This window comes from Lathamus discolor, chromosome 4 (assembly GCF_037157495.1).
Source record: "Lathamus discolor isolate bLatDis1 chromosome 4, bLatDis1.hap1, whole genome shotgun sequence".
Classification (NCBI taxonomy): domain Eukaryota; kingdom Metazoa; phylum Chordata; class Aves; order Psittaciformes; family Psittacidae; genus Lathamus; species Lathamus discolor.
The window spans coordinates 20,516,676-20,567,221 of NC_088887.1; the positions used below are offsets into that span (position 1 = coordinate 20,516,676).

The 50,546-nt window shown below is 40.1% G+C and overlaps 3 protein-coding genes and 1 long non-coding RNA gene across 7 annotated transcripts; 2 read left to right on the top strand and 2 right to left on the bottom strand.

Annotated features, from left to right (window-relative positions):
* Nucleotides 1–262: 262 nt before the first annotated feature.
* On the bottom strand, nt 263–21,024 carry CEP97 (centrosomal protein 97). 3 transcript variants are annotated; one of them, XR_010612153.1, is made up of 12 exons: nt 20,678–21,024; nt 16,741–16,883; nt 15,735–15,893; nt 15,265–15,366; nt 14,582–14,695; nt 13,284–13,450; nt 11,892–12,056; nt 10,014–10,144; nt 8,649–9,402; nt 7,422–7,497; nt 2,372–6,352; nt 263–1,891 (listed from the first exon to the last, which is right to left on the bottom strand). XR_010612153.1 is itself a non-coding variant. In XM_065676501.1 (12 exons), the coding sequence occupies exons 2-12, from the start codon at nt 17,314–17,316 to the stop codon at nt 5,636–5,638; spliced, it is 2,574 nt and encodes an 857-aa protein (XP_065532573.1). In that variant the 5' UTR covers nt 17,317; nt 20,678–21,024; the 3' UTR covers nt 263–5,635. The 3 variants fall into 3 exon arrangements, 2 of the variants coding, with proteins under 2 accessions (XP_065532573.1, XP_065532572.1); XM_065676501.1 differs by adding an exon at nt 17,271–17,317 and having other exon boundaries at nt 263–6,352; XM_065676500.1 differs by having other exon boundaries at nt 263–6,352.
* Nucleotides 20,807–24,980, top strand: RPL24 (ribosomal protein L24). Its single transcript, XM_065676511.1, has 6 exons — nt 20,807–21,081; nt 21,216–21,291; nt 22,528–22,638; nt 23,716–23,852; nt 24,261–24,324; nt 24,850–24,980. The coding sequence occupies exons 1-6, from the start codon at nt 21,077–21,079 to the stop codon at nt 24,928–24,930; spliced, it is 474 nt and encodes a 157-aa protein (XP_065532583.1). The 5' UTR covers nt 20,807–21,076; the 3' UTR covers nt 24,931–24,980.
* LOC136013134 (uncharacterized) lies at nt 23,424–28,716 on the bottom strand. The gene is made up of 3 exons (XR_010612154.1): nt 28,322–28,716; nt 27,120–27,277; nt 23,424–26,367 (listed from the first exon to the last, which is right to left on the bottom strand). It is a non-coding gene; the product is annotated as an uncharacterized LOC136013134 (long non-coding RNA).
* ZBTB11 (zinc finger and BTB domain containing 11) lies at nt 27,732–48,355 on the top strand. Of its 2 annotated transcripts, XR_010612152.1 has the most exons (12): nt 27,732–28,610; nt 30,838–31,073; nt 31,739–31,970; nt 33,107–33,909; nt 36,297–36,476; nt 36,945–37,181; nt 37,594–37,738; nt 41,630–41,747; nt 42,970–43,128; nt 43,591–43,766; nt 45,133–45,879; nt 47,050–48,355. XR_010612152.1 is itself a non-coding variant. In XM_065676499.1 (11 exons), exons 1-11 carry the CDS (start codon nt 28,301–28,303, stop codon nt 45,657–45,659), a joined length of 3,123 nt encoding a protein of 1,040 aa, XP_065532571.1. In that variant the 5' UTR covers nt 27,732–28,300; the 3' UTR covers nt 45,660–48,355. The 2 variants fall into 2 exon arrangements, 1 of the variants encoding a protein (XP_065532571.1); XM_065676499.1 differs by having other exon boundaries at nt 45,133–48,355.
* The last annotated feature ends 2,191 nt before the right edge of the window (nt 48,356–50,546 follow it).

The following is a 50,546-nucleotide window of genomic DNA, read 5'->3' on the forward strand; positions in this document are numbered from 1 at the left end:
AAGGACTGCAAATCACAAATACCAATTTCAGTGGTATTTTCTACTGATCAATTTGGGTATAAATTTCAAGTACTCTTCACACTTTTACTGTCTTCAACACTGAAACAGTGGGCCATTAAGCTGTAAAAAGCTGTAAAAAGTGAGGAATGCTAATGCTTACCTTGTCATCCCTGGTTTGTATTTCTAAACTTTCTATCTCTAGAAGAGCCCTCCAATTGCAAGACATTATCAGCTGTAAGAGTCAGGCCAAAGTACAAGTTAATTCCAATAAACGTACAAATAATTTATTTAAATTTCAAAACTCAGAGGTACAAACAAAATATTTAAGAAACAAATCCAGAAATGTAAACACTTATAGAAAATATACCAACTGTACCAACTTAACTACCCACCATACTTCACAGAAAATAGTGAGAAGCAGAAAGAGAAATCAACACCTAATTGTTCATTTTTCAGATTCTAGTTTAGAGGTAGAACACTACTGTGAAAGACTCAACAAAATCTAGTTCAGTAGAATTATGCTACAAGTGAATTTGTCCCATATACTTGTACATGTAATGAAACCAGAAAAGTAGTTTCTTATTGCGAGTGTGGCACTTACTAGGAGATAAAGCACCCTTCCTAATAAACACTATTTTATGCTTTTGCAGGTAAAGGATCCTGTGCTTTTTCCATTACTGACATAAAGAAAGCACTTAAAAATAGACAGAAAGCTCCAACTTTCTGGCAGACATATAGAAAGGAAGTGCTTACTCTTGTCCTAGAAAGCCAAACTGAGAAAACAAACAAACCTGTAACTATGAAAAAAAGACTTCATGAATACTTGATTATTATTTATTTGGTTGGCATAGTCCCCCCCCCAAAAAAAAAATCACAGAACAGGAAAGAGCCTCTCTCCCACTAGCTAAAATCAGGCGAACTGACCTTTTTTTTTACATTGTATTGTCATTTAGACACTCTGCTAAATGCTAATGTTTATCCTCTCTGAAAAGGTGTACCTGTGAGAGATACATTGTAACTTCAAGTCCAGTTAAAAAGTAGCCAAGTAGTCTCAAATTAATGTAGCAATATGTTTGATGAACAAAAAATTGAAGATACAAGTAGAAATTTAAGATTGGGAGTTCTTGAGATACTACATACAACTTCATAAAAGCCAGGACCAACTTGCAAGCAGGTACAATGAGATACAAACATTATTCAGGAAAAAAAAAAAAAAAACTTATTTTTTTATATACATGCAGACTGGCTGCTAAGCGCATTATTTAAATTGCTGCATACAATCAGTAGAATCTATGGTTGTTTAAGGAACTTGACTATAAACAGTTACTCTTCTGCAGTTTATTTTAACAAGGAATTCCTCAAGTATTTGCTGAAAGATATTTGTGTTTTAGAAGCAACAAAATGATTTTTTTCAGTCTTAATGTCTTCTTGCTTTCTAGCAAGAAATTTCTTCTGGAGATGTCAATATGATAAAACCCCAATTTAGACAGCCAGTTCACAAAGACTCAACTCAAGCAGGACCCTACTTCTTTTAAGGAAATGAAAGCAGAGCTAGGCCAATATTCAGTCCCTTTCAAAAATTCCATCCTTGCCACACACTCTTTGCTTATAAAATAGCACCACACAGGAATAGTCACAAAAGGAAACCCAAAACACCCACCACCAAAACAAAACCCAGCCAAAAAAAACCAACCCCACCCAAACACAAACACCACATCACAGTTGCTGCTTTCATTCAGAAGTTAAATTTCCCATTCATTTAAATGACATATTTTGGTACTAAAACCAGTTGTGTCCATTAAGCTCAGCTCATGGAAGAGGCAGAAAGAGAAGTTTACTTGCTGTTGTTAATAAGGCGTTGCTCTGTGGTATTCTTTTGTAACGAAGTTACCTAACACAGAGGAGATAATACAAAGTACCTTCAGGTAAACTTGAAATACAAAATGAGAATAGGCCTGCTTTCATGATATTCTTCTACCTTTCCAAACATCATCTAGAACAGCATCTATGAAATATTTATATTGCATGCAGTAAAAAAAATGCATTCTTCATTACACGAAAGACTAAAATGTATAAGCTATAAAAATAATTGCGAGAAAACTGAAATAACAATCATAAAGCAGCTGGTATTACCATCACAGACTAAACCTGAAAACACATACAAATGCATTTCCACCTTCCTCCAGGTCCTTACCTTTAGGAAACAAAGCAAAAGTAATTTCTGCTATAGACTAGCTGAAAAAGGTTTGCATGTGCCAACCACCTCATCTAGGGCAAAACTATTTGTGTGGCACAGTTTAAATAGTTAATTTGAGCTATATTTAGCTGATTTTTCTGAAGAGAATTAAAGAAGTGCTTGAACTGTACTCACAGCAGACCTGACAACGTTGCTGGAGAAATAACCATTGGAAATCTCTTGCATCAACCCTGCACAAAAATACAACAGACAATCTTTCCTTCTGCAAAGTACAGTCTTCTGATGAACATGAAGCCTTGCGAAAGGAAAATGCTGAAAGACATACTATATTAAAAGAGGAAAATTTCAGACATGGATTTTCATATGATAGGTCTTCTAATTCCTTTATGAAATTTCCATAATCTCCAAAGGGAGCTGGGCATCCCTATCCAGGTAAAAGAATATTACATACATAGATTAAAAAACTTATACAATGAAGAATAAGTGCTAAGTCATATATTAAACTATGATATTTCCATATCATGATTTGAGAGCTCAAAACAGACTGGGGGAAAAACAAACAAAAAACCCCCCAAAACAACAACAACAACAACAACAAAAATTTAAATACCCATCCAGTTTGATTCCTTATTCTTCCATGCTATCCCCCATTATATCTTTCCATGAATGTGTTTTAATGGTCAGGATGAAAATGTTTTGTGTATATGCAGACTAATTACATGTAACCCTGACTACTACCAAACTTCGTAATTCTTTGTGATTTCTGTATATTTTGGCAACTCATCTTCTATACATTCAAGGTTTCAGAACATCAGAAAGTCATACTGCACAGCTTCCCCAAAGGTGTATGATAAAGCTGATTATATGTTTGTACACATTTTGCTGTACCTTCATAAAAATCACTTTTGGATATGCTGGTTACAAGTTAAAAAAAGCCAACAGTTAACTTAGTCATCAGTTAAAATAAGTAATCTTGTGTTTGTGTATGCACACCCTTAACAAAAGAAGAAATAAAGAAACATCTAGGGTTTCCATAAAAAATTAAGTTTTACCAAGTTTTCCCCCTTAGACACCTCCAAAATTAAGGTTGTATCTCATCTAATTCTGCAGAAAAAGTGACAATAATACAAAACAGCAAAATATACATGGTGCCTCACTGTCTTCAGTAAGTGAAACTTTTTTATCCAGACAGTGGTCTGGTTTCTGCCAAGTCTTGTATGTGCTAATACAGCACTATGCCATGAAAAAGAACTTACTGGTTTATTACACCTGAACACTGCCCCAAAGAGGCCTGTTTCACAGACAGACATAATTCTCTTTCAAAACCCAAAAGAAAGTCTCCTTAAAGGTTTACATAAGATTCTTTTGAGCCAATTCCTATGAACTGCAGGCATCTCCAAGCATGGCAGATTAAAATACAAGCTGAGAACCTTCAGAGGACAAGGGTATGATCATGTAGGCTACATGCTTCTTTGAACAGTTATTTTGATGCTGCGATACATTAATGCACCTGTACCACTTTTAATACACAAGAAAACTAATGTTCTGTTCTAAGATCTAATTATGAATATGGTTATGCTACAAACATGTAACTAGACTGAGTTAGATAGCACATTAAGAACCTAACTGCTCAGCTGTTTGTTTTTCTTAAACACTTATGCAAAGTACAGTTGAATGTCAGCTTGACTGCAGCAACCGCTCTTTAGGGAAGTCAGTGCTCTAGACCTTACTTTTTTGGGGGTGGGGAAAAAAGAGATGATGGCTACTCTATATACACAGGCAAGCTTTATTCTTCAAAGGTGAACTTCACCACTTGTCAGATAGCTGGTACAAGTCCAATACACTACTTATATTCTAGAGAAAGGCTATTTTGAGGCCTTCAGCCAAACTCCTGAGTAGTGGTAAATTTCAGCTCAGAACCTAAAACAGACAAGCAACCAAAGCTTTTACAAAAATTAAGTTACTTTACATAGTATCATGGCAGTAAAAGTCACCCGAAAACAGCACTAGTTTATTTTAATGATACCATAGCACCAGAAGTTAACCTGTGGATTCAAAGAATTAGAATATGCATGCGCCTTTATATCGAAGAATTGAGCATTAGCAAACTACTGAAACACTGGCCTTCCAGTACACGTTGCAAAATGCAGTATCAACAAACTGAACTGACCCCTAGAAGTCAGAACATCACCTCTTATTTTACTAGTGTCCATCACAAATTACATGGCAAAACAGATTTCCCTTGCCACTTTTGCAGTACACTGAGATACCTGATCTTTTTCCATTAAAAAAACCCTGAAACCAAGATAGCAATGGCTAGGCAAGGTACAAACCCCATTGCTTTGCCCAGTGTTTAAACGGAAAGCACAACCTAGGTAACTTACCGCATTTGCCAATAGGGAAGAAACACAACTTTTTAACCACATCTAATTACAATATCAAGTAACAAATACAGAGAAAATAACAAACAGAAAACTCGATATAGATGCCAAGAAATAGTTTTAAGCCATGGCATTTGCCATATTTATACCTGTAGGTAGAAATAGTTGTGATCCATCAAACACAACAGTGTCCTGAAAGCCATGCAGATCCAAATCCCACAATGACATTAGCATCCTTGTGGAAGCAAAACATATGTCACCAAGTCTGCTACTGTAACCCAGCAGTGCAGTCTTGGACATGATGTTCCCAAATCATATGCCCTTTTGTAATTCTTTATTTAGTAAAAGCTGCTACTGGTTCCACTTTGAGTCTTACCTGAGAAAGCAGGGAAATTCAACCCCAGGGCAAACATCCCCAAGGTCTTACCTCCTGTAGTCCTTGTTTCAGTACGTATGTAAATGACCTAATTTGTAGCCAGCAGTTTCAGTTAAGTGACAAAATGAAGTCACTGACATGGATGCTGGTTTCATGGAACGAGTCTTTGAAACACTGACCAAACTACTCTTGTTAAAGTCAAAAAAAGTCTGAAAGGCAACTGCTTTCATCTTTATCATCACGTTGTATCCATACACACACACACAGTGCCTATATTGACTCCATTGACTGTTTCTTCCTATTTTGCTTCTTTCTCTTAGCAAAGTAAGCACTCAATCCTGTACTTCAGAAAAAATTCAAAGACTTATTAACACATTCACTGATGTGAATTTACAGGAAACATTACCCCCACCTCCAACTTTCAGAATTAATTTAATGGAAGCCAGTTATTAGGATACCAGTTTTATGTTTGAAAATAAAGTGCAAAATGATTGTCACTGAGAACTTTGCTGATTTCAGGTTAGCATAGTAAGTGTCAGTCCTCAGCAACATTAATAAAATACTAACTAAAATTAATAACACGAAGCAAAAACTGAAACAGCACACAGAAAAGTTTTGTACAAATGGGAAAAAGAAAGGAAAGTGAAACGGAATCCCTAGTCCTTTGTGAAACTGAGCCTATTATACAGCTATTCCAACATGCAGCATCTGAAACGAAGAATCGCAGTCCGTTTGCTTCCCTTCTACTATTCCTGAATTCAGTTTGCAGCTGTCTGGTGTCTGACTGATTTCACCTTGGACAGGGGAAGATTTATCTTGAGAGAGATCTATAAAGACAATGTCAGATGAAGAATCTTCATTTTCTGCTGGAACAGTGATTTGTAGCCATCTACCCTCTGTTTCATCATTGCAATTTGTCCCTTCCTCAGCCTCTTCCAGCTGCTGAACAGATTTCAAGTACTCTTGTATTAGTCTGTTGTCCTGCTCACCAGTAGAGCTCTCTTTACTTTGCCCACATTCCCCATGGCCATCCTCTACATCTGAAGAATATGCTGAAACAGAATTGCCACATTGTTTGACAGTGTCCACTGAAAGAGAGCTCTCAGTCCCTTCTGTTAAACTCTTTTCAGAGCTACAGAAGTCACCAGTACGAGCCTGATCAGCTGCGGAAGAATGAAAACCAGAATCTGGGAACTGCAAAAAAGACTTTTCTTGAAGAATGTCATTAGCTGGAACTAACCAAGCAGAACTAACATTTGCTGGGGTTTCTTGCTGAAGTGTGGATGATTGAATAGATGGTTCAGAGGGACAGAAAGTACCGGTTGATGGGATCCCAGGTTGCCAAGTGGCACCTAAATTTTTTGTCACTGAAAGCTGCCATTGCTGAAGGGATTTAACCTGTAAAGCAGAGAAAGAATTTCATCATGAAACGCAACTAAGTACTTTGATTTTTAAAGTATTTCTTGCAATCAGCAACAAAGTAGTATAAGATTTAAGACCAAGTGAACTATATTTTCACTTCAGTGAAAAAATACAGAATCAGTGGTTTGGGTTGGAAAGGACCTTAAGATCACCTAGTTCCACCCTCCCCTGCCATAGGCAGGGACGCCTCACCCTAGACCATGTCACCCAAGGCTCTGTCCAGCCTGGCTTTGAACACTCCAGTGATGGAGCTTGTACAACTTCTTTGCGCAACCTGCTCCGGTACCTCACCACTCTCACAGTAAAGAACTTATTTCTTATATCTAACCTACGTGTCCCCTGTTTAAGTTTAAACCCATTACCCCTTGTCCTATCACTACAGCCCTAACGAAGAGTCCCTCTCCAGCACCCTTATAAGCCCCCTTCAAATACTGGAAGGTTGCTATGAGGTCTTCCCACTGTTAAAAAAAAAAAAAAAAAAAGTCTTTTAACCCTAGATGCCCAACACTGACAGAGCACAAAAGCCCCCCATTTCAAGAACCTGAAGAAAAAGGAGTCTGCTCTTAAAAACAGAAAGGATGGGGAACCTTAATGATAAAAACCATGCTTAAGAAAATAGTCTTATATTTGAAATAATAGCATATTAGAAGATGTACTAATAACCTTTCTACTTTAGAAATGAGTTGCTCATAAGCAACATAGCTTGACACCATTTCATTTGCCTTAGGCATCTAGCAGTCACAGCATTCTTCACACTTCTGCTATATTTGTTTAGCTTCCCTTGCATTTTGTCCTCCTCCTTGCACAAGGCTATAATTTAGCCTTCTGTAACAAAACCAGTGTTCCAACCCTAATACTTCCGAGTGTTATTTTCCCCAAGAACACCTTTTAGCAAACAACACAGCAAGTACATTCCAATAAGCCACCAAAGTTATCACTGGAAAAAAATGAACTGCATTGACTATCTCTTCAGGATCTACAGTATGAAATAATGCTTTTCAAATTCTTATGCAAGCAGAAAAATAATAGGACTAAAACTCTCTACCTGGTTCCAAAGAAATCTGACAGCTTCCTCCTGTACAAGCCTCTGAATCTTGTCTTCCTCTTTCTCTTTTCTTAGTCTGCAAGAACACACATTCAAATGTATGCAACTTAAACAAGCAACATTTCAGCAACAAGATAAACAAGAATACATAAAAATGCCTACTTACATAGCTGCACTTTTGAAAGATACAACAGAGCCTAACATTTAGGCATTACTGCAGTCTGTCTTGTCATCAATATCCAGCTGCTGACTTCAAGTTTCTTTTTCAGAGTTATGTTAAGATTCTGCTTCCTTTTGCTGCAGCACATTTATCAACTTGCCAATACTTCAAGTGTATTTTTATAAACTGAACGAGAGCTCTTCATTTTTTCCTGCACAACTCTCCCCACACCCTCCCTCCCCCCCCCAAAAAAAAAGTAGTGCTCCTTCAGTTCAAATTATATTCTCCCTAAATGATACCACTTGGATATAGGTATGATGTGTAAGCACTGAGAGTTTCTAGAAGTTCACAGGTTCAATTTGATTCACAGAACTTTTGTGGCTTGTGATATTAAAGAAAATGAGCCTGTCAGACTGTCAGTTTCTGGGCTAATCCAGAAATATATTAACCAAATCTGCAACCTATGTCTTACAAATTGAGGAACTTTGATAATGACCTCCTCCAAATGTGGTTTCACAGGATAAAAAAAAAACCAAACACCCAAAACAGCACAAAGAACCACAAAAAAAACAACAAACAAACAAAAACCCAACAAACCACAAAACCAGAACCAAGCATAGAATCGCATTTTAAAATAGTATCATGCAAGGCAGAGAAAATTCTTTTCACCAGTAACAGAGCAATGACTCTCAATACAGATGCTTTATTTATAGACTGTAATTGCTAGGAGACAAGTAAAAAAAAAAAAAAAAATATCACCACACTTAGCAATTTCTATTTTGGTTATGCAGTGAAACATGCAAGGCCTACTAATAGAGGAATATAAAAAAATGCATTCTAACCCAACCCACTCGTAGAAGGCACTTTGAGAATACGAACAGCTATGTGCAGAACTGTGCTTTTCTTACAGGAAGCAATCCTCTACTGTAATCACAGTTTTCTATTACTAATGCTAGGTTCTACTGTGAGTAGTTATATCAAGACCCATTTATACCTATTCGGAAATATCCTGGAACACTGGTTATATCCATTCAGATTTGAAAATACACACTATGACCTCAACTTACTTTTCTATTTCATCAGTTAAGCAAATTATGTGCTCCTGCATTCTGTTTAGTCGAATTTCAGAGCGCACTTCCTTGGCTTGGTGATGATAGTTCCTTGTGTAAAATCCTCTCCAGCAGGCTTGAAGCTTGGTAGCTGCTTTAGTCATTCTTTGCAATTCGGCTGCACTTTGATCAACAACAGCTAATAAATCAGAACTTTTTCCTGTCATCTGGTCAGGACAGAGAGTTGTAACTCCTGGTTCAGTGCCTACTGAGGTGCTGGGGTGACTGTGTAGAACTTGGTCTCCAGAGGATGCTGAACAGTTGCTAGTATTAGCAGTCAGGCTACCTGTTACTGGATTAGAAGGCAACAGAATACTCTCTTTGATATTCCCTTGAGTTTCCATGCTTCCCACTGCTCTGTTAGAGTGCTCTCTTGTAACACATGAGGCTTCTTGCTTGTTAGTTGTTTCTCTGCCATTAACATCCTTCACACATGCAACCACTGCATTACCATCATCTTGTAAGCCCAGACTGATTCCATCTAGCTTCAGGTCTGAAGCAGGAGTCACTGGAGACAATCCTGAAGCAACTGGCATGAAAGTAGACTCTGACGATAAAAGGCTGCTGTTTAATTTGTCTTCATCAGTCTGTATATCTTCGAGGTATAGCTCCTTGCGAAAGCTTCTTTCAAGAAGAGAAGTGCTCTTTACTGCATAGGAATGATCATCATTTGCACTTGGTACAACCCAAGAATTCTTCTGGATCATAGGTTCTAGATAGGCAGAAAGCCATATTCAAAAGTGTCATAGTATTTCAATAACGTGTCACCATTTAATTCACAGGGATTCACAATTTGGTTTAGATAGTTTGAACCTGGGTGTATAAGTTCTAAAATGCCAGCAGTGATAAGCATTATTTCTGTAGAATAAAAACAGTAACTGCTTATCACAGTTAACACCCACAAACTATGCAAATACTGGGTATAGTAAATTACACAAACTGGCTCCCCTCCCCAAGAAGTTATACTTTTATCAGATGTAACAGTCAAAGTAATAACTCTTTAGTTTACTGGCTTATGTTTTTCACTTAAAAATCTTACTAACAGTCTAGTAAGATTATTAGGTGAAAGACATTCAAGACATGAATAAACATGTATTTTTAGAAAATAAAGTATAACTTCAGTTGAAAGTCTCCAAAACTCAGACTAATAACAGGCCTTTGATCAGAAATTCTCTTCAGTTATCTATGTTACAAAAAAACCCAAAACAACCACAAACCAAAAAAAAAAAAAAACACAAACAAACCAAAAAACCCCAAACACAAAAAAAAACAACCAAACAATTTTTCCACAGGTTAGGTCACAGCTGCAGATTAGCTTCTTACCCCTTTCAAGAACTATCTGTGGTGGCTGGGCTGGACTGCTGTGCTCATGAGTGACTGGTGGTGTTTTGTCGGGAGTAGACGTAGGTAGTCCTTCATTTTGGTTTTGATGCATCAACTGCCTCTGGTGGAACCTAAACACAGAGTGCCAACAGATGTTTATATTTTTTTTTTTTTTTAAGTTTTGGGATACAGAAAACATCTAAAAGAAACTTTCAGCTACTTTGAAGGAAATAAGTGATAAAACCATTCTAACCAAGAGGCTAGTTATACAGATCCCTACAAGACATTAACAGGACTACTCACAAACTAGTGATTGCACAGACTGCTTCTGTTCTTCTTCCTGCCCCTTTTTCTTCATTATATGTACATGTATTAAAAAAGAAAAAAAATCAAACATGCAATTCTGACTATAGACTGAAAACCAGGAAGTATTTCTATACACCAGAAAGATATGGAGATATTTTAACTGTCTGCTGCAGGAAACCTTATACTTGTATGTATAGAGGAGTTTGAGGAATGGAGGGAGTGTCTTTCACATTTGAAAATGACTGAACAAGAAAAGCATGTCCCTGTTAAAGGGACAAAATACTAATACAAATCAGCATTGACACAAACATAACATCATCTTTTACAAACTGAAAAAAAACACAGGTTGTTTCAGCCCAGGTAAATTCAAAGATCATGAGATAGAGGTCAGAAAGTCAAAATGCCCTGTAAATCACATGCATGTGCATAGTTATATATATTTATGTACTGGGGATTTTAAGGGGTTGTTTTTTGGTGAGGGGATTTTTGTTTGTTGAGGTTGTTTTAATTTTTAAAGAATTCTATTTTGCAAGTCAGCTTCCTGCATTTTCCCCAGAAACATCACATGAACGTCAGAGCACTTAACTGGAAATTTCAATGTCAATATGCTTTTATTGTACCTTCTCCTCTGAAATACCCCCAATAGGTCTACAATTTCCTCTTGGAAATCAATCTACACTAAAAAAGCACGTAGTAGCTCCTTCCAGATCCTCGCAAGTTTCCAGCCCATTTGATGAGATACCACCCTTCTGCTTACCACAACACTTCTGTTGCCCAGCTTTCTAACCCCACTGTGCAACTTACATGGCCTACTCCTTTGAGCCGAGCCTTCTACTCTGATCTTTCTGCAAAAAGGCTTTGTCAATAGGTCCTGGGGAACTGGGATACCTGTATTGTTATGTTTTCTGGCTTTTAATCCCAGTTAGTTCACCCAATTAGTTTTCATAGGAGGAAAGTGCACCACAGTAACTCTTCTTATCTACTTGCACAGACTTTAGCAGAACAGCTGCTGCTGGCAGAACCAACAGGCTCTACAAAGGCCTCTGCTGACAGACCTGAGATGCCAGATACAGATGTTGTGATATGCACCACTGGGAACAGTGTCCCTCAAAGAACAACCTTAAAACTAAGGAAGAACACACTAACAACAAAAGAAGTGGCTAATAGACGAGCTTACCACAATAATCTTCATTTAAAACTAAAATGAAAGTTAATCTAAGCTCTTTTTGAGGTTTTCCTTACTTTCTCTGTGGGGAAAAAGAAACCTCTTAGTAGATGGGGCTGTGGTAAAAATAACACAAATAACCTTCAACGTCCTACAGAGAAAAGACTGAAAAAATACAGAGAATTTGCCCCTAGATAGCCCAGCATGCAAGAAGCACTCCTGCCGCTGCTGTCTTGCCTCTCATTCCCTTCTAGGACACCTCCTATACTACTGTTACTCCTCTTATCTTCAGCCCTCACTGTTGCTTTGAAATACTTGCATGGAAATCTTATTATATCTAAAACATGAGACATATCACTATATTCTCACTTACATTCTCTAACTAGAGGGAAACAATAAGTTCTCACCTTTGCTTACTCAGTACTTTTTCCAGTTTGGCATCCTCTTCAGTCTGGAGACCATATGTAGATATAAGAGGACAAACAATAGCCAAATACTGGACTAGCTGAACATGCTGCCCAGGTCGGTATGATCTTCCTTTACCTTGACTGTAGAGCCATTCTGCTTTCAAACTGTTAGGAAGTGGAAAAAGAGTCACCACTAATGTATGGCATAAAATCCCTAACTCTCCTTTGATTACTGTTCTTCTAGTGGGTACTTACATGCTAATCTACAAATCTAATAAAAACTTAGAATATAAGCCCAGAGGAACTGAGAATTTCATTACAGGGTAATGAACAAGTATTCCTTTACATGAGCATTGATGAAACAAGCAACTGACGAAAACTGTGCAGTCTCTGCTTTATCTGTGTGTGATCTTCAACCACTGAAAATACACCTGTGTCAATGAATTAATCAGCAAAGCTCTCACAGAAAAGTTCACACAAACATGCAGAATAGGCACAGAGAGCATATCTTACCAAAAGTATTCAACAATTGAAACCTCCTTTTAAATGTTCTAGGACTGAAGTACACTTAATTTAATAGATCTATATATAATACAGTTAATAAGAAGATCTCATTAGTCATGAAAAAACCCCACCAAAATCTGGAATTCTTACAGGCACCTTTTTGAGAAAGTCATGTTATGGGGAAACAGAACTCACTTAACTTTGACCAAAAAGGCAGCTTTTTATTTTCGTAACAGGCAAAAAAAGAAGACATTAAATGTCCTGCAATATGTTAATGTATTGGACTAGAATCGAACTGTGTTTATACTGGATGATATTTATGCTTGGACTATTCTGATGTCAAGAACTTCAAGAAGACATCCCTACTGTCCCATAGATATAGTGATACAATGACCACAATGATTACAGTAACAAGTGATTCAAGCTAAGTAATATTTTACTAATTGATACAAAACCCGCCAAGTCTAGAAATGCACATGCAAATAAGGCCCTTTATAAAAGGGCGTGTTTGAGCTTCCTCCAAGATAATACTTTCACATCTACCTAGTGTCTCATTCTGCAAAGTCAAAAAGGCTGGAAGAGGGTAACAGACCACTGATAAATTGCTGCCACAGTTTTGCTCTGCAAAAGTACTACTGCTGAGTTGAGTAACAAAACAAAAGCTTAACTTCATACATCTACTTAAATAAACATGAGATCTTGCATAATAATTCCAGTGCAGCATTTGAAACATTGTAGCTTTTGCTAAATTTTCATTGGCCTACATCTCATATGGCTCTTAGCAAGACAAACAATTTCAAATTTTCCATTTTTTACTACATAAAAATAGTATTTCAGTTTAGCCAAACTTTATTTAATAATTTTGGAGATTTAATACTATTGTATCACCTTTCCTTCTGAGAAATCACATATCCATCTAGAACTTTGAGGTTCAGACACCAGCTGACAATATACGGCCTGTAGTCAAAGCCAGGGATAGAAGGTGTGGCCATCACACAAGGATTGTTCATAATTGACAACTGTTCCAACTGACAGAGAGAGGTCAGGAAGGAAACCTGAAGCGAACAAGACATTTTTTAACTGAATAGAATCATTAAATGCTTACAGAATACATCACATTTCTCCTAGTAACAGCTAGACATCTCACACAAAACAACATAATCACAAATACTCTGACAATCGCGTTCCCTTTTGAACATCTTTTTACAAGGGCATGCAGTAACAGGACAAGGAACAGGGGCTTTAAACTGGAAGAGGGATTTAGATGAGATTTACTGAAGAAATTCTTCACTGTGAAGGTAGTGTGACACTGGAACAGGTTATTCAGAGAAGCTGTGGATGCCCCATCCCTGGAAGTGCTCAAGGCCAGGCTGAATGGGGCTTTGAGCCCCATGGCAGGGGTTGAAACTGGATGATCTTTAAGGCCCCTTCCAACCCAAACCATTCTAGGATTCTACAATCTTCAAAGGACCTTCTATCCATTACTGCCATTTTCCCATTAATTCACCTTTAAGTACTATAGCCTTGGAAACCACTAGCTTCTCTTAAAATCTGGGAATGGGTCTTTATGTATAAAAAAGTATATTATTTCTATGATTCCAGTCTACTGCAACAGGCATTGAGATTTTGACCAAAAAAAATAAATGGCAAGGCTAAAAGCCAGAGAAACACTGTCATGTTTTGAAGAGGACACGTATCACTGAAATAAGACTTTTCTTCCAGCATGGAATTCCAACTGACAGTTTTGGCTGCTACTTAAATTAAAAAACAAATAAAAAAATAGAAGGAAGGAGGAAGGAGGAAGGAGGAAGGAGGAAGGAGGAAGGAGGAAGGAGGAAGGAGGAAGGAGGAAGGAGGAAGGAGGAAGGAGGAAGGAGGAAGGAGGAAGGAGGAAGGAGGAAGGAGGAAGGAGGAAGGAGGAAGGAGGAAGGAGGAAGGAGGAAGGAGGAAGGAGGAAGGAGGAAGGAGGAAGGAGGAAGGAGGAAGGAGGAAGGAGGAAGGAGGAAGGAGGAAGGAGGAAGGAGGAAGGAGGAAGGAGGAAGGAGGAAGGAGGAAGGAGGAAGGAGGAAGGAGGAAGGAGGAGGAACAAAAAAATAGAGCTCATTTTCAGTTACATCTTCAACAGTATCATCACAATACCTCTTTTCAGTCTACTTAAAGGCAAAGTGATATCTTCTATATCTTACCTCATTTAAGTCTCTGATTTCATTTTCTGCCAAGGAAAAAACAGTCAGATTCTGAGGCAGACAAACAGGGACAGTACGAAGTGAAGTTATAATATTTCCATGTAGCAACAGAGTCTGTAAAATAAAAATATGGTGATGAAATGTATGGTTGATCACAGTTTTTGTTCAGACAATATCTGCACAATAAACACAAAAGAACTATAATTAAGGCTTTCTGGTATCATCAAAGTTATTTTTGTTTATTCCAGCAAGGGAAGACTAATTTTTAAGTTTTACATAACGAAAGAAAAAACTTATTTCAAAAAGCAGAAGTACTGTCACAGGAAAAAAAAAAATTTGAAACACGTTTTCTCTACAGTGTTTGTGCAGAGTTAATACTGTGTTTTGTCTTGATTCATGACATGAGACAAGAGAGCTAAGAGCTATGAACAAGATCTCACCCTGTTATCTTTACCAAAAAGATTAATTATAGAAAACAAAACAAAACAAAAAACCCATCAGCTCCTGCAACTTGAAAACAAGGAAAAGAATTTTTATATGCTTCCCTCTGGAAATTACAGTGATTAATTAAAATGTTTTGAGAACTAGTCTTTGAATAATGAATGCTTTAAAAGGCAGCAATTTTCATGGCAAATTTCTTCATGCAAAGAATGTAACAAACCCAGAGACAAAATAGCATCTACCTTCAGCAACTTCAGCTTGGAGAGATCACCTAATTGAGCTATATTGTTGTCTGACAAATCAAGATGCTGAAGAGACAGACAGGAATTGATTTGTTCAATGGCCTACAAAAAAAAAGAAGTCAATTACAGTAACTCTCTTTTAAGTAACAGTTAAACTAAACAACAGTTATAAATTATTTTGAAAGCTAAAAACCACCAGATAAGTAACCCAAAATGAAAACTGATTTTTTACACAGTTTCATTTTAAAGACAGTAATTCTTTTTCTATTTGAGGGGCTATTTCCCAATTCTCATTAATTTTGACATCAAACCTTTTATTTTGTTCCTAAACAATTCTTGTCCAAAAGCTGCCTCTTCTATTTCATAAACCAGTAGATGCAAAACATCAACATTTGTTCCAATTCTTCATAGCATTTTCCAAATTTCTACAACACTAGATTTTGAAAAATGCAAAAGACTAAATATTTTACCTTAAGGTTATTTCCTGCCAAGTTCAGCCATTCTAGGTGCACCAAATCCTTCAGTCCTTCCACATACCCAATACTATTATGAGGCAAGTTTAGCACCCGGAGATTAGTCAGTTTTGCTACACCCATCATTCGCACCAACCGGTTGTTGGCTACAGAGAGCTGCAGATTGACACACAAATAAAAGAAACAGCTTAAACTATTAAACTGCACAGAGAGAAAAAGGCTTTTATTTTTAGTGGTTAAAAATTTAATCCACCAGGAACTTCTTCAACCTAAGCGTAGACTTCTAGTCTACCTGGAAGCACTTCGTAATAATTAACATGGACTTTTACAACTTTACCACAGAGGTTAATACTCTGATTTTTCCAAACACCATGCACAGGCTTAATACTGTTATCACTAATATGCTCATGAAACTAAATGGACTGATTCTAGTCTTAAAATAAGGAACTAGCAACGTCAGGGCCTACATGGATTGATACATTAGCAAGACTACACAGATCCCTTCCACTTCACTTTTATTTATTTGTTACTTCCATTTTAGCCTAATCCGTATGCCTTTTTCCTTCTTGTAAATTAAGGCTACTGATACAATTCCTTTGCTAAATTCTGAAACCCAAATGGAGGAAAGTCTTGTATGTATGCCTGCATGTTTACAATTACACAGAGAAAATATAAAGTTAATTTTAAGGTTACAAACTCAGGTATTCAAAAGCTAAGTAGTAGAAAAATTTGGGTTATCGGTGACTTTCTAAGTGACACCAACACCCCCAAATCAGATTTATTTAGTTTATTTTTTAGTTACCTAGGCAACAGCCTCTCCCACTATCAACTGTAGAGCTACACTGAAAACAAAGCTTTGTATTTTATTAAGCCACCACTTATTCTCCTATGAAGACAGTAACTGCTAATTTTTAATTGCAAAATATGACCTTGAAGCAGAAGTATTTTAATTAGCATCACAGCAGCATTATTTCATAGCAAATTCAAACCAAATAACACCGACCTGCATCAAATTCCTGTATTTCTCCAAGTGTTCTAATTTAATTATCTGGTTTTTGTCCAGAATCAGAGTGCAAGTATCAGCATCACAGGGTAATGTTGGACCCAGTTTTTGCAATCCTTGACCTGACCAGTTGACTACCAAACCTTAGAAGAAAAATTAAAATAAAGACCCAAAGTCAACATTTTGTATCTGAGAACATGTACAGAAAACGCAAAGCAAGATAATTAGATTTGTTTTATAATGCATGCAGCTAATTTGCAAATACAAATTAACTTTCTTTTCCATGTAAAACCAAAGCAAATTATGACATGCAAAACACAGCACACTAAGTGATACAGTTACTGAAAGATATGCATTCTAGGTTCCCAATAAAGAATTCTGGGAAATGCAGTGACAGATCTTCCAAAGTGGGAAGCAGAGCAACATTTCCGTAACTAGACTTAAAGGTGTGATCCTTGATCCTTAAATTCTTCAAAGCTTTCAAGTTCTAAGCAGTTTTACGACTACCTAGCTATGTGTAGGCACTCTACCTGAATTCCTGCTTTTAGGCAAACCCAGAACATGCCTAGCCCACATCCTGCACAAAAAACAGAAACATCCAGTCACTAAACAAAAAAGGGAAGGGTCTGAGAAGAGGGTAAGCAGCATCCATCAAGCAGAATGTGGGGAAACCTGATGAGGATGCAAACCTACAAACCTCCTTTCTGTGGAGTTCCATCAAACACCCTGCTAAAGTATTTGAAGATTAGGGCACTTGTAAATGTGAAATACCTACATGATGGTCCACAGCCAGAGGAAAAAACCTTATCACAAACAAGTCCTCAAACAGCTAGATCACTGCATAAAACCCTTCAGATTTTTCTTTTTCACCCTATTTCAAAGGAAAATTATTATTATTAAAAAAAAAATATTAATTTGGGCTAAAGTGCACTCTAGGTGCCAACTCAAAGCAGAAGTTTCAGCCTGTGAAACCAGAACTAACACCTCTATGTCGTCTGAAGTTGGATGCTTAAACTTCAGAAAAAGAAATAAACTTAAGAGTCAGCCCTCCCTTTAAAACTTCCTAACAGGTATTTTAAGACATGCTCCTTTTTATCAGTTTGGCTGCTGCAAATACCTAATCTTAAGTATTTAACTACCTTAACTTATTGGGTAGGAAATATATTTAATTCAGAGCCAAAGATTCCACTCCACGACTTCACTGGCTGTCGTGGTTTAAACCCAACCACAAACCTCTTTTGCTCACTCCCCCCCTTCTTGCCCTCCCCCTGCTCCTGGAGGGACGGAGAGGAGAATCAAAAAGAATACAACTCCCACGGCTTGAAATAAGAACAGCCCAGTAACTAAGGTATAACACAAATCACTACTGCTACCACCAATAATAATGGTGCTAAAGGAAATAACAAGAGGAAAGACTACAACACCTCAACACCAGCCGACCAGTAACTCACCCCACTCCCCCCAGCCAAGCACCGACCGATACCTCCTCCAACCCTGCAGTCCCAACCCTTCCGGGTAACTCTAAGTTACATCCTGGGCATGACGTGCTATGGTATGGAATACCTCTTTGGCTAGTTTGGGTCAGGTGTCCTGTCTCTGCTTCCTCCCGGCCTCCCCTCCTCCCTGGCAGAGCATGAGGCTCAGAAAATCCTTGGCCAGACCAAACATTCGAGCAGCAACTGAAAACATCGGCGTTATCACCACTGTTCCAAGGCCAAAAGATCAAAACACAGCACTGTACTAGCTCCTAAGAAGGAGAAAAATGACTGCTGCTGCTCAACCCAGGACACTGGCTAAATCCTTAAGTGCATGTTACCTTAGGATTTTAATGCTTGCACCCCAAAACTGTATCAATAGGCTAAATGTCACATATTCCAGCAAAGTACCTAGCAAAAAGCCAGAACAAAGACCCATGCATATGTCATACTACACTGCTGGTGACATTTGGGCAGGGGCAAATTGTAAATAGGCTAGCATATCATTTAATTAATGAAACACAAAATTAAGATGTTCCATGCAAAAGCTGTTACTATAGAAGTTAAAAGGAAAAAAAAAAAAAAAAGCCATCTACAGGGAACTTGAACCCCTGGGTACCTACAGTGACACCTGCTAGTAATAATTTTCCTACATTAAGCTTCTGCTGAGTTTTACACACACCATTCTAGTGCTTGCTCTTCTCTTACTATCTATTTCATAAATAATGCTGCCTTTTTCAGCAGCATGTTCCAGAATAGTGTCCTTACCCTAACAGGCACTATATATTAATATTGTTATAGTTTGCAGCCTTTTAGGGTTTAGTTACACTACGGATGCAGACAAACATTTTTGAATACCGCTTTGTCAACTGGAGAGTATACTTTTCTCAGAAGAATCTCTGACATTTATTAAGCTTTCACTGCTTCCTAAAACTACAACCATCAAAGAGCTCTGAAGAGCAGCAATGCAGAGCCCACACTATCAGAAACAAGTCACACTCCTGTGCCTGCACCTTCAGGGAGAAGGTATTGCACGTTTTTCAACGAAGTAGCCACCTCTGCCACCACTTGGTCACTTCAGCTAAAGAGGGAAATCTTGCACCCGCCCATTCATCCAAGGGCTTGTTATGAAAATTCACAACCGGCCCATGACAACTGCGGAGAGAAGCTAGGACCCACGGTATAGAATTGCATGAGTAATCCTTTTATTTGTTCAAACTGGATCACCTTGAATATGGCTCTACATATATATGGTTCTTATATCTTTCAAGCATTCAGGTACAAGATTTGACTAAATGCTACTTAACACATGCACACAACCATCTCCAAAGAAACTATATTTCTACGGCATCATTATTCACCTGCTTCTCTATTGACCTAGACATCCTAGTAGTCAGTCTTGCTATAGTTACTTATCTACAATGCCAGACAACAGGAGGGTTTCACAGAGGTGTTAGAGAAGCTATGATGCTGGCACTATCTTGGTTGTCTGGGGGTATCCTTTAACCTTTGTGGGCACAAAAGGTTCACAGAGAAGCACATTTCCCTATTTCAGGGGCATCTGTCCTTACAATGAGCAGGGTGCTTTGCTTTGCTTGCTTAAGCATGACTATTCTGTATACAGTATGAACTATATATATATGTGTATATAACTTAAGAAAGATTATACAATTTCACACTATAAAGCCTCACTGGTATAATGCTTTGGGAATGAGATTTTCCTAACAGGCTCTCAGTACGCAAGAAAATATTTCAGAATTGCTTGTTACTCGTTTGTCTGCTAGATACATTAACAGATCTCAGAAGCTCAAAATTTTTACTCAGGCCTCTGCTCACTCACTGAGCTTTCAAAGCTAGATTTGTGTTACTATAAAGCACCATCCTTTCAGGCAGAGGCAGAAAGCAAGACACTGCACGACCTCCCTGTCCCACGCTGTAGGAAAAAGGGGCCTTATTTCAACTCCTGGCCTACCTTCTACTAGGCTGAGGGCAAAAGCCTTCTCATCGGCCCGGGCCTCATCGGTTCGGACAGCCCCTCTCCCCCCTACTCCCGGCCATGCCCAGAGCCAAACGCACTGCCAGGCTACTACCCCGATTTCTCAGGATGGGCTGCCTAAGCGCCGTTCTCCTCGCACGTCACTGTCCCGGCTTCTTCCAGCCCCCTTTGGAGACCTCAGATGCCAGACACAAGCAAGGAGGAACGCGGAGCGCGCCGAGGGGGCTACCCATGACCTCCACCCCCACAGCTAACTACGCAGGCTTTGGGGGCTTTTAGCCCGAGCCCCCCGCACGGCTCTTCCCGCACTACACCTCCCAGGGTGCGCTCCGCGCCCCCACCCCTCGATAGCACACAACGGAGACCCAAACAAACCCCCGCCGCCGCAACGCCCTAACGGCCACTAGCGCCTACAATACAGCCGCGCAGCTCTCACTAGGCTCACTGCCTCCGGGACTTCCCTTACCCCCTCCAATTGGAGAGACAACCTCAGTCCTCGCCGCAATCCGTGTCGACGCCATACTTCCCACTTGCCAACTCCGCCAGGAAAACGGGCGCCAGGCGCTGATTGGCTGTCTTGTTCCGCAATGGGAATGATGAGCCTTTCATTCAAAGTAGGGCGGAAAGTCCCGCCTATGGAGCTACGCAGCAAGATTTTAACCAGCTAGTGGAAATCCAGGCAGCCCGAGAACCCAGAAGAGCAGCTTGCCCACCCCCCCAGCTGGGGATTGCTGTATACCCTACACCCGTCAGGCTGTGCGCGACGGAGGCCGTCCCGGCGTGCAGGGCGCGGCGCACGGAACGCAGTTTCCCATCATCTTCTCTTCCTCTTCCGGCCGCCGCTCGTGTGGGAGCTGCCGCCATCATGAAGTAAGAGCTGTGGCGGGTTCCTGTCGCTCTATCTGGGGCCATCTGCGGCTGTCCGCCGCGGGGAGGCCGCTGGAGGGCCGCGCCTTCCGCCTGGGCTAACCCGCGATCTCCCTTAACTTTTCTTTCCCGCGCAGGGTCGAGCTGTGCAGTTTCAGCGGATACAAGATCTACCCTGGCCATGGGCGCCGCTATGCCCGCACCGACGGCAAGGTGAGGCCGGGAGCAGGCGGGGAGGCCGGAGCGCGCGCGCCGTGAGGAGGAGGTAGTTGTGCGGGGCGGCAGAGCCGACCAGGAGCGGGCTATGGGAAGAGAGAGAGTGCTAGGCCTGAAGAGAGAGACCGGTGCGGTGCTAAGGCAGGCGGAGTCCTCGCATTTAAGTCGCAGCGGGGAACTCTGTTGCCCGGGGTGTCCGGCGGAGTTGCTGTAGCACCCGTCAGTGTCTAGGTATCACGACTGCCGTCAGACTTGGTCCGCGGGAGAACCGTATGGGATTCTTGAGTCTGGTTTTAGCCTGTTGTTTGGGAAGGGTGTCTTGAAGCATCTGGTCTAAAGTACCGAAGTTCTGTAGGAAATGCTATTTGGACATACTGCGTTTAGCACTGAGATTTGCTGAAGCAAACAACTGCATTTGCAGATAAGTTAGGTACAGACTATTGAGACCATTCAGGCTTTCATAACTCATACATACAAGGGCTGTCAGAAACACAAATACACTATTTATACCTACAAAGGGAGGATTTGGATTTTGGATATTCTAGTACAGTTGTCTTGCTGTACAGAATCTCACGGGAAATGACAGCTAAGTAAATAGGCTGACTTTTCAGGTGTTTTCCTGGGAATTTGGTATTTTGACTTGTGTAGTTAATAACAAATCAGCCTACTATTCTAGGCTAGAAGGAATTGAGTGAAGTATTGGTCACCATGTGTTCTTTAGGCCAACTTTTGACTCACATGTACAGGAAATGCATAGTTATTTGAGAACAAACATTTGAAAAGTATGATGTGAGGCACTGGAACAAATTGCCCAAAGAAGTGGTAAATCCCTGGCAGTGTTCAAGGCCAGGTTGGAGAGAACCTTGTGTGACATAGTCTAGTGTGAGGCATCCCTGCCCATGGCAGGGGGGTTGGAACTCGATGATCTTAAGGTCCTTTCCAGCCCTAACCATTCTATGATTCTGTGTGGGATTTGGCTAACAGCAGATGCCAGTTGTAATTTAAGCTTTCCTCGGAAAAATTAAGCTGCTTCAGAGTGCCTCGTAAGAGATCAGTTTGATGAACAAAATTCCAAACTTTTTATTACTATCTTTAAAATATTTTATTGTATAAAGAAACACAAAAGCATTGCTGTTGAAAAGCACCGAATCAATGAATTACTTCATCTGTTAGTGTAAACTGTGATGCTATCTTGCTCAGAAACAAAGCTCATACAATACTTTGCTTTCCTAGGTTTTTCAGTTCTTGAATGCAAAATGTGAGTCTGCATTCCTTTCCAAGAGAAACCCCCGTCAAATCAATTGGACTGTTCTGTACAGGAGGAAACACAAGAAGGGACAGTCAGTAAGTATACGCAGGTTAATGGTGCTCCATTAGAAGTTTTCCACCAAAAGCTTTGGTTACTGGTCTGTTAAAATAGAGGTAACATGGTATGCTGCTCTTTAGCAGAGGCATGACCCCTATAACCAGGATGAATACTGGCCAGTAGTTATGAAAATATGAGTGCATTTACATGACTTTATAACGTGCTTTATGTTTGAAAGGTAGCCGGTTTGGCAAGTGTTATATATGTATTGTGTCACTTCTTCAAGGGGCCGCTCGGAACCACAGTAGGCTCAGTAGATCTTAAGAATTGTATGAATGGTATATGTTTTTAAAAAATAGTTTTAGATAGGCGGGTAATGCTATTCAGTACGTAGACTTTCTGAAAGCTGGGAGTTGTAAGCTTCCTGAATGGTAATGGGGCATAGAGACCTGATCAGGGGGCTAAAAGGTGGGGGAACTTTTCACATACCTTTCTTGAAAACTTTGGACTATAACTTAGTAGGAGGTCTGACCTGTATAGTTGTCATTGCATGACAAGATCAATTAGTAAGGCATGTAGCATGAGGTGTGTTCAGTGCTCTAGTTCTCTTGTTTAAACTTGCATCACAAAAGAGCATTTAGTAAAGGCTTACATATGTGTTACAAATCAATGTTTTTTACCAGTTTGTTTGGAGAAGGAAGCTTGATGCTCGATGGCTTTCACTGCTGCCCAGCACTGTGATCCCACTTGAAACATGTCTTCCGTTCAGAAGATTCCATCCAAGTGGACTTTACCCACCCACTCCTCTCCCTCCTTCCTCACCACCCCCCCTTTTTTTTTGGGGTTTTTTTTTTCTGGAAGTGACAGAAGGCTGAACTTCTCACATTTGTCCAAAATACTTTTTAAAATATACTTTGCAAAGCAGAATACATTGTTCTTCTTTAGCTCTTCATCTTCTTTGGCAAATCAAGAAATCTGTTATCTCCAAAGTAAAGAGTAAAATTCTCCTCCTATAGTTGTATAATACTTTCTGTCTTAATACTAGCTTGTTTCTGTCTTTAGCCTTTTATTTAATGTCTTGTGATACTAATTGTCTTCATCTTCTGCCATTTTAGGAAGAGATACAAAAGAAGCGCACGCGTCGTGCTGTGAAGTTTCAGAGAGCCATCACTGGTGCATCTTTAGCTGAGATTATGGCTAAGCGAAATCAGAAGCCTGAAGTACGAAAGGCGCAGAGGGAACAAGCTATTAGGTGAGATATCAGATAAGAGGAGCTATCCCAGGCTTTTCAAAGATTATTAATGTTTTTCATACAAGAGCTATACCATAGATGAACTCCATGTTTTAGAACTTTTCTTGTGGCTTGTTTGTTTGAGGTTTTGTTTGTTTGCTTTTCAATAAATATATGTGGAGGTAATGCTGAGTAATCTCAGCAGGAGTAGCAGCAGAGAAGGGTCTCTTCTTGCCCTCTCACTTGCAAAAATATCACTTTGGTCACATTCCTGCTCTCTCTGGAGTAGTCTCCCTAGAGGATACTGAATGCAGAGGATAAACCTGATACAATGCCTTTCTTGATCCTGGGGAGTTCATACAGTGCTGAGACAATGAAACAGTGACTGGCATACATGGACAGTTGTCACCTTTTTCTATGCATTGACAGGGCTGCAAAAGAAGCAAAGAAGGCCAAGCAAGCAACCAAGAAATCTGCTGTTTCTGCTGCAAAGGTAAGATGCAATAGGTGGACTGAAATCATGAAACCAAACAGGTTTAATGGAAATGTCCATTTGTGTTTGGAAGAAGCATTTGTTCATCTGTTTTTACTTGGCAGTGCTTCGACCAAACTTTTGTACTGCAGTTAAATGTAGCTAAAACAGCTTAATAGAGTGAACCTTTTTTACAAAATAAGTAAATATTATAGCAAAACCAAAATTTACCATATGTGAGAGATTTTTGATAGCTAAAATCTTGTCTGGAAGTGATGTCTTCACTGTATAGGAACTTGGTAACAATGTATTGATAAAAGCTAGCATCTATTTCATTCTTACTTATTAATGAATACCATATGTTGGCATTGTACATGCTGTAAGCTTACTGGTATGTGTGTAACCGTCTGTTAAAAGGATTATAATCTGATCGTAATTCTAACCTGATCTGATTTAAATTGTTAAATTCTGTCAGGAATCTTAAAATACACAGGGACACTTACAGGACTGCTGGTAAATTGCTTCTCTTTCTCTTTTTTACTACAGGCTCCTACAAAGGCAGCACCTAAGCAGAAGATTGTGAAACCAGTGAAGGTTTCTGCTCCCCGTGTTGGTGGAAAGCGCTAATTTGCTAAACTGTCAGTCATGCTGAATAAACATCTGACTAACATTCGTAACTTGTGCCATGTTGTCTTCAACTGTGTGAGATATACTGAAGAGAATTCATGTGTGATATACCCATGTCTGGTTTTGCAGACTGGAAAACATGTTGCCATAAAACACCTGGGGTTTAGCCAATGTGCTGTATCAGCACATGTTTCTTAAGTCTTTCATGAATAACTTAGGTGGCAGGGAAGGTAGAGCTGATGTGTGAGAAGCTGTTCTTGCCTGAAGGACAAAATGGCACATAAATACAAGTTATTCTACATCTATGACAAATGGCATAAAAAGTGGTTTCTAAGCACAGAGATGCCAACTAAATGGGACATGAAGCAGTACCATCTATGACTTGAAAAGGCTAACACATTTGTGAAACACATGTAGCAAGATGGTGGGAGGGGTTGAAGGACTAGGTTGAAAAGGGGAATTGGTGGCTTCACAGACTGCATGGCTGTTATGTGCAAAGGTTCAGATGCAGCTCCTGGGTCGGGAAGTAACAAAATGTTTGCTTGCTGGAGGCTGTTGTCAGGAAGGTGACATCTGTGAAGGTTGAATGAGCTTTATACAATTACTTCATGCCCATTTAGGTTCATATTTAACTTTGTGAATGCAGATAGGTCTTGCCTTAGTAATTCCCCACCCCTAGGGGGCGTGGCCATTTCTTCCATTTTTCACATCAAGTATGTATCTCTGCTTTAGTATTTACACTAGTTAGTATGCCTGGGCTTTGCCATAGTTTTGATGCACAGTAATTACTGTGGTACAGCAGCATCTTCTGACTTACTGGAAGCAAAGGGAAAACAAACCTCTATTTTTTGGACCAGCTACTTCTCAATTTGATGCGCATCTTAGTGCCTCTTGGCTTTCAAGGCTTGCTTTGTTCTCTTCCTACACTAGTCAAGAAAGCAGCTGACCGATTCATAGTTTTGCTTCCTGTACCTTCGGGCTTCAGAAACAATGATTTTGGATTATGGGGTCTATTTTGAGTTATATTTTGGGGGGGGGTTATTAATAAAATAGATCTGGGTCTGGATGAAGGTTGCAACCCATTTAAAATGGGCTGAGTTTGATCATATTAGTAGCATTTGCACAATTATCTTCCAAACAATTATGCTTTTTGCTGTTTGGAAAAAAAAAAAAAAGGGTAGGAGCTACTCATGTTCAGAATTAAATTGAAAGCTTTTAAACTTTAAACTGGAGGTGGAAAGAAGGGAAGGAAAATTGCTCGTTGTAGGGAAGTGAATGTTTAATCATTTAAATAATTTTTAATAATTTTAAACTGAAGACTAAAACCACTGAAAGTTACCTGTGCTGGTGACAATTAATAAAATCGTGGTTGTATCAGCATCTTGTATAAAACATGATACGTAGCATGCATGCTTGCAAAAGTTTTCAGCTAAAAAGCTGAAAAGGAAGATGAGTTTTTACTAACAATCTTGAAGTACTATGAATGATATATAAGAATTCTCAGCTATGACAAATTAATAAATCAGTATATGCTAATGATCTGAGATTTGCAGGCTTTGGCTGCCTGGTGTTACTGCACAGAAATATTCTTAAGATTACTCTTCCTTGAGTTCTCACTCATATGGTAAGACAGAGTAAAGAGTAACAGCCCATAAGGTTACTCCTCTCACAAGCTATGCTTCAACTGAGTGAGACAGGCTGTTGAGAGCAGGGCATTAGCCTCGTGTAACTGCACACTGTTCAGCTCAAACACAGATGTAATGCCATGAATTAACATTGAAATTCTAAGTTTTGTTTACCTAATGCAATGGAATTGATCCCCTATTAATCACAAAAAATGGAACACAATATTTTTATAGATGCACATAATAATTAAGGTCGCAAAGGCTTTCCAGAGGTCATCTGGTCCAACTCTTTTCTCAAAGCATGTCTATTTAGATCAGGTTGCTCAGCTGAGTATCCAGCTGAGCCATGAACAACTCCAAAGACAGAGGTTCCACAACCTCTTAGGTCAGCCTGTTCTAGTATTTGACAATCACCACAGTTTAAAACTAAAGATAAAACCCCCTTAATTTCATGTGTTCTAACCTGTGCCTGTTGACAACGGCTATGTAACTGTGACAAGAGTTTGCTTCCACCATCTCTGTAACCTCTGGTGATGTAGCTGTGGACAGCAGGAAGGTCCTCACCTTTTTAAGGCTGAAAAGGCCTGTCTCACAGCCTCTCTTCATCCCTCGTGCTCTCATCCCTGATAACCTTTGTAACCTTCTGCTGGAGTCGCTCCATCCAGTCGTTATCTTTGTACTTGCAGGGAGATTGCCGTACTCCAGAAACCGTCTTGCAAGTACTAAGCATAGAGGAAAGGTCACTGATGGCTATGCTCCTGGCCAGGTGCAGGCATCCTGCGATTCATGTCTCTCATTACGGGTGTAAAACAAAAACAGGTCGGAATTTGGACAAGGAAAAACAGCAGCTACTTTCAAAAGATTTTCTTTCTTCAGTTTTACAAATCAAAAAGGAACATACTCGACACACCGAGATGTGCTGCTGTGTCACTCTGCCCATGCTCATGCAGCTGCCACCGATTGTGCTGCTCCTGAGAGGAGTGCTCATACTACAGTGTAAAATCACTCTAATTTTCCCGTCTCTCGTACTCCCAACGCGATTTTGAACCTGCTTGTTTCGGAGCTAGCGGTACAGAAGTATTCACTTAATAGCCCCAGCTCCTGATAGGATGGCCATACCCGCTCCCACAGGTTTTGCCCAGCTCTAAGATGGCCGCCCCTAAGCCTTCCGCCCGGCCTTCTCCTTTTCCCGGTCCCAAGATGGTGGCCTCGTTCCCTCTACCAGCTGCAACTTTCCTGAGCTCCCGCCCCTTCCCATACGCGCGGGATTCTGACCTCACTTCCTCTTGTGCAGCAGCCATTTTGTCTTTCCGTTGCTGCTGCTGCCCGGGCTTCTAGCTCCCACCCGCCGCCGCTGGCTGCGAAACTCCAGTTCCCCCCCCGGGCCCGGCTCCCGCCGGACCGGCCTCCCAGCGCCTGGGCAAGGGGCCCGCGGAGGCGCAGGAGGCCTCGATCCTCCGTTGCCCCGGCAGTGCATGCTCTTCCCTGCTTCGGGAGACGACCCCGCGGAACCCCCGGCGAGTGCCGGCGCTTCTCCCCCCCAACAAGGGCCCCCGCTTGTGGCTGATACGGACGCGCCCTGTCCCGTGCGGAGACGCTGCCCGCAGCCACCTCCGCTCTGGGACTAGTGCCTGATCCTCCTGCCACCCGCCGAGAGCGCCTTGCCCTTGCCTGGCGGTCAGCGGGAAAACCGGCGCTGAGGTTGCCCCTTTCACTCCCCCGTACCCGTCTCCCCCTGCCCCGCCATGTCTAGCGAGGAGAGCTACCTGGCCATACTCCGGTACCTGACCAACGAACGGGAGCCCTACGCGCCGGGCACGGAGGGCAACGCCAAGCGCAAGATCCGTAAGGCGGCCGCCTGCTACGTGGTGCGCGGTGGGACCTTGTACTACCAGCGGCGGCAGCGGGACCAGCAGCGCTTCGCCGAACTCGAGGTGGTGCTGCAGGCCGAGCGCCGCGCCCGCCTCATTCGCGCCGCGCACCTGGCGCCCGACGGCTCCCACCGCACCCGCCTGCAGACCTGGCAGGGGCTCTCGCAGAAGTACTGGTGGCGAGGTGAGCGGCGGGGGAAGACCAGCAGAGGCCGGGAGAGGTGGCTGGTGGAGGCAGGGTTACTAGGCGCCGGGCTTGTGGAGGGGGATGTCTGCATGCTCTCCCTAGGGAAAGCAGTAGGGGACTGTCGCTGTTTTGACTGGTGTCTTGAAACACCTCGTGGTGTTGTAGGCTGCGACCGCGAGTCACTCCTGAACAGGAAGGCCTCGCCTCGCTGTATAAATTACACCTTGGTCTGCACATTGTCCTGTGGCTTCTTACTCAGCAGGTTAACTAGGGTGACCTAGTTAATTCAGCTTTTAACCTCGTAATACCTTTTTCCTGCTACCATGTGGGTGCTGTCCACATTTAAATAACAGGGCATCCAGTGATGGTTTATAGCCCTGGTTCTTGTTATATTTGTTGCCTTCTTACAATGAGAAGCTGAAAAGATAAGACTAATTCTCAGTTGGTTCCTGAGCTGTTAGAAATGGTAGTATATGAACAGCAATAATTCCCAATCAGGGCCATCTTTTGGCTGAGCCAGTGACTTGGTATCTGTATTCCCTCTGGATTTGATGTTCTGCTTTTAGTCTCGTGTATCCATTAAACAAATATCCTGTGTTTCAGTTGGTCAGGGCCCAGTTTCTGTTTGTGCTGCTTCTCTTGTTCTGCTTTTTTTTTTTTCCATCCATCAGTCAGCAAGTCTGTCATTTCAGCTTTAGTTTTCACTATCTTAATTTGGAAGCTTTTTGGTCTAGCTGCGGCCCATCTTTCCTGTACAGATCTCATTGACTTGAAAATCTTCAATGTGAAAAAGAATTTGGTATCTCAAAGACATCCATTCTGAATGGTGGCCTCCTTACCTTTATCTGGGTTCTTGCTGTCTGCCTAGTATTGGGCTGTTCTGGCATCTACTGTTATCCTGTGCTGGAAAGTTCCTAAATGGACCTCAGTATATCTTTTCATCAGAAGAGGGCATTCCATATTCTATATTCTTCATCTTGTGGTCTTATTGGGTACCTTTGTTTGCACAGCCTGTAGTTTCTTATTTCTCTTGCACTGAAAATACTAAAATTCATCACCTGCTTTCAGTTCAAATGTTACATTTCTTACCCGTCTCTCATATAAAACACTGATTTGTCCTGCCGTTACAATACTCTTCTGCTACTAGTGGACAGTAGCTTTGACCCAGTTATCATCCTGAGATGAGTGCCAGTCTGTTGTGTCTGTCTGCTCTGTAATTGGGAAGCAATGGGCTGGAGTGTGGCCCAGTAGCCAAGAAGGCGTTGGATATGTAAAGACCAGAGATCTTCTGTCCTGAGAACTAGTCCCGGTTTCAGATAAAATCAAAGAAACATAAAAATGTTTGAAATGGCCATGAATGTCTCTTGGGTTGGAATATCTTGCGTTGCCTGAAGTCTGCATTTTCCTGATGCTTATAGAGATATGTATGTAACGATAGTGCATTTCATGCTCTGAAAAGATGTGAGCGGGGCAACTTTAACTCTGTATGTCACCCAGGTTTTAGAGCTATGCTACATTTTGAACTATAGAGGCACAGCTGTTATGTATGCTTTTATATTATCCTAGTGGGGAAAAAAAAAAAAGAAAAAGAATTTGGATTGAAAGCCATACACTAAAAATGCTTTGGTACCTAGAAGAGGACCCTGAGCTTAAGAACTATTGAGTATCTAAAATTATTTAGTTTCTCCAGCTAAAGTACTAGTGGGAAATTAATTTATTTAAATCCTAAAATCATAAGCAAGTGATTTAAATTGGTGTTAATAATACGTATAATTGCATATAACACTGTTTGTTCTAATTTTACAAAAGCCTTTAGGCGAGCCTTCGAATTCTTGTCCCCTTCAGTAAGGACAAGCTGAGGTACACTTGCGTGGACTAAATGCAGGACTAGGTTACAGCTTTCATTGCCTTGGGATTCTTAGAGTGAATGTATAAATACAAATATTTTTTGTAGCCTTAAAATTCTTTTAAAAGTCTGCTTGTTATAGTGATGTTTTAAATGTTCTATCTCAAACTAACAATGGATTGCAGTAGTGACACACAGTAACATACAATGGTGTGAGAGAAGCAGAACTGGTAAAAAGAGAAGGAAAAGGGTAGGTGACTGATTTGGTTGTTCTCAGTAAGTGTATAGTACTGTTTTGCTAATCACATATTTAATTTTATGTTTAAGGTAAACGAATGAAGACCAGAAGCTTAATTAAGCTCCACTAATTTTTCTTAGGTATTCTTAAGCAGGTTAAAGATTACATTAAAGAATGCAGCAAGTGCCAGGAAAGGCTAGATCGGTCTAGATCTCTGTCAGATCCTTCTGAAATGCTGGAGGAACTAGGATTGGATGCAAAATCTCAGGAAGATAGTAATGAAACAGATGATGAATTGAGTAACATGGCGTCAATTCCAGCTGCATCCCCAAAGCCTATGAAGAAGAAGCCAATAGCAAAGCATGAACTTGTATTTGTAAGTACCATTGTTTACATCTGAACGTATGTAAGATGGTTGTTTATGCGTTCCTAGTCACATACTTATTTTCAATTGTTGTGATAATCTTGTAGTAACAAGATGATGTAAATTTTTCCAGAGATACTCAATATGTAGGAGCGGATTACTGGTATATATGAAATTTATTACAGTATGTCATCTTTGGAAAATAAAATCACCCTGACTTCTATTAATATGTATAGGACCCAAGGGAAAATGAATGTCCAAAGTAAAAGTAGTAAAGCATCACATACAAGATTCTCATGGAATCTGTATCTGTTCCTTAATAAATGATGCTATATGTATATATACAATTCCCATTGATAACTGGGGGTTCATATACATGTAAAGACCTTTGAATCTAGAAACAATTTCAGATTGCAGCATTGAAAAATATGGTCAAAGAACTGTTTGAGTATCCATGTTTTCCCATTTTTCCAGTTTTTTAACTGTGGAGGGAGGGAGGGAGGGTAAACCTTGATGCATTTAAAGAAAGAAAATAATGGTAAAGTTAAGCTGTATATTATACAGGCTTGAAATGATTGTACGATTGCAGAGAATAAACCTTTTATGTATTTCAGTGTGAATGCTTAAAAAGGCACAGTCCAAATGTAATTAAGTTCTCATAATGTTGTTTATGACAGGTTGACAGTAAGGGCCTTGTGAAGCAGTCATCTTCCAGACATTGTCTGTCAGTCTTAAACCAACTGAATCAGCAGAGGCTTTCCAATCAGTTCTGTGATGTGACTCTGCTGATAGAAGGAGAGGAGTACAAAGCTCACAAATCTGTCTTGGCAGCCAGCAGCGAGTACTTCCGAGAGCTCTTCATTGAAAAGGGAGCTGTCACTAGTCATGAAGCTGTAGTGGATCTGTCAGGTGAATTGTTGTGGGTTTTGAAGCTAGAAATCATAATATCCTTAGTAAGGCATATGGTATTTGATTCAGTCTTTTTTTGAGTGTTCAAGACAGCCACATATTTTATCTTGCCTTTTTCTCTCTTTTAATCTCGAAGTATTTTGTGTGTGTTTTAATTCTAAAGTGGTTACTCTGGTTTTGCATAATCTGAACTTCCATGTTGAATGGACATTGGGATTTCATCTTAAAATTTCTGAGAAGCTTTGAATTGATTTTTACCTTGCTTAGGTATGTTTCCTCCTTGTATAGTCACAAACATTAAAAAAGGGAATATAGTCAAATGCATGAATACATCAAGAGGGCATCTTGACTAGCTTGTTGGAGAGCTGTTTAGCTGTATGAATACTAAATTGTTTTCTGTGCCTGTGAAACACTATTATACATGTTTCTGCTTATTTCTCAGACCTTCTGGTACCTTCAAGATAGGAGACCATCCTAAAATAAATGTTCTAAAAATAGCTTTGTAGTGATGAAGAATACTGTGCAGAGCAAATGCCTACTGCCTTGCTTTTCCATTAGCTTCTCAACTGTGTCTGCATGAACAATAGACATGCATGAATGATAGATATCTAGCATGATTGTCCAGAAGGTACTCAGAATTAAATATCTGATTTACAGTTTACAGAACTGTGGAAAATTATACCAAATGCTTGGTTTTAAGCATTTTTGTCTATAAATCCATATCTTTATTTTTCTCATTAGTCTCTTTCTTGTCTTATTTTTCTGCCATGCCAGTTGTTACTTGAGTCTGGAATACTTTCTGAATGTAGCATGTCCAGAAAGACTTAAGTTAAATTAGGGTTATATTGTGGCTCTCTCAGCATCTCGAAACACTCTCCTAGAGAATTTTATAGAAACTCTGTTCTACTTATTGGAAAAGTTGTGTAAGCTTACTTCCACATAGAAAATACACAACGAGGATGCTTTTGTGTAAATTGCTATTAATTGAGTCCCAGTGGATGTTACTTGCAAGGGTGTTTCGCTCTAAATTTCATCTTAATCATATCAAAGATGAATTGTTGTATCCTTCATGGGATATTTTGATATAATTCGAGGTCATCAGTGTTTGTTCTAATCTCTTGTTTTATTCCTTGTAGGGTTCTGCAAGTCCAGTTTCCTGCCTCTTTTGGAATTTGCTTATACTTCAGAACTAACCTTTGACTTCTGTAGTATGGCAGAAGTTGCCATGCTTGCCCGGCACCTCTTCATGTCAGAAGTCCTCGAAATTTGTGAAAATGTGCACAAACAGATGGAAGAGAAGCAAATTACAGTGTACCAAAAGGGAGATATTCAAACAGTAGAGTCAATGCAAAATTTAGCAGAGCACACTGAAGTTGAGATGCAGCCCATGGATGGTGCTGAGCAACCTGAGCTCACAGCCAGTGAGGTGCCAGTAGCTGTGAACAGAGTTTCTTCTTCTGCTGGGACAGAGGAGGCAGCAGCACCCCAGCCTGACCTCCTGCCCCCAGAGCCTGCAAAGGCCACTCCAGATGATCTTCCAAAACCTGTGGAGCAGTGTGAAACAACTGAAAATTACGTCAAGATACAGCTGCTGGAGAGCATTGCAAACAGCACCGTGTGTGTTGTAGAGGCGGAGCCGTCGGCTACGAAAGTCATGGACGCACAAAGTCAAATGGAAATCGAGACAGATCAAAATGAAAGTGGTAAAGAAAATGTGGACACAGCTTCTGAAGGCTCCTCAGAAACACTCAAGCAGACATGTGGCAGTCAAAGTAAAGAACAGAGCATCTCAGATTTACAACCAGAAAGCCAAGATGGTACTTACAAAAGCAAGCTACGTCAGCGTTCTGTTAGTGAAGGGGGCTATATCAGATTGCATAAAGGAATTGAAAAGAAACTCCAAAATAGAAAGGCAAATCCTAAATCTGCAGTACAGCAGGTATTCTATCTGTTTTCAGGCCTTTGTTTCAAGACCAGTCTGAAAGGACTTTGCTGTTTCCAAGCACTGTCTGGGAAATGTTTTTCTTTATTAAGCAATTAACATTACTAAAAAAAAAAGTAACTTCCAAGATGTGACAGTTTTGCAAAGCAAGAAGAACCCTAAAACAGACCAAACATTGGCACCAAAATTTTTTCCATATTAAAGATCTTTAGAATGCTCAGTGACCTTAGCCCAGCTTGAGTATTTTCCCACAGCTTGGTTGGACAGAAGGTGTATCTTCTCCCTAAAATTCTTCAATGATTTGGAAATTTAATTCTTAATTAGCATGTGTGTATGTCAGTTGTAGACAAATACATTTACCTATTAGAAAAATGAGACCTATTAGAAAAATAGACCTGTGAGTTCTATTAAGACTTGAAAACAGAGCACTGGGGATGAAAAATTTGACATCCTAATTAGATCTTAAGACATAGTCATGAGTCACATTAATGTAGTCCTTTGGATTGTGGTCAGTTAAAAAATGTTCAGAGAGCACTGATATTAGAAACTCTGGCAGTTGGACATATCAAGTGTTTAGTAATTGAACTAGAATTTTTGAGGGGAGAAGAAGGGTGGGTTTGTTGTTGTTATTTTGGGGGCTTTTAAATTAAGTGGTGGTCTTAAGTCTTTTCCTTTCAGGGGGTTTTCCTTTTCTAGTGCCAATGAGCAGCTGATATCATCTCACTGAGCATTGATACATACACCTTTGTGACAGTACCTTTTGTCTTACTCACTGCATGTCAGCTAAATTTCTAAATCTGAAGTGTTAATTTCCAGGGGTGTTCTGTGAGACACTTACATACTAGAACCACTAGTCCCCACCAGAGGGATAGTTCTTTATCATTACAACACCCTTGTAAATAGAAATTGTAGCATTAGTCTACTTTCACAGATGGACAAGTTAAAACCCAGGTGTTAAAACAAGCACAAGCAAAATAGTTGAGCAACCTATATACGATGGTTGGAGGACAAAGTTTTTTCCTGTTTTGGGAGAGGGAATGTCTACCTTATCCTCCTGTTACCTTACTTGGCAGTTTTTAAATCTGGCCCCTTGACAGATGAGGTCTGCAGACAGTGGCTGCCTATGGAAAAAAAAAAAATTGATTTACCTAATTGCTCAGAATTGGGAACTCAGGTTTCTGCTTTCCTAACTTATTTTATGGCTCTTAACATTTTTGTCTCATGTATCCCTCAACTCCCCCTCCATTGTACTGGATGTCATATAAGTACTGAGAAGGAGACGCTCCCAGTTTTGGTGCTGGGAGAATAACAGGAAAGAGAGGCTGCGGGAAAAATGCTGCTAACTTCTGAATTACAGTAATTGCAGTTGGCATGGAGATATTTGGGAGGAAATACGCTTTGTATGAACAGATTATTTTCCAAGCTCTTACTAATAATCTAGTGAACAAAATTTATTCTTGTAGCTTCACAATTTAGCAAGTTTGTGTCAGTTTTCAGAGCAACAGCAAAATTAAACAAACAAAAAAAATTAAGATGTTGCCCCTGTATTAAGTTTCAGTTTGGCTTTGAGATACATGGAAGGGCTGAAGGGCGAGAATGTTTGCAAAAACTGTTAAATACCTTACTTGTTGAGAGAACAGGAAGAGGAAATGAGGATACTTGTACTTTTTTCCCTTGCCTTGTTCTCAGAAACCTGAAGGGAAGATACCTGATACAGGAAATTTCAGCCTGGTCACTTACAGTTTGACTTTTAAAGAAGTTGACAGCAAATTTCTACAAAGGAAAGCAAGATTAACAGCTCCAGGCAGCACTGACAATATTGCCTAACAAACCCACAAACCACTAGTAAAGCTGGGATGTTCTAAACTAAAAAGAACTTCGCTTAAATACTGCATTTTTCTTAAAGGTTCTTAATAACTCAGTTTTTGCTGGCTCGTAAAAATTAATTAGGCCACATTTTTTAATCTGGTGACTTTTGTAGTAAAGCAAATGTAAATGCTGATAAGGGAAGTTCAGGAAAAGGTTGGAAAGATTTGATTCATAACATTGTGACAGGCAGTACTTTGTAGTAAATCTGTAACTTGGCTCTCACTTGGCAGTTACTCAGGGATGAATAGTTAGTTATCCGTGAACCAGTAGGTCATTGTCTGCCTATAATTATAATCAGTTTATGGTTTCAAAACAAGACCAACTTTTCACCTACCATGAGATCTGTAGTTCTGCGTGAACTTAAACAGGGTAACTTTCTTGCAACTAAGTAAACTGAGCAAAACCAGATGCAGTTATAGTAACACACAGAAACATCAGCATTCAGTACTAATTTGCAGAGAAAGTATGAAATAGTGTAATAAAGTTCATTCAGGGGTTATGTTTTTCCAACTTAGGTTGCCATGAAGCTGGTACAAAGAGGGAAAAAAATGAAACAGCCCAAAAGAGACACTATGGAAAATAATGAAGTAGAAGCTCCGCACAGATGCTCAGAGTGTGGAATGGTGTTCCAGCGGCGCTATGCACTTATAATGCACACACTGAAACATGAAAGATCTAAAGATTATAAATGTCCAGTAAGTTGGAGGTTTCTTGTTTATAAACAATTCATTCAGTAACAACATTAGTAATTATTTTTCTTGTATTGTTTTGATACCTGTATTTATTTTCCTCACAGATTTCAGAGACGGATGTGGGATCTGCATGGGGTGGGGTAAAATATGGTGCAGCTGCATGGCCTGACAGCACCATGTGATGTGGGAGTATGCTTGCTCTCAAGACAGTGCTGGTGTGTGCATTACTTTTAACCTTACCAGTAAATTTACAACTGTGTTTAGATTAGCCTAGAAGTTAGCCTTGCTGGGAAGCAATCAGTGGTTCTGTCAGTAGCCATTACAACTATTAATTAACCTGAGATAAAATACCAGTTGGAGTCAGGTCATAGGCCTAGCTAATCATGTTAATATACTTAAAAACTTTGAATACCTTTTTTGATAATTTTTGAATATTAAATGTGAAGTAAAGTTGTAATATTTTCTTCACAGTTGTGCAAGAAAGAATTCCAGTACGGTGCCTCACTGCGAGCACATCTTGTCCGGCACACTCGGAAGACTGAAGTGAACCCTGCAGCTTCCAGTGTAGAAGAGACAGGTGCATCTTCTGTGAAAGGGAGAACTAAACGGGAGTTTATATGTGATATATGTGGGAGAACTCTACCTAAGCTCTATTCTCTCAGAATACATATGCTCAAACACACAGGTGTAAAACCACATGCATGCAAGGTAATGAGAAAGTCCTTTTACTCTCTGATCAGAGTAGTAATATTTTCTTGCTATTTTAGTATTGACACTGTGTCCTAAAATTTAGATTAATTTAGGTAACTTCGGAATGCATTCCTGATAAAAATTCTTGTAGTCCAAGAGTGAGAAAACTAGAATGAAATTGAATCAAGAAAGTTCAGAATTCAGTATCTAGAAGAGTGTCTGCAAAATCTGGTGCAAAATTATAGGTTTGGCTGTTCTGATTCCCAAGAAATACAGGATGTTTTGTTGTGTTTAAACACCTATTACAAAATGTGTTTGTTTGGTTTGGGTTTTTTTGTTTTGTTTGTTTGTTTGGGGGTTGTTTTTTTTTTTGGTTTTTTGTCATCCTATTACACTGGAGATGGATTTTTTTTTTATTTTTTTTTTTTAGGTTTGCGGAAAGACCTTTACATATAAGCATGGATTAAAAATGCACTTGGCTCTTCATGAAGTACAGAAACAGTTCAAGTGCGACTTGTGTGAAAAGTCTTTCGTCACGAAAAGAAGTCTTCAGGAGCACATGAGCATTCATACAGGTAAGTGATGAGAAAGAAGACCCTTCTACTTTGGTTGGCTATTGCATGCTGCTGAAACTTTAACATTGCTCTTCAGTGACAAAGGAACTGTTTGAAAAAAATAAATAGTAGTTTCTCCTTTTTCTTCTACCTAGTCAGACAACTGAAATAAAGGTAAGTGGTCATTTTACATTTGTTTTCTGGCTTATTTTACCATAGCTTAATGTTATTATGCAGATGTTCTACGCAAGAACAGGGAATCATGGTTGGTCTGTCCCTATGTTTTTATGTACATATTAAATGCCTCTGTCATTTCAATCAGACAAAGATAGGCAACAGGCTGGAATATTCTGGAGCACTTACTTTCAGCCTGTCCTTTCAGAGGAAAACATGCCAAGTTAAATCTCTGAGAATCTCCATATATATTTTATGAGATTTGCTGTACTAATACTGAAATTTTATCAAGCCTGGTACCTTGAAAGATCTTAGCATGTGAAAGATTACAGTAATTTAATACAAGCAGAGTTTTGAAATTGTAATATGTAGGAAATGTCTGTGTTTCTTGCTTCCCTAAGTTGGGCAGAATTAACGATAAGAGACTTTTTGTTAAGATAATTTGTTCCAGAAATGAAGGAATTTATACTAGTACTTAGCATTCTGAAATGAATGAGTTGTAGCAGAAAACTTTTAAGATGTTGTGCCACAAATTCAGGATGCAGGCCATCCATAACCAATACTGCGTTGCTGGAGAAGTTGCATATTATATGAATACAGGCAGTTGGGTATTTTTCCACACAAGAGGGCATTTTTTTAGGCTGTTCACACTCCTTGAGTAATTTGGTAGCTGCAGTGTTGTACCTGTAGTTAAAAGTGTGCGATAAAGTAATTGCCTGTAGTATGGGGAACAAACAAGAGGAATTAGAGATGTGTGCACGTCTGTGGGGATAAGATACAATAGGTATCACAGAAACATGGTGCAATGGCTCCTGTGGCTGGAGTGTTGGAATGGAAGTCTACAGGCTCTTTAGAAAAGCCAGGCCCGGCAGATGGGGAGGGGGAGTTTCTATTTATGTTAGGGATAGGCTGGAGAGTATGGAACTCTATCTGGGGACAGGTGAGCAGTCAACAGAGAGCTTATGGGTCAGGGTTAAAAGAAGAAAAGCTATGGGAGACATTACTATGGGGATCTGTTACAGTCTGCCTGATCAAGAGGACTCTGTGGATGAAGTGCTCTATAGACAGATAGGAACAGCCTCACACTCGCAGGCCCTTGTGCTCACGGGGGACTTCAGCCATCCTGATATCTGTTGGAGGGACGGTATGGCCCAGCACAAGCAATCCAGGAGGTTCCTTGATTGTGTGAGAGAGAACTTACTTCTGCAAGTAATAGAGGAGCCAACAAGGAGAGGTGCCATGCTTGACCAACTGGAGGTGCTCACCAGCAGGGAAGGACTGGTTGGAAATGTGACAATCCAGGGCAGCCTTGATTGCAGCGATCATGAGATGGTCAAGTTTGAGATCCTCAGGACAGTGAGAAGAGCGTGCAGCAACCTCACTGCCCTGGACTTCAAGAAAGCAGACTTTGACCTCTTCAGGAACCTGCTTAGTAAGGTTCCATGGGATATAGCCCTAGAGGGCAGGGGGGCCCAAGACTGTTGGTTGATATTCAAGGATCACCTGCTACAAGCTCAGGAGTGTTACATACCAACTAGAAGGAAGTGCAGCAGGAGGGCCAGGAGACCTCCTTGGATGGATAAGGAGCTGCTGAGGAAAGTTAGAGGGGAAAAAAGAGGCTTATAAAAGGTGGAAGAAAGGACAGGCAGCCTGGGAATAATGCAGGGATGTTGTCTGGGAAACTAGGGACCAGGTTAGGAAAGCTAAAGCCCAGTTAAAATTAAACTTGGCTAGGGATGTTAAGGATAACAGGAAGGGATTCTATAGGTACGTAGCGAATAAAAGACAGACTAGGGACAACGTAGGCCCCCTCTGGAAGCTGTCGGGAGAACTGCCTACCCTGGATTTGGAGAAGGCTGAGGTTCCTAATGACTTCTTTGCCTCGGTCTTCACGGGCAAATGCTCTGACCACACCAACCAAGCCTTGGAAAGGAGATGCAGGGACTGTGAGAATGGAGACCTTAAGACCACAGTAGGAGAGGATCTGGTTCTATACTATCTTAAGAACCTGAATGTGTACAAGTCCTTGGGATCTGATGAAATCCATCCGCGGGTCCTGAAGGAGCTGGCAAATGAAGTTCCTAAGCCACTGTCCATCATATTTGAAAAATCATGGCAGTCAGGTGAAGTTCCCAATGACTGAAAAAAGGGAAATATAACCCCCATTTTCAGGAAGGTGAAAATGGATGATCTGGGGAACTACAGACCAGTCAGTCTCACCTATGTGCTTGGCAGAATCTTGGAGCAGATTCTTGTGGAAGGCATGCTAAGGCACATGAAGAACAACAAGGTGCTTGGTGACAGCCAGCATGGCTTCCCTAAAGGGAAATCCTGCCTGACCAATTTGGTGGCCTTCTATGATGCGGGTACGGAACTGATTGACAGGGATAGAGCAGTTGATGTCATCTACCTGGACTTGTGCAAAGTATTCAGCACTGTCCCACACAACATCCTTGTCTCTAAATTGGAGGGACATCAATTTGATAGGTGGACCACTCAGTGGATAAAGAACTGACTGGATGGCCGCATGCAAAGAGTTGTGCTCAATTGCTCTATGTCCAGCTGGAGACCTGTAACGGGATCCTCAGGGATCGGTGTTGGGACCGGTCTTGTTCAACACCTTTATCAGTGACATGGACAGTGGGTTGAGTGCGTCCTCAGCAAGTTTGCAGATGACACCAAGCTGTGTGGTTCGGTTGATACACTGGAGGGAAGGAATGCCATCCAAAGGGACCTTGACACGCTTGTGAGGTGGGCTGATGTCAACCTCATGAAGTTAACCCATGCCAAGTGCAAGGTCCTACACCTGGTCGGAGCAGTGCCAGGCACAGCTACATCTTGGGCATAGAAGAGATTCAGAGCAGCCCTGCAGAGAAGGACTTGGGAGTGTTGGTTGATGAGAAACTTAACATGAGCCGGCAGTGTGCGCTTGAAGCCCAGAAAGCCAACCGTATCCTGGGCTGCATCAAAAGGAGCTTGACCAGCAGGTTGAAGGAGGTGATCCTGCCCCTCTACTCTGCTCTTGTGAGACCTCACCTGGAGTATTGTGTGCAGTTCTGGTGTCCTCAACATAAAAAGGACATGGAACTGCTGGAACAAGTCCAGAGGAGGACCACGAGGATGATCAAGGGGCTGGAGCACCTCCCGTATGAAGATAGGCTGAGAAAGCTTTGACTGGTTAGCCTGGAGAAGAGAATGCTGCATGGACACCTCATAGCAGCTTTCCAGTATCTGAAAGGGTCTTTTAAGAATGCTGGGGAGGGACTCTTCATTAGGGTCTGTAGTGATAGTACAAGGGGTAATGGGTTAAAACTTAAACAGGGGAAGTTTAGATTGGATATATGGAAGAAGTTCTTTAAGGGTGTTGAGGCACTGGAATGGATGTTCCAGGTAACTTGTGAATGTTCCATCCGTGGCAGTGTTCAAGGCCAGGTTGGTGTTCAACTTCCCCCATGGCAGGGGGGTTGGAACTAGATGATCTTAGGGTCCTTTCCAACCCTTACCATTCTGTGATTCTATGATTCTAATTTAGAGGTGCTGCTTCCCCCTCTGTGTATTACATTGGCACATACAAAATGCACTTAAAAATTCCATATGTGTGTAATTAAACCAGTATCTCTTTGTAACATGGGCACTTAGAGAGATTATATGAGGGAAAAAAAAAAAAAACACTCTTGCAAAGCATTCTGAAGATATGGAGGCCTTCCTTTTTAACATGTTTTGGTTTTTCTTTTTCAGGTGAATCCAAGTATCTTTGCTCCATCTGTGGAAAATCTTTTCACAGGGCATCAGGACTCAGTAAACATATAAAGAAACACCAGCCAAAGCCTGAAGTTCGTGGATATCAGTGTACTCAGTAAGTTGGTTGGTGTATTTTTGGTGGGTTATTTTTTTCTTGCCATTAATGATGCCAGTAATGTTAAAGATTAAAAGCATCTCCTTGTAGCATGAAAGTGTTCACTGGGCTGGAATAAGACTTTTAAAGCATAATATAAAAAAATTCACTTTTGTTACTAATTGAACCAGAGAGCAAAAGTGTTTTTTTTTTTTTTTTTTTAAACTGTTACCTAGCTCTAGTTTCATACACTTGTTTTCTAATGAGTGTGTTTGCACTTGTAGCTGTAATCAGTAGTGACGTGGTTTTAAAGCTCCCGTGTTGGACAGATAGGGAGGTAAGCTCATAGGCAAAAGGCTGTTGCAAGAAGGGTTCTTGCCACCTTTTAATGTGATAGCTGGTTTTAGTTTAATTTGAAAATTTCCTGTGCAATCTAGATATGTACTGCAATTTACACTTGTTTAGTGAACAGCATAAATTAAGACTCACTGACAACTGCAGTTAGCTTGATCATAAATGCATCCATCAGTGCTATATGGTGTTACGTGATGAAGGGTTGCAGATGGTGAGGCAAAGATGTCTGAAGAGCAGAATTTCTTTCAAATGGAGAAAGCATGTCTTTGATTTGACTGACCTCTGTAGTTTCCATACCAGGATGAGCTAGTGATTTGTAATTTCACATAGTTGTACTATGTCAAGGTGGAAATGGAGGAAAATTAGGAGTTCACCTGGATTTAGATGTATGCAAGCAGCAAGCTAAAGAATGAGCATCACTAGTTTTGGATGCTTGCTTGTAGGATTCTGAATTGTTTTTTTTTAATTTCTAAAAGAATACTTTTGAGCATTACAAACAACAGATCCCGATTATCAATAATTAATCCTCACTGGTTAAGAGAAGAAACAGCTGCTGCCATAGGAAATTATGAGGATCATATAATACAAATTTCTGATGTCTTCCAGTTGGTTTGCCTTTCATTATTCCCCATAAAAGTAACAAGAAGAATATAGTTACCTGTAACAGACAAAAGTGTTTCAGAAGTCCTCAAGTTACATTCTAGACTTTCAGATAAGCTGCTGTTCATTTTAATTTTCTGTAGTTTGGAAAGAGATCGTGCTGATGATGCAGTCAGTGTTGTCTTCTCAATGGCTTCAGTTGCCATTAATGAAGAGGGTTCCAGTGCCTCTGAAATCAGGATCACCAAGATCTATCTTACATGGGATGCTAAAACGTTTACTGTTACAGGTGTGAAAAGAGTTTCTATGAAGCCCGAGATCTTCGGCAGCATATGAACAAACATTTAGGTGTGAAGCCATTTCAGTGCCAGTTCTGTGGAAAATGTTACAGCTGGAAGAAAGACTGGTATTCTCATGTCAAGTCTCATTCTGTCACAGACCCTTATAGGTAAGAGGAAATTCTTTTAACAACTGAAATATACTAATCAATATGAAGTTATACGTAACTACAGCCAGTCAACAAGGAATTTCTAGTCCTTTGTTAAAGTACCAGTTGATTGATGTTTACTGGAGTCTTGAGAATGGATGGGTGACTTCAGATAGTGTGGTCCAACTGTTAACCTGCTGGTACAGTCCTAGAACTAATACATACAAAATTGTAAGAGAGTAAATATAATTAAGTTAGAAATGCTTTATATGTGATCTCACTTTTCTGGAATGGTAAGTGGAAGCTTTGTGGCTGTGAATAAGAGAAAATGTAGCTCCATCCAGCAAGATTATTTCTAATTACGGAGCATAATTTAATGGGACAGTGTCCCATTAAACTTTGTCTACTGTAATTAAAGTGCATTTTAAAAAGCATAACATAAGCATAGCATAATGGTTTCAATAGATTTCTCAACGCTTTTAGGTGTAATATATGTGGTAAAGAATTTTATGAGAAAGCTTTGTACAGAAGACATGTAAAGAAAGCCACACATGGTAAAAAAGGAAGAGCAAAACAAAATCTGGAACGAGTTTGTGAGCATTGTGGAAGAAAATTCACGCAGCTCCGGGAATATAGGAGGCACATGAACAATCATGAAGGTGTGTAGAAAACAAGTAGCCATGACATCCCCCAGTCCCTGAAAACATGGAGAAAGGGGTAATTGTTTCTTGTAGTCTATGTATGTCTTGTGTTGCAAGAAGTATGGAAGTTCTAACAGATATAAAGCAGTTCTAACAGTTTTATGCTTATCCTGGTTAGTTAACTTGCTTCCAGTAATTCCCAGAAGTTGGGATCTTCCTAAAGCTGCAGTTGCACACAGGGACAGTGACAATTTGTCTTTCTTAGAACTTTAAGAGGAACTTTTTAAGTGATTAAAAGATGTGTATCTGGCAAAGAATTGGATGAGTAAAACGTTTCCCAGTTTAAAAGGTGCACACAGCTAATAAAATATTCTCCAAACAGCAGAATGACTGGCCTGAACTTAAGAAAAGGACCACTGTTGGAAATTGGCCAACTTCTCGATTTATAAGAAGCAGCAAACTATGTGATTGGGGAAAATATGAAAACATTTGATAATTAAAAAAAAAAAGGGTGTGCATTTTTACTTTAGATGTGAAGTGTGATATTTGAGTATTTGGTTGTTCCAGCTGTGTTGGAAGTCTAGATACACTCTCATCTCAGGGAAAAAAAACCCACTTTTATGAAGCACGTGTCCTTTTAAGGAGCTGTTATGAGTGAATCTAATAGCTGTCTCGCTATTGAAATAGAGATTTTGTGTTTGTTCCTAAACAGAGAGTGTCCTGTAATAGATACCTAGCTTAAGTCCACAGTAACTGTTGTAGAGGAAAAGCCATCACTGAAATAGTTTATCACCACCCATATGCCTCGTTAGATACTGCAGACCACAGAGCTCAGACCTGATAAGGGAGAATAAAATTATACAAGTATCAGGTGCAGTATCTGAATATACGTGCTGTGGAGGAGGAGGGGAAAAAAACGCTAGGTGGAAAAAACTAAAATAAGTGCTAGTGTTTGATGAGAGGTTGTAGAAACATTTCTAGTCACCCTTTGGCTCTGTAAATCTAAGTGCCAAATTCCGTGAAGTAAACCATGATTTCAGAAAGCCATCGCTGGCAAAAAATAACTAGAATTTCATTATGTGGTATGCACTTAAAATAGGTGAGAAGCTGCACTAAAAAGAATATTGAAAAGAGAAATTTTTTAGAAGTAAAAGGCTAGATTGAGCAGAGCACTTGTGGAAAATTTTTCCACTGAATGTAAGATTTTGTGCTTGCATTATATTGTAGCATAGAAATGGCAAACAGGATCTCCTGCTTACATGGAAAAAGTGAAAGGATTTCTTCTATCCTTTTATACTGCTGTTCTCCTGTTGCTTCTTATCAACACTCATGTTTTTATGAACTCCTGACAGTGGGCTTTTCCTTGCTTTCCCTTTGAGAGCAGGTGTGAAGCCATTTGAATGTCTCACCTGCGGAGTAGCCTGGGCGGATGCACGTTCGCTGAAGCGCCACGTGAGGACACATACCGGGGAGCGACCGTATGTCTGCCCAGTGTGCAATGAAGCTTACATAGATGCCCGGACGCTAAGGAAGCACATGACCAAGTTTCATAGGGACTATGTACCCTGCAAAATCATGCTGGAAAAAGATACTCTTCAGTTTCATAACCAGGGGACACAGGTGGAGCACGCCATCAGCATTTTGGCAGCAGACATGCAGGAACAGGAAACAGAGATCAGAGTTGGTGGTAGTGAGATTGAGACTGTGGTAGTGACAGGAGAGACACTCGAAGCCATCGAAGCAGTTGCAGCTACCGAGGAATGTACATCAGTCTCTACTCTTTCTGACCAAAGCATCATGCAGGTGGTAAATTATGTATTAGCACAACAGCAAGGACAGAAAATGGCTGAAGCGATGCAGGGCATCGAAACTGTAGAAGTGGAAGTGGCCCATGTTACAAAGACAGACTGAATATAGTGTACAAGAGAGCAAGAAGGGTGAGGTCTTACGATCTGTGAGAGCCAAGTATTTAACTGGTTATCCAAGGCTTACCATGAGGCCTGTTTTCAAATGGTTAATCCCCAGTGCTGAACGTTTTGGTGATGAGATACTGCACCATATACTATGGGGAAAATGTTAAGATGCTTCAGTGTGAGCCAAGGCTCTGAAGGCTAGGATTTCTGCACTGGCTGTAAGTATGAAAATAAAAATACTGTTTTCTGTGTCATGGAGTAAGTATCATGCTGAAACTTTTAAAAAATGAAAAAACATTTAAAGAGCCTGCACTAAATATTAGAAATGCACAGTTACTGGTGTCTTTACTTCTGTTTTTACATGCATTTCAAGTTTTTGAGTATATTGCCTATATTGGATGCTGTCTGTTTACTCCCCAAGACACGGGGATGGCAGAATGCTTCATGCAGTGTGAGCTTCATGCAACATACAGAAAATCCGAGGCTTTCCTTTGGGTAGATGCACCAGTGGCAGTGTGAATCCCAGTTTTGAAGAACTTATTTAAATTCCAGGTTGTGGGTGGCAGGTCCAAGATTCAGTACGATGTTTTGCAGATAATGGGCAGGGGTCTACTGAAGCCTGAGGAAGTGGTTTTCTGGGACAGACTCTGAGTTTCCATTGACCAGATGACAGCCTGCTGCAGCGACACTGCTTAGAGAAGTGAACTGCTTTTTATTTGTGGGCAAGGTGCTTACACTTCAGCCTCTGTGCATAACCATGTTCAGTTTAATGACACCTGGTTGCATAAATGAAATTATCACCTGCATTGTTGTAGGCATCCAGAGGACACAATCTAATGATGGATGTTTCTGATTTTGCATTATATTTAATATAGAGACTCTCAAATTAAAAAGGTGTAATGGGTTCCTACCTGGACTTCTTTGGTATATTTATAGTCACATCTGGTATTGAAAAGAGGAGCCCTGCTAATTCCCAAATGAAACATGTAGCAATATCAGGATAGATAACTATGAAAATGCTAATATGGGATAAAAATCAAATTTGTCTCAAAACTACCAGTGTCCAGAAGACCTTATTGCTGCTACTGTAAGAAAATACTTCTAGGACAAGCTAATTACCCAGTGCTGCATCACATAGATGGAAAAATTCTCACTGGGTGTTCCTGTGAGTAAGCATGAATCACAGCCTTGCTTGGCCCAAGTGTAAATGCCCCTGATTTAATACCATGAACAGTGCACATCTGAATCTGTACAAGGTGTGTATTCCTTCATTGCTGGTTGCTTAGGTGTTTAAGCAAGTAGCATATCTGTCAGGGTAACTGAGGGTGCTATGCACATGAACAAACAAGTGTATTTTTTAACTTGTTCTCAGTCTATAGTATTATCAGATGTTTTGCAGCTTTGACAGCAGCAAGGTACCCAAGGAGCCAGAAGCCTGTGATACTGCAGGATGAACATGCATATAACTGTTCTACCCATGAAATGGATCCACTGAACAAAAGTGAAGCAAACCCTATGAGGAAGCAACCACCTCATTTGAATTAGTATTTCTGCCTTTCATCTTATGTGACTATTTCAGTACCTGTCTACTAAATTACAGAATGGACTGTACTTTTTACACTTTGCAAGCATGTAGATAAGCAGTTGTTGAAAACTTTTTAAGCAATATGCAGCTGGAGTTCCTGTCTGGAATCCGAATTAATCTGTAGATGACCATTTCAAAGGTCACAGTCTTCCTACAGAGAAGTAGTTATTTATGCATCCTGCAGCCCTTGACAATTGTGTTCTAGTTACCTAATGGAGTAAAATTAAAATGATTAATAATAAAATACAAATACTGCTAGCTCTGACTCTTAAATTTTTGTATGCACAAGAATCTGGAGACAGCCATCCTGCTTAAATTAAACTACTGCCATTATGTTGAAAACTTTTAAAAGAGCACTAGGTAAACTTCAAAGCTTACTTCAGGGTTTGTATCTTACAAATAATTATGTATTACTGAAGTGAGGAAATGTTCAAAGAAAAATAGCTGTAAATAGTGCTGGAATGTTATTTGTGTATTTACTGTGTTACCTTACAAAAGGAATATTATTGGCACCTTAATGGAATCTTTGGTGCATTTATTTATTTGCCCAACCTATGGAAGAAGCTGAAGTGAATATGAATTTCACAACCTTGTTTACCTACTGTAAAAAAGCTTTTTTAACTGATGTGATGGCCTGCCATTTGACAACTATAAAAACAATAAAACCAAACAAATCACAACTAATCTTGTTTCCTTAGCAAGACTTGGCCAGGAATGTCAAAGCTGACTGTTGCAGCACCCCTTTCCTAGCACAGTGTGCTTTACCCTTTCAGAACAGCATGAGGTAAGTAGGGAGTGTCGCTCTTCGCTTTGCTGTGCCTGTCCATGTGAAGTTGCTTTATGTTTTCCTTTGAACTTCAGCTCGTAAATTAAGATGTTCACTACTCTTCTGCAATCTCTCTGAAGTCAGGCTGCAAATACACAATTAATACTATTTAATTTTATTTTTAAAAAAATAAAGTTCATGAGAAGTGTCCTTTTATAAAGTATTCCTGGTGAATTCCTGTACATAATGGATTTGATTTGTACATTCTGCTGTTTTTATTTAGTGTTAGAGGTATAAAGTTATGGTTATTTCTGTCATTAAATAAATTGAGCTTTGCCATGAATTACTCTTTCAAGCAATTTTTTTTTTTACAGGAAAAAAGTGTTACAGAATTATTTACTTCTCAGGTATTTATGTAGATAATGTTTGGTCTGAACAGTTATAGTAACACCTACTTTTCAATTTTTGCTTAAGGCTCAAACCATTAACTTGTATGAGGAAAGGAAACCTGCTGCCCTCCTAAATTGTGTCAGACCATGGCTATACAAGAGCATGATTTTAACCAAATGCATCCTGAAATCACTTTGGCTGCCAGACCTCTTAGTGGATGATGTGACCCTGCTACCCAGCTATACCCAGTTTAGTTTGCTTCATGTGTTATTTCTGTTGGCTTGGGTTTCTGCACAAGTCTGCCACACCAAGCAAGCATCATACGGCACTTGTCTTGGGATGAATATCTGAACAGGCAGGAGCTGTTGCCTAGAAGTTGTCCTCCAGCATCATTCTCCTGATGGAAAGATGAGCTGTACAGCTGCCTCCAGGCAGGAGAAGGAACAGTCTCCTGTGCTTTTCTGTTTGCTGTTAGAGCAGCTTTAAGGCAAGGTTCTTGTTGCAGAAAGGCTGATTACTGTTTTGTGGCTCATTCTGATTCCTAGGGGAAATGCTGGGGAGTGTTTTCGCCACAGAGGTAACCAAGCCAAGTGGGAAATGTATAATTAAATAAAACCAGGGGTTTCAAAAGGTTGGGTGCTGAAGAAGTAATGTAGCCTACCACTGAACAACTGTTCAACATGGATGCAACTACAGATGAAGAACAGCAAAAAGGCAAGTGTGGGTAATTTCCCCCCCACTTTGTTTCCACTAGAGATAAGACCATAAAGAAGAGCCATGAATTTCTACAGCACTGGAAGTGTGTATACATCTGATAACAGAGGCCAGTCTTACAGCTGCTGCTGATCACATGGTGGGAACCTAGCACTGTTCTAGCAAATTCAAGTCTTTACTAGAGACCTGTTTTCCAGCAGAAGCATTCCATTTTTAGAAGGCAAGAGGCTGCAGGGCTGGTGGAAAGCAGGCTTACAGATCCAGAGTGACTCTGAAAGGACTTTTCAGAAAACAACAGTTTATCTTGCACCTGCATGAGGAAGTTTTGTGATGAGGGCAGTATTTCTTGTCTTTGATAAAGCACTCTGCCTTACAGACAGTAATATCAGTATTAAACTTACTCAGTGCTTTTATATGTGCTGTAGCCCAAGATCTTCCTGTTGCAGCCCTAAATTTTATATGTGAACATGACCATCTTAAGCATGCATCTGAGTAAGAAAAAAAAAGCACAGCCTAAGATTCATGCTAGTTTTGCAATTACTCTTTCTGCTACATTGCTCTGTTCAGTGCCTGCAACTCTGTACAGTGGAGGTTGATGCCCACTTGAACACGGATGGCTACCACTGTTACACTCCTTTCACAAAAGCAAAGGCAGAATTATGATTTTCAAACACGCTACTGGGCATCAGCCAACACTTCATATGCAACTGCTGTGTTTACAGATTATGGGAAGCTGGGGGAGAAGAGAGTTGTTTTTATTATGACTTCCATTACCTTAGGTTAATAAACTTGTACTGCAAGGAAAACATAAACACAAGCTTATGTTAAAAAGTTTCAGCCGAGCTCTTACTACAGAACCACAAACACTTCATTTGTCCATCCGTCTCATTGGGAAATTAAATCCCAGGAACCAAATTTAAGAACTAAGTCACAGCATAGCAAAGGCTTTTAAGACCTCACTATGTGCCACTGAATCAAAAAATCCATACTGTGATTGCTGGCTGTGAGAGTCACTGCCATGCTTCCCTGCTCCCCCTGGCCTAAAGAGTAGCTGTCATATACGTGCATGTACCACAAAAAGCACATGCTGCAGAGTTTAAGGGTTTGCTTTGGTACCTAAACCTTGCTTGGACTCTCACCACTTCAGTCTTTTAAATGGAAGTTCGTAACCCAAGATGTAACAACTAAGCACAGAGTTCAAGTGTAACAGTTTATGCTTCATGCTTTTACTCCTATGGGTAATGATGCATCTACCCTGAGGCAATGGCTCCACATTAAACACAGCAACTCTCCTAATCAAGCACTACTTAGTTATTAAGATGCCAACAGATCAAAATTAGAGAACAGTAAGAGATTCATTTGTTAATAAAACCAGAGGAAACAAGGAAGGTGTTAACAGGATGAAGTAAAAAGTAAATTGTCCAATTCTT

Coding starts and splice junctions, on each gene's coding strand:
- CEP97 (XM_065676500.1), bottom strand. CDS start 20,732: ATGGCGTCGACACGGATTGCGGCGAGGACTGAGGTTGTCTCTCCAATT. Junction 15,894..16,740: donor AATACAGGAATTTGATGCAG/GTCGGTGTTATT, acceptor GTCAATCTGCAG/CTCTCTGTAGCCAACAACCG. Junction 6,353..7,421: donor TCAGATTTCTTTGGAACCAG/GTAGAGAGTTTT, acceptor TCTGCTTTACAG/GTTAAATCCCTTCAGCAATG.
- RPL24 (XM_065676511.1), top strand. Junction 22,639..23,715: donor AACACAAGAAGGGACAGTCA/GTAAGTATACGC, acceptor CTGCCATTTTAG/GAAGAGATACAAAAGAAGCG. Junction 24,325..24,849: donor CTGCTGTTTCTGCTGCAAAG/GTAAGATGCAAT, acceptor TTTTTACTACAG/GCTCCTACAAAGGCAGCACC.
- ZBTB11 (XM_065676499.1), top strand. CDS start 28,301: ATGTCTAGCGAGGAGAGCTACCTGGCCATACTCCGGTACCTGACCAAC. Junction 33,910..36,296: donor CTAAATCTGCAGTACAGCAG/GTATTCTATCTG, acceptor TTTCCAACTTAG/GTTGCCATGAAGCTGGTACA. Junction 43,767..45,132: donor GCACATGAACAATCATGAAG/GTGTGTAGAAAA, acceptor CTTTGAGAGCAG/GTGTGAAGCCATTTGAATGT.